The sequence below is a fragment of the Coregonus clupeaformis genome, chromosome 2 (genome assembly GCF_020615455.1).
Source record: "Coregonus clupeaformis isolate EN_2021a chromosome 2, ASM2061545v1, whole genome shotgun sequence".
NCBI lineage: Eukaryota > Metazoa > Chordata > Actinopteri > Salmoniformes > Salmonidae > Coregonus > Coregonus clupeaformis.
This window is the reverse complement of record NC_059193.1, coordinates 29,997,531-30,069,619: the sequence shown is the minus strand read 5'-3', so window position 1 is coordinate 30,069,619 and position 72,089 is coordinate 29,997,531. Positions and strand designations below refer to the sequence as shown.

At 43.8% G+C, this 72,089-nt stretch overlaps 1 protein-coding gene and 3 pseudogenes across 2 annotated transcripts; 1 reads left to right on the top strand and 3 right to left on the bottom strand.

Annotated features, from left to right (window-relative positions):
* Positions 1–27,810: 27,810 nt before the first annotated feature.
* LOC121534485 lies at positions 27,811–32,202 on the bottom strand (annotated as a pseudogene).
* Positions 32,203–38,156: 5,954 nt separating this feature from the next.
* Positions 38,157–48,078, bottom strand: LOC121534496 (annotated as a pseudogene).
* A 2,499-nt stretch (positions 48,079–50,577) lies between these two features.
* On the bottom strand, positions 50,578–53,933 carry LOC121537054 (H/ACA ribonucleoprotein complex subunit 1-like). Of its 2 annotated transcripts, none has more exons than XM_041844806.2 (7): positions 53,833–53,933; positions 53,077–53,275; positions 52,708–52,862; positions 52,436–52,495; positions 51,576–51,696; positions 51,344–51,466; positions 50,578–51,232 (listed from the first exon to the last, which is right to left on the bottom strand). In XM_041844806.2, exons 2-7 carry the CDS (start codon positions 53,261–53,263, stop codon positions 51,222–51,224), a joined length of 657 nt encoding a protein of 218 aa, XP_041700740.1. In that variant the 5' UTR covers positions 53,264–53,275; positions 53,833–53,933; the 3' UTR covers positions 50,578–51,221. The 2 variants fall into 2 exon arrangements, with proteins under 2 accessions (XP_041700740.1, XP_041700748.1); XM_041844814.2 differs by having other exon boundaries at positions 51,377–51,466.
* Positions 53,934–61,221: 7,288 nt separating this feature from the next.
* Positions 61,222–68,327, top strand: LOC121537067 (annotated as a pseudogene).
* The last annotated feature ends 3,762 nt before the right edge of the window (positions 68,328–72,089 follow it).

The window sequence follows — 72,089 nt, the reverse complement described above, 5'->3', positions numbered from 1 at the left end:
GAAAGGGGATTCATCAGAGAAAATGACTTTACCCCAGTCCTCAGCAGTCCAATCCCTGTACCTTTTGCAGAATATCAGTCTGTCCCTGATGTTTTTCCTGGAGAGAAGTGGCTTCCTCGCTTCCCTTCTTGACACCAGGCCATCCTCCAAAAGTCTGCAATTCATCTGATCACTCTTCATAACATTCTGGAGTATATGCAAATTGCCATCATAAAAATTGAGGCAGCAGAATTTGTGAAAATAAATATTTGTGTCATTCTCAAAACTTTTGACCACGACTGTGCAATTTATTTTCTTAAAATTAGATTTCAAACCTAACCTTAACCACACTGCTAACCTTATGTCTAACTCTAACCTTAAATTAAGACCAAAATGCTTATTTTTGTTTTCATGAATTTGTACAATATAGCCATTAATTTTTTGTGGCTATGGTAACTAGTGGAAACCCTAATTCTATGCTTTACAGATGTAGACTGACTGTAGCTCCCGATTAGATTCAGGCCGGTGACGCCGTTATGGTTTGTTGCTCCTAGTTCACTGTATTAGTCAGACTCAGACATGAGTTAGCTACCACCATTGCTGCAGCCATGATTTAGTTTTTCCCTAGACAATACACATCTATGAGCTATGAACTAACTTGCCAATCTGACTTGTAGGCTAATGTTAGCTAGCCTGTAGCTAGCTAGCCTGCCTTGCTAGCATTATCAAATGATAATGTTACATAACCAGCAGTATCTATATAATACACAATGAACTTGTATGTGCTACGACCCAACTAAATTGTAATCCGGTAGCTAGCTAGCTAGTTATCTAACGAGATATGCTAATGTTAGCTAAAACTTTAGCTAGCCTGCCTTGCTAGCTAACGTTCGCTAGCCTGCCTTGCTTTTTCAAAAGATAGCTACCTATTAACCACCTATAATGTTACCTAACGTTGTCAGCTAAGTTATACCAGAGAGGTTATTATATTCCAGTATCTCTGGTTATACTCACCACCACCACCGGTCGTTGCACACCAAGCTAGCATTACTGGTGCAGACTTGGGGACCGACGAACTCCAAAGCACCTATTCCTCATACTACTAGGGTCCTTCGGCAGGGCATTCAAACCATAGAACAGATGTAGGCAACACTGTTCCTGGAGTGCTGTAGGTACTGCAGGACTTTGTTCCAACTAGGCACCACAACTGACCAACCGAGCTAATTGATCAGTTCAAATTCAACACACTTGGTCTTCCAGGTCGGTTAAATCAAAAACATAAAGTGCCTGCGGCACTCCCGGACGAGGGTTGCCTACCCCTGCCATAGAACTTTGGCTGTGGAAGCATGGTCAACCCGTATAGGGCCCGTGATCCTTTGAACGCGTTGGCAGGAATGAAACAACGGAGCCCCATTCAATGAAGGGAAGCGAAGTCGGCAGTGGGGCGATTTGCACGTGGAGCTTGGCAAAAGGGGGCATGAATTGTTGACAATTGTAATCCAAACCCAACCTTCATTTACTCGTTGTGACGCATAGGTTCCAAACTCCGTTTTAGACGAGACTGACTTTATGACCAAATTTACCCTATTTACACTTTGTAGTCAATTTTGACACTAGAATAAATGATGCCACATAGGCCATTTTGAAAGGGATTAGGTTATTTATAGGGGCAGTCGCTCTTTAAGATGCACAAAGAAAGGAGTGGTCCAACAGAGCATGGACTTTACTGTAGTAGACTTCCCTCACCGTCACCACAGCCTTCAGCATGGACCCACATGCAGGCATACACACACACACAAGCCACCTCTGCGCTAAACCATTGCTGGGTGCTCACTTGCCTGCTGTGCAGGACACTCCGTAGTGGTTAAGAAAATCAGTTAAAGCCTGGCAGCAGATTTCAATACCCTGTGAGGCGCTGCTCTGTGCCTCTGAGCGAGACATTTACCCTGAATTGTCTCTGAATGTGTCAAATTGGGGATATTAGTCTTGCGTAGGAACCAACTCCCAAGCCCATGCAAGTCACCCTGGACGACATTGTCTGCCAAGAATTGAGAATGATGGAGTGGGCTGTGTATGCAGCGTGCCTATCAGACAGTAACTACATTTTGACTGGCTTATTCTGTAAGCCACCCAATAAAGCTAACGCTAAGCAGCTCTCTGAACACAGTCATGTAGCCCAACACCCTTAAAAAGGCTGCCCAAAGAAATGGCCAACCAAAATAAAAGATTATATAAACCTGTCTGCTCCTGATAAATGTAATGGCTTGGGAACTATCATGAGCATGCGTACTAAACTAAAGCATGCAGCTAGCCGGAGAAAATATAAAACATTTATCTGATTTGGGACTGGTAATCTGTATTGCACATAAACAGAATTTGTACTTATCTGATATACTTAACTGTACTTATCTGACTTACAACAGGTAAAGTGGGACAAGGTTTTGTGACTAAAAACAGGTAAAGTATGACAAGATTTAGTGACTAAAAGCATAGCTGTATTGCTTTAGGTCGCACAACAACTTGCAGCATCTTAACATTTAAATGTATGCATGGGAGATACAATGTCTTATGTAGACAATCTGTACATACAAACTCCCCAAGTAAAAGTCATAAGATATTGTCATTCTATAAATTAAACGAGGGAAGACAATTTTTTGACAGATTATTTCCTATGATGACACATGATATGTTATTAACATTTTGTTATGCCTAATGGTGTGGGTGATTAGGAATATGTAGACGATAAATAGTCTTCCCTCGTTTAATTTATAGAATGACAATATCGTATGACTTTTACTTGGGGCGTTTGTATGTACAGATTGTCTACATTAAGACATTGGATCTCCCATGCATACATTTAAATGTGCATCTGCTGCAAGTTGTTGTGAGACCTAAAGCAATACAGCTATGCTTTTGGTAAATACAGAGTTGGAAACGTCATAACACAGAGGCAGGAGAAACATCAGAGAAATGATGCCACCTACAGAAATTCCAGTAATATCTGGTATTACTGTTAAAGGTTCGTCATTTGCAGATTTTTCTGTCCATTTAATATGACTTTTTGACAAATTATTTCCTATGATGACAGATTATATGTTATTAACATTTTATTATGCCTAATGGTGTGGGTAATCAGGAATATGTAGATGATAAGTAATAGGAAATGGACAGACAAATCTGCATATGACGAACCTTTAATAGTAATACCAGATAATACTGGAATTTCTGTAGGTGGCATCAATTATCTGATGTTTCTCCTGCCTCTGTGTTATGACACTTCCAACTCTGTATGTACCCAGCACGTAAAATCATGTACCTTATTAATAGTAGTCCAGATATTACTAGAGTTTCTGTAAGTGATAGCATTTCTCCCACCCTTTTTCTTTTTGCCTCTGTGTTATGACATGTCCGAATGTACCCACACATAATCCTGTAGGCCTATGTTCTACAAGCACAAATGATCTGCTTCCATCTGATAAGATTGTAAACACGCAGCTGTAAAACAAAACGAAAGCAAAAGTAAATCTAATCCTCGCTATACCAGACGCAAACGCACTTCTCCGTAATTAAAAGCTGATTTGGCATGATATACACGCTGCAGGCATAAGCCTGATTAGGTTAGACAAATACCAGGCTCAATATTTTTGCAGGCCTGGGAAATTACTAATACATTTCATATGATAAACACTTGCCCAGTCGGCAATCAAAGCATGCATGCTAAAGAGTTGTGTTGCCGTCCAATGCTAGGCTACAGAGCCCCCTACTGTTAACCAACTCTGTTATTGTTTACTAGTGATGGAATATCATGACAATATTTGTCTGTTGTGTATTATTACCACAAAGAGGGATCTTGGGATATGGTGTTAGTTTAATTGGGTATTTTACTGTGCTTGGTGTCTATGTGATGTAGTGAGGTTGTAAAGGCCAGAGTCATTCCAGCCATCCTCCATCATTAGTTTTGAAGGTACACTGAAATAGGGGGAGGATATTTTGTGTTTTTCAAGTGTCAAATTAAAGAGGGCATCCCTAATGGCGAACAAAACAACAGTGTGTGTGTGTGTGTGTGTGTGTGTGTGTCAACGGATTTACTGTGTATGCATATGTAATAAATCAGGGGAGGAAAATCTACAGAGTGCTCCTTTAAGGAAAACCAGGAACATTGCATGAAGCCAAAACCATGAACGTGCCTACCATGGGACAAATTATTAAGGTTTTGTAGGTTTAATCTCATTGTATGGCCGTGAAATCAACAAAATCCGGCGAAACAATATCTCCCTCGCATTCTCCTCCACACGCTTATTGGAACCTGGTAAGAGAAAAAGGTGTCGCTCATTGTGAGGTGCTTATCGCAAACACTCATTTGGTGTCATCCTCTAAAATGTGCATGTGGTGGCTGGGCCATATCGAGTGCTGATAAAAGGGATGAGTTATGTGTTACGGAGGGAGGTGTGAAAGAGAGAGAGCAAGGAGAGCCGGAGCTTTTGAAAAAAAAAGCCTTTGCTAAATGAGGTTGCCAGTCTCACCTGGCATAGTTAAGTGTGAGAGTGTCAGAGCGAGAGAGAGAAACAGAGAGAGATAAAGGTTGAGCGAGGGAGGAAGTCAGATAAAGAGAGGAAGAGACAGGGAGAGCGAGATAAGAGGGAGAGACAGAAAAGATGTGGAGCGTGCAGAAAGAGGATTGAAGGAGTTGGAGAATGATAGTGAGGCTAGCTTAGAGTGCAGGAGGCTGGGGTGATAGGAGTCTTCATAAGGGAGGGTCAGGAAATCACTGCATCCAAGGTGTAAGAAGAACTGTAAATGCTTGGCTACCTTCGCCCCTTACACACTCACACAAATGCACACACACACGGATGAAGCACGCACGCACACACAAATGCTCCCCTGTGATAGTGTACACCCTTACATAAGGCCTTTTTAACATTTACACTCTTATCTAGGGCAACTTACAGTAAGTGCCTTAATGAGGCTGACTCAACCACGGCATCATTACATTTTAGTCATTTAGCAGACGCTCTTATCCAGAGTGACTTACAGTTAGTGAGTGCATACATTTTTCATACAAGCATCATCATACAATACAAGCATCACATCCTTCATTAATGCTCAAACTGTTTTTCTGTTACTCGTATTGATAAGAACTGAGGCTATTTTATGTCAGGTTTGTCAAATGAAATGGCATTTCAGGTCACTTACTGTCTTGCATTAAGTTACTATAAACGAAAAATACTGAGACTCATTATAACTTGCTATTTAAATAGGCTCCTTGAACACTTCTGCTTACAGCGTGAAGTGATGTGATGTTATGAGCTAACATGACATTCGCCAGGTCGCCCAGAGTCGCTCATGCATCGAAATGCCATCAGTGGCGGCGCATCCACAATTCATGACTAACGCTGGCAGGTTGGAAAATGCCTACATGACACAATCTTCCCAATGATAAAATCCAGTGCAGCATGATCCGACTGGGTGTTTCAGAGAGGAGGATTTGGGATAAAGCAGATATAAAATATGAATGGCTGCCGTATTTGGAACAAACATGTTGGTAGACCATGCATAATTAATGTGACATGTAATGGAAAAGTATAAAAGGAAAGTGGTGACATGGGAGACTCTGTAGCTCAATTGGGTTCGATCCCCGGGACCACCCATAGGTAAAAATTTATGCGCACATGACTGTAAGTCGCTTTGGATAAAAGCGTCTGCTAAATGGCATATCATATTATTATTAGTTGCCCAAAATGACCTTCACAGAAATGACTGAGTGGATGGTAATGACAAAAAGTTAATGGCAAGGCTTCCAGGTGCTTTTTGGCAAACTTGAGTCAACTTTTTGGACGAGATGGGTCCCATTATGTCTGGCGAAAATAACCTCATTCCAACGATCAAGGATGGTGGTGGCAGTGTGATGGTTTGGGGATGCTTTGCTGCCTCAGGACCTGGATGACTTGCCTTAATAGAAGGAACCATGAATTCTGATCTGTATCAGAGATTTCTACAGGAGAATGTCAGGCCATCCGTCTGTGAGCTGAAGCGCATCTGGGTCATGCCGCAAGACAATAATCCAAAATACACAATCAAGTCTACATGAAAATGGCTAAAATACAACAACGTTGAAGTTTTGGAATGGCCTAGTCAAAGTCCAGACCTAATCCCAATTGAGATATTGTGGCAGGACTTGACATGAGGAGTTCAGGCTTGAAAACCCACAAATGTCACTGAGTTAAAGCAGTTCTACACGCAAGAGTGGGCCAAATTCCTCCACAGCGATGTGAGAGACTGATCAATAACTACAGGAAGCATTTAGTTGCCGTCATTGCAGCTAATGGTGGCACAACCAGTTATTGAGTGTAAGGGGGCAATTACTTTTTCACACAGGGGAATAGGGTGTTGCATAACTTTGTTAATTAAATAAATAAATAAAGTATCAATAAAATAAAATGTTATTTGTAAACTCAGGTTCCCTTTATCTAATATTAGGTTTTGTTTGAAGATCTGATAACATTCAAATCAAATCAAATCTTATTGGCCACATGCGCCAAATACAACAGGTGTAGACATTACAGTGAAACGCTTACTTACAGCCCTTAACCAACAATGCATTTATTTTTTTATAAAAAAAAGTAAAATAAAACAGCAGCAAAAAAGTGTTGAGAAAAAAAGAGCAGAAGTAAAATAAAATAACATATAGCCTCCCTACTATACAGGGGGGTACCGGTGCAGAGTCAATGTGCGGGGGCACCGGCTAGTTGAGGTAGTTGAGGTAATATGTACATGTGGGTAGAGTTAAAGTGACTATGCATAAATAATTAACAGAGTAGCAGCAGCGTAAAAAGATGGGGTGGGGGTGGGGGTGCGGGGGCAGTGCAAATAGTTTGGGTAGCCATGATTAGCTGTTCAGGAGTCTTATGGCTTGGGGGTAGAAGCTGTTGAGAAGTCTTTTGGACCTAGCCTTGGCACTCCGGTACCGCTTGCCGTCTATGACTAGGGTGGCTGGAGTCTTTGACAATTTTGAGGGCCACTCCTCAATGCTGTCTGAAGAATCCCGGAACATGTTCCAGTCTGTGCTAGCAAAAAAATTATCTGGTTGCACATTTATCATGCTGCCAGAAATTAGGTAGAACGGATGGGTAGTGTCACGGTTTCTGCCGAGGCTGCTCCTTCTCCTTGTTCGGGCAGGCTTCAGCGGTCGTCGTCCCCGGAGTACTAGCTGCCACCGTTCGTTGTTTCTGTGTTTGTTTGGTTTGGTCTGTTTTGGTACACCTGTTTCTCATTTTGTCTTGATTATGTGTCCTTTAAGTTCTCGTTGTTTCTGTCTTGTGGTTGTGTGTAGTTGTTCTTTGTCAGCAGGTGTTTCCATGTCAAGTTTGTGCTAATTTTTCTGTAGAGAGTCCGCACTATTGTGCGTGTTTGTTTATTACGCTGAGTGCGTTATTTTTCTTGTGCCTCCGGCTCTGTTTATAGCCGTTCATTCTGTGGACTCTATTAAAGTATTTGGGACTACTTCTGCATCCTGCATCTGATTCCCACACCACACCTACGCCAGCTCTGAGAGAACTACACACCACTCATGGAATCAGCAGGAGCAGCAGCAGCGACCGAGTCATGGGAGGAGCGCGTCCGCGGACAGGATGAGAGGATAGCTCAAATCACCAACGCTCTTCAGGGAGTCATGAATACCCTGCATCGCCTGGAGACCAGTTGGGCACCCACGCCTCCTCCCACATTACCACCAGCACCGGTCAGTCCCTTTGTCCACGCTCCGGAACCCAGTGGGATTCGGCTCTCGCTCCCGAGGGCGTATGATGGTACCGCTGCCGGGTGTCAAGGTTTCCTCCTACAAGTTTAACTCTACCTCGCCACCGTACACCCGGTGCCCTCGGGACACGAGAGCGTTTCCGCCCTCATCTCCTGTCTCACCGGCAAGGCGTTGGAGTGGGCCAACGCCGAATGGAGGAGAATAGACCCCGCGACGATCACCTATGCGGAGTTCTCCCGTCGCTTCAGGGCTGTATTCGACCATCCACATGAGGGGAAGGCGGCGGGAGAACGTCTATTCTACCTCCGACAGGGGAAGAGGAGCGCCCAGGAGTTTGCACTGGAGTTCCGGACTCTAGCGGCAGACGCAGGGTGGAATGAGCGGGCCCTCATAGACCACTTCCGCTGCAGCCTACGGGAGGACGTCCGTCGTGAGTTGGCCTGCAGGGACACCACCCTCACGTTTGACCAGTTGGTGGATATGGCCATTCGCCTAGACACCCTGCTGGCCACCCACGGACGTCCTGAGTGGGGGTCGTCCATTTCCACCCTCCAGCACCTCCGAGCCTAGTCCATGGAGCTCGGGGGTGCTGGCGCTAGAGAGGAGAGGAGAAGGAGCCCCGGGGGACCAACCCCTGTACCAACTGTGGCCGTGGAGGACACACTGCGGCCAGGTGCTGGGGGGGTCTCCTAGGGGACGAGACGGCAGGCCACGCACTGGGGAGTCCTTCCAGGTGAGTAGGCGCCCCACTTACCCAGAGCTCTCTGTTGTGCACCTAACCATACCTGTTTGCTTTCCACAGGTTGCACCTCGTTCCCAGCATAATGCGCTAGTAGATTCAGGCGCAGCTGGGAATTTTATAGATCGGAGATTTTGTGCAGAGTTAGGGATTCCCCTCCTTCCTGTCAAAAATCCTTTCCCTGTACATGCTCTAGATAGCCGTCCGTTGGGATCGGGGTTGATTAGGGAGGTCACAGCTCCACTTAGGATGGGGACGCAGGAGGGTCATGAGGAGACTATACAGCTATATCTTATTGACTCTCCTGCGTATCCGGTGGTGCTGGGGCTTCCCTGGTTGATTACCCATAATCCCTCTATTTCGTGGCAACAGAGGGCTCTTAAGGAGTGGTCTGCCCAGTGTGTAGGGCGATGTCTGGGCGTTTCCGTAGGGGCGACCTCGGTGGAGAGTCCAAACCAAGTGCCCGCATTGCACATTCCCCCCGAGTATGAGGATTTAGCACTTGTGTTTAGTAAGGCGAAGGCGACGCAATTGCCACCACATAGACAGGGGGATTGTGCGATAGACCTCCAGGTAGGAGCTGCGCTTCCGCGGAGCCATGTGTATCCTTTGTCTCAAGAGGAGAAGAGAGCTATGGAGACTTACATAGCCGAGTCTCTGAGACAGGGATACATACGGCCCTCCACTTCCCCTGTGTCCTCGAGTTTCTTTTTTGTGAAGAAAAAGGATGGAGGTTTGCGCCCGTGTATTGATTACCGCAGTCTCAATCAGATTACTGTGAAATACAGTTATCCACTCCCTCTGATTGCGACTATGACGGAGTCTTTACACGGGGCGCGGTTCTTCACAAAATTGGACCTCAGGAGCGCATACAACTTGGTGCGTATTAGGGAGGGAGACGAATGGAAGACAGCATTTAGTACCACCTCGGGTCATTACGAGTATCTCGTCATGCCATACGGGTTAATGAATGCTCCTTCAGTCTTCCAATCCTTCGTAGATGAGATCTTCCGGGATATGCAGGGGCAAGGAGTGGTCGTGTACACTTTGACGACATTCTGGTGTATTCTTCTACCCGAGCCGAGCATGTAGCCCTGGTGCGCCGCGTGTTGAGGAGATTGTTGGAGCATGACCTATATGTCAAGGCAGAGAAATGTCTGTTTTTCCAGGAGTCTGTCTCCTTTTTGGGTTATCAGTTGTCTGCGTCAGGGGTAAAGATGGAGGTTGACCGTGTGTCGGCCGTGCGTAATTGGCAAACTCCAACCACTGTTAAAGAGGTGCAGCGGTTCTTGGGCTTTGCGAATTACTACAGGAGGTTTATCCAGGGTTTTGGAAAGGTGGCAGCTCCCATAACGTCTCTTCTAAAGGGAGGTCCGGTGCGCTTGCAGTGGTCTGCTGAGGCTGATAGGGCTTTTGGGAGACTGAAGGACCTGTTTACCTCAGCGCCGGTGCTGGCTCATCCGGATCCCGCGCTACCATTCCAGGTCGAGGTAGACGCGTCTGAGGCCGGTATAGGGGCCGTGCTCTCGCAACAGTCTGGCACGCCCCTGAAACTCCGCCCCTGTGCCTTTTACTCTAAAAAGCTCAGTCCGGCGGAGCGAAATTATGACGTGGGGGACAGGGAGTTGCTAGCCGTGGTCCAGGCCCTAAAGGTGTGGAGGCATTGGCTTGAGGGGGCTCAACACCCTTTCCTCATTTTGACTGACCACCGAAACCTGGAGTACATCCGGGCAGCTAGGAGACTGAACCCTCGCCAGGCTAGGTGGAACATGTTTCTGGCCCGGTTCGTTTTTAAGATCACGTACATCCCTGGGTCCCAGAACGGTAAGGCAGATGCCCTGTCCCGGCGGTATGACACGGAGGAGAGGTCCGTTGAGCCCACGCCCATACTCCCGCCGTCTTGCCTGGTGGCACCGGTGGTGTGCGAGGTCGATTCCGAAATCGAGCGGGCGTTGCGTACCGATCCTAGCCCTCCACAGTGTCCTGTGGGTCGGACGTACGTTCCGCTCGAGGTTCGGGATCGACTTATATATTGGGCTCACACGTCACCCTCCTCTGGACATCCAGGGATTGGCCGGACGGTGCACTGCCTTAGCACTAAGTACTGGTGGCCAACGTTAGCCAGGGATGTGAGGGTTTATGTTTCCTCCTGCTCGGTGTGTGCCCAGTGTAAGGCACCCAGACACCTGCCCCGGGGTAAGCTACAACCCCTGCCCGTTCCACAATGACCCTGGTCTCACCTCTCGGTGGATTTCGTTACTGACCTTCCCCCCTCCCAGGGAAATACCACCATCCTGGTCGTTGTGGATCGGTTCTCGAAGGCCTGTCGTCTCCTTCCCATGCCGGGTCTCCCCACTGCCCTACAGACCGCTGAGGCACTATTTACTCACGTCTTCCGGCATTATGGGGTACCCGAGGATATAGTGTCTGATCGAGGCCCCCAGTTTACCTCTCGAGTCTGGAGAGCGTTCATGGAGCGCTTGGGGGTCTCGGTGAGCCTTACCTCGGGGTACCACCCGGAGAGCAATGGGCAGGTTGAACGGGTAAACCAGGATGTGGGTAGGTTTCTGAGGTCGTTTTGCCAGGGCCGGCCGGAGGAGTGGGCGAGGTATGTTCCCTGGGCCGAGATGGCCCAGAACTCCCTTCGCCACTCCTCCACCAGACTCACTCCTTTCCAATGTGTACTAGGGTACCAGCCGGCTCTGGGACCTTGGCATCAGAGCCAGATCGAGGCTCCTGCGGTGGATGAGTGGATGCGGCGCTCGGAGGAGACATGGAACGCTGCTCACGTACATCTGCAGCGGGCCATCCGTCGACACAAGGCGAGCGCCGATCTCCACCGCAGTGAGGGACCGGTGTACGCACCGGGAGATCGAGTCTGGCTCTCGACCAGAAACCTGCCCCTCCGCCTGCCCTGCCGGAAGCTGGGTCGGCGGTTTGTGGGGCCTTTTAAAGTCCTGAGGAGGTTGAACGAGGTGTGTTACAGATTACAACTTCCTATTGATTATAAGAATATTAACCCCTCGTTCCATGTGTCTCTCCTCAGGCCGGTAGTAGCTGGTCCACTCCAGGACTGTGAGATAGCAGAGACTCCTCCGCCCCCGCTGGACATCGAGGGGGCTCCAGCGTACACAGTTCGGTCCATCCTGGATTCGAGACGCCGGATGGGGGGTCTCCAATATCTCATGGAGTGGGAGGGGTACGCTCCGGAGGAGCGGTGCTGGGTGCCGAGGAGAGATATCTTAGACCCGTCTCTTCTGACTGAGTTCCATCGTGGTCATCCCACGCGCCCTGCTCCGCGTCCTCCTGGTCGTCCCCGAGGCCGGGGTCGGCGTCAAGGGGGGGGGTACTGTCACGGTTTCTGCCGAGGCTGCTCCTTCTCCTTGTTCGGGCAGGCTTCGGCGGTCGTCGTCCCCGGAGTACTAGCTGCCACCGTTCGTTGTTTCTGTGTTCATTTGGTTTGGTCTGTTTTGGTACACCTGTTTCTCATTTTGTCTTGATTATGTGTCCTTTAAGTTCTCGTTGTTTCTGTCTTGTGGTTGTGTGTAGTTGTTCTTTGTCAGCAGGTGTTTCCATGTCAAGTTTGTGCTAATTTTTCTGTAGAGAGTCCGCACTATTGTGCGTGTTTGTTTATTACGCTGAGTGCGTTATTTTTCTTGTGCCTCCGGCTCTGTTTATAGCCGTTCATTCTGTGGACTCTATTAAAGTATTTGGGACTACTTCTGCATCCTGCATCTGATTCCCACACCACACCTACGCCAGCTCTGACAGGTAGAACCATAGGTCTGTCCATTATAAAGAGATGTTCTGTTTTTTTGACACCACACTCCACAAAGCAAGTCCTGCAGGCTCTAGTTTTGTCTTATCTTGATTATTGTCCAGCCATGTGGTCAAGTCCTGCTAAGAAATACATTGTTAAGCTGCAGCTGGCCCAGAACAGAGCGGCACATCTTCCGCTTCATTGTAATCAGAGGCCTAATTTAAAAACTATGCATGCCAGTCTCTCTTGGCTAAAATTTGAGGGGAGACTGACTGCATCAATTCTTATTTTTTTAAGAAAAATGTGTGTATTGTCAATTTACGCACAGCTCTGACATACACACTTACCTCACCAGACATGCCACCAGGGGTCTTTTCATCGTCCCCAAATCCAGAACAAATTTAAGAAAGCATACAGTATTATATACAGTGCCTTGCAAAAGTATTCATCAACCAAGTTTAAATGGATTTTCATTTGGATTTCATGTAATGGACATACACAAAATAATCCAAATTGGTGAAGTGAAATGAAACAAATAACTTGTTTCAAAGAATTCTAAAAAAATTAAATAACAGAAAAGTGGTGCGTGCCTATGTATTCACCCCCTTTGCTATGAAGCCCCTAAATAAGATCTGGTGCAACCAATTCCCTTCAGAAGTCACATAATGAGTTAAATAAAGTCCACCTGTGTGCAATCTAAGTGTCACATGATCTGTCACATGACACATGATCTCAGTATATATACACACACCTGTTCTGAAAGGCCCTAGAGTCTGCAACACTACTAAGCAAGGGGCACCACCAAGCAAGCGGCACCATGAAGACCAAGGAGCTCTCCAAACAGGTCAGGGACAATGTTGTGGAGAAGTCCTCTGCTCTTGTCCTTCTAGACCTGTCTGCTGCCTTTGATACTGTGAACCATCAGATCCTCCTCTCCACCCTCTCCGAGCTGGGCATCTCCGGCGCGGCTCACTCTTGGATTGCGTCCTACCTGACCGGTCGCTCCTACCAAGTGGCGTGGCGAGAAGCTGTCTCCGCACCACGTGCTCTCACCACTGGTGTCCCCCAGGGCTCAGTTCTAGGCCCTCTCCTATTCTCGCTATACACCAAGTCACATGGCTCTGTCATATCCTCACATGGCCTATCCTATCATTGCTACGCAGACGACACACGACTAATCTTCTCCTTTCCCCCTTCTGATAACCAGGTGGCGAATCACATCTCTGCATGTCTGGCAGACATATCAGTATGGATGACGGATCACCACCTCAAGCTGAACCTTGGCAAGACGGAGCTGCTCTTCCTCCTGGGGAAGGACTGCCTGTTCCATGATCTCGCCATCACGGTTGACAACTCCGTTGTGTCCTCCTCCCAGAGTGCGAAGAGCCTTGGCGTGACCCTGGACAACACACTGTCGTTCTCCGCTAACATCAAGGCGGTGACCCGATCCTGTAGTTTCATGCTCTACAACATTCGGAGAGTACGACCCTGTCTTACACAGGAAGCGGCACAGGTCCTAATCCAGGCACTTGTCATCTCCCGTCTGGATTACTGCAACTCGCTGTTGGCTTGGCCCCAAAAAATTAATAAATAAATAACAACAACATTGTAAAGTGGTTATCCCACTGGCTATAAGGTGAATGCACCAATTTGTAAGTCGCTCTGGATAAGAGTGTCTGCTAAATGGCGTAAATGTAATGTAAAAGTAAAAGTACAGATCAGGGTTGGGTTATAAAATATATATATATATGGCAATCACAACGAACCAAGAGAGGGCCGCCCACCAAAACTCATGGACCAGGCAAGGAGGGCATTAATCAGAGAGGCAACAAAGAGACCAAAGATAACCCTGAAGGAGCTGCAAAGCTCCACAGCGGAGATTGGAGTATCTGTCCATAGGACCACTTTAAGCCTTACAATCCACAGAGCTGGGCTTTACGGAAGAGTGGCCAGAAAAAAAGGAAGAGTAGCCAGAAAAAAGCCATTGCTTAAAGAAAAAAATAAGCAAACACGTTTGGTGTTCGCCAAAAGGCATGTGGGAGACTCCACAAACATGTGGAAGAAGGTACTCTGGTCAGATGAGACTAAAATTGAGCTTTTTGGCCATCAAGGAAAATGCTATGTCTGGCGCAAACCCAACACCTCTCATCACCCCGAGAACACCATCCAAGTGAAGCATGGTGGTGGCAGCATCATGCTGTGGGGATGTTTATCCATCGGCAGGGACTGGGAAACTGGTCAGAATTGATGGAATGATGGATGGAGCTAAATACAGGTAAATTCTTGAAGGAAACCTGTTTCAGTCTTCCAGAGATTTGAGACTGGGACGGAGGTTCACCTTCCAGCAGGACAATGACCCTAAGCATACTGCTAAAGCAACACTCGGGTGGTTTAAGGGGAAACATTTCAATGTCTTGGAATGCCCTAGTCAAAGCCAAGACCTCAATCCAATTGAGAATCTGTGGTATGACTTAAAGATTGCTGTACACCAGCAGAACCCATCCAACTTGAAGGAGCTGGAGCAGTTTTGCCTTGAAGAATGGACAAAAATCCCCCCTGAAAAACATGACTTAGTACTTTGTGGCAAAACCCTTGTTGGCAATCACAGAGGTCAGACGTTTCTTGTAGTTGGCCACCAGGTTTGCACACATCTTGTCCCACTCCTCTTTGCAGATCTTCTCCAAGTCATTAAGGTTTCGAGGCTGACGTTTGGCAACTCGAACCTTCAGCTTCCTCCACAGATTTTCTATGGGATTAAGGTCTGGAGACTGGCTAGGCCACTCCAGGACCTTAATGTGCATCTCTTGAGCCACTCCTTTGTTGCCTTGGCCGTGTGTTTTGGGTCATTGTCATGCTGGAATACCCATCCACTACCCATTTTCAATGCCCTGGCTGAGGGAAGGAGGTTCTCACCCAAGATTTGACGGTACATGGCCCCGTCCATCGTCCCTTTGATGCGGTGATGTTGTCCTGTCCCCTTAGAAGAAAAACACCCCCAAAGCATAATGTTTCCACCTCCATGTTTGACGGTGGGGATAGTGTTCTTGGGGTTATAGGCAGCATTCCTCCTCCTCCAAACACGGCGAGTTGAGTTGATGCCAAAGAGCTCCATTTTGGTCTCATCTGACCACAACACTTTCACCCAGTTTTCATCTGAATCATTCAGATGTTCATTGGCAAACTTCAGACGGCCCTGTATATGTGCTTTCTTGAGCAGGGGGACCTTGCGGGCGCTGCAGGATTTCAGTCCTTCACGGCGTAGTGTGTTACCAATTGTTTTCTTGGTGACTATGGTGCCAGCTGCCTTGAGATCATTTACAAGATCCTCCTGTGTAGTTCTGGGCTGATTCCTCACCGTTCTCATGATCATTGCAACTCCACGAGGTGAGATCTTGCATGGAGCCCCAGGCCGAGGAAGATTGACAGTTATTTTGTGTTTCTTCCATTTAAGAGTGTGCTCCTAATCTCAGCTCGTTACCTGTATTAAAGACACCTGGGAGCCAGAAATCTTTCTGATTGAGAGGGGGTCAAATACTAATTTCCCTCATTAAAATGCAAATCAATTTATAATATTTTTGACATGCGTTTTTCTGGATTTTTCTGGCTCTCACTGTTCAAATAAACCTACCATTAAAATTATAGACTGATCATTTCTTTGTCAGTGGGCAAACATACAAAATCAGCAGGGGATCAAATACTTTTTTTCCCTCACTTGTATGCACGCTCAAGTTCTGTTTTTTTTTTCTTATTTCTTGTTTGTTTCACAATAAAAAATATTTTGCATCTTCAAAGTGGTAGGCATGTTTTGTAAATCAAATGACACAAACCCCCCAAAAATCTATTTTAATTCCAGGTTGTAAGGCAACAAAATAGGAAAAATGCCAAGGGGGGTGAATACTTTCGCAAGCCACTATAGAGACATTATTACATGGAACTCCCTTCCATCTCATATTGCTCAAATGAACAGCAAACCTGGTTTAAAAAAAAAAAATGATAAAGCAACACCTCACGGCACTTCGCCGCTCTCCTATTTGACCTAGATATTTTGTGTGTATGTACTGATATGTAGGCTATGCATGTAGTTCTGTCCTTGAGCTGTTCTTGTCTATTAATGTTCTGTATTATGTCATGTTTCATGTTCTGTGTGGACTCCAGGAAGAGTAGCTGCGGCTTTCGCAACAGCTAATGGGGATCCTAATAAAATACCAAAATACCAATAGCTCAAGCCCTCTACGTGATTTGAAAACCGAGGGGCTATTCAAATGTATGGAATTCACATTTGAACTAAAAGCACTGGGTGAGCAGACCACAGCAGGCTCCTCCTTTGAGATGTAAAAGTAGAGTTCAAACGAATGGGTACAAGATTACAACTGACAATACCCCTGGCAGTATAGACAACAGTATGACAATAATGCTTAGAGAGGATTGGACGTATTAGCTGAGCGGGGCTTGGTCTGTCTCTGAGTCAATATATAACAAACACCAACCAAGTTAGTACATTACCAAGTTAGTACATTCAAAGTGGATTGTAATGACAAAAAGTTGAAAGGAAGGCTTTAGGAGCGAGGACAGTCTGAACCCACAATGTCAATTTTTACATATAACAAAAGAAAAGCAACTTGGAATATTGTAAACTTATACAACAAACAAAACCTCTGACAATTGGTGATCAGACCTCTGAGAATTGGTGACAATAACCAATTTCTCTCGTCATTTGACTTTATGGCTGCTTGTGCTACCCAAGGTGCTGAGCTAACAATAAAAACATAGCATTTTGCATGGGGAGGCCACTCTCTAGCAAACATGCCTTGGATTATTGGCCCATACTCCCTCTACTTTTCTATGGTAACTGTACATGTACAGTTGATTACAAATTGTAAATACAGTGATCTCCAAAAGTATTGGGACAGTGACAAATGTTTTGTTGTTTTGGCTCTGTACTCCAGCACTTTGGATTTGAATTGATACAATGACTATGAGGTTAAAGTGAAAACGTTCAGCTTTAATTTGAGGGTATTTTGATCCATATCGGGTGAACTGTTTAGAAATTATTGTAAATAAGAATAGAATATGTTCCTAGAAACTTCTACATGAATGTGGATGCTACCATGATTACGGATAATCCTGAATGAATCTTGATTAGTGATGAGTGAGAACGTTACAGACGCACACATATCATACCCCCAAGACATGCTAACCTCTTCATTACAATGGAGCTCACTGTATATGCCTGTTTTTGCAGGCAATCTACAGTATTTGCATGTCAGCATCTACTGCAGCCGGTTAAGCCTCTACAGATATACAAAGTTGTCATCCCACTGTATTACATCAGTGTCACATATTTTGTAAACAAATCCAAGACATGGTGTCTAATTAAGCAATAAGGCCAGATGGGGTGTGTTATATTGCCAATATACCATGGCTAAGGGCTGTTCTTAGGCACAGCGCAGCGCAGAGTAATGTTTTGTCATACCCGTGGCATATGGTCTGATATAGTATATATATATATATATATATATATATATATATATATATATATATATATATATATATATATATACAGTTGAAGTTGGAAGTTTACATACACTTAGGTTGGAGTCATTAAAACTAATTTATTGTTAACAAACTATAGTTTTGGCAAGTTGGTTAGGACATCTACTTTGTGCATGACAAAAGTAATTTTTCCAACAATTGTTTACAGACTGATTATTTCACTTATAATTCACTGTATCACAATTCCATTGGGTCAGAAGTTTACATACACTAAGTTGACTGTGCCTTTAAACAGCTTGGAAAATTCCAGAAAATGATGTCATGGCTTTAGAAGCTTCTGATAGGCTAATTGACATCATTTTAGTCAATTGGAGGTGTACCTGTGGATGTATTTCAAGGCCTACCTTCAAACTCAGTGCCTCTTTGCTTGAGATCATGGGAAAATCAAAAGAAATCAGCCAAGAAAAGAAAAATGTTTGACCTCCATAAGTCTGGTTCATCCTTGGGAGCAATTTCCAAACGCCTGAAGGTACCACATTCATCTGTACAAACAATAGTACGCAAGTATAAACACCATGGGACAACGCAGCCGTCACACCGCTCAGGAAGGAGACGTGTTCTGTCTCCTAGAGATGAACGTACTTTGGTGTGAAAAGTGCAAATCAATCCCAGAACAACAGCAAAGGACCTTGTGAAGATGCTGGAGGAAACAGATACAAAATTATCTATATCTGAGTGGACACCCCTTCAAATTAGTGGATTCGGCTATTTCAGCCACACCCGTTGCTGACAGGTGTATAAAATAGACAAATATTGGCAGTAGAATGTCCTTAATGAAGAGCTCAGTGATGTTCAACGTGACATCGTCATAGGATGCCAGCTTTCCAACAAGTCAGTTCGTCAATTTTCTGCCCTACTAGAGCTGCCCCGGTCAACTGTTAGTGCTGTTATTGTGAAACCGAAACATCTAGGAGCAACAACGGCTCAGCCGCGAAGTTGTAGGCCGCACAAGCTCAAAGAACGGGACCGCCGAGTGCTGACTCACTACCGAGTTGCAACACTCACTACAGAGTTCCAAACTTTCTCTAGAAGCAACGTCAGCACAATAACTGTTCGTCGGCAGCTTCATGAAATGGGTTTCTATGTCCGAGCAGCAGCACAAGCCTAAGATCACCATGCGCAATGCCAAGCGTCGGCTGGAGTGGTGTAAAGCTCGCCGCCATTGGACTGCAGTGGAAACGCATCTTGCAGTCCGACGGACAAATCTGGGTTTGAAGGATGCCAGGAGAACACTACCTGCCCGAATGCATAGTGCCAACTGTAAAGTTTGATGGAGGAGGAATAATGGTCTGGGGCTGTTTTTCATGGTTAGGGCAAGGCCCCTTAGTTCCAGTGAAGGGAAATCTAAATGCTATAGCATACAATGACATTCTAGATGATTCTGTGCTTCCAACTTTGTGGTAACCCTTTGGGGAAGCACTTTCCCTGTTTCAGCATGACAATGCCCCTGTGCAGAACGCGAGGTCCATACAGAAATGGTTTGTTGAGATCGGTGTGGAGGAACTTGACTGGCCTGAACAGAGCCCTGACCTCAACCCCATCGAACACCTTTGGGATGAATTGGAACGCAGACTGGGAGCCAGGCCTAATTACCCAACATCAGTGCCCAACCTCACTAATGCGCTTGTGGCTGAATGGAAGCAAGTCCCTGCAACAATGTTCCAACATCTAGTGGGAAGCCTTCCCAGAAGAGTGTAGGCTGTTGTAGCAGCAATGGGGGGACCAACTCCATAATAATACCCATGATTTTGGAATGAGATGTTTGACGAGCAGTTGTCCACATACTTTTCATCATGTAGTGTACCACGTCTTTCAGCCAATCAGCATTCAGGTCTTGAACCACCCAGTTTATAATGGAAAATATATAAAAAAAACGATCAACTGTCTTTACTGCATGCACTATTGAACTTGCTTGCAACCAACATCAAACGTCTGGCTTTCACACATTTAATTAGGGTAATATGTTATTATTTTAAAATAATTGTCATTATATTAATAATATAATGATGATAATAATTTGTATCATGTTGAAATTCCCTAGTAGACAAAGAAGAAGATAATGGAATTTAAAACTTTTCTGTGTGGCTTTTAAATGAACTAGAGGTGTAGCACACATTTCAGCTCTTGGATAATCAAGTCATGTCTCATTGGAAAAGTGCAAAACACTTTTGGCTTAAAGTAATATTCTAGTTAAAAAGGTCAGAACTGCCATTGCCAATACAGCATAGCCCCGGGCGCATAGTTACCCTTTCAATAGGATTTCACTCTTCTTTATGTCTTGTAGTTCTAGATCTGCAACTGTCGGATCTTGTTTATAAAGTTGACAGAGTTGAACCAGACAAATAGGCTTGTTTTGTAGTATTACTTGTCCTAGAATACTGTCTACACATCTATCACCAGCAATAGCAGAGGAAAGCTGTTGATTCTGACTTTCAACAAAATGTATGTTTACTGGCTGACCTCAAATATATAGATCCATCCACAAACACACATCCACAACCAACTCACCCACCCACCAACACGCTCAAACACACAAGCACACATCCCACCCACCCGCACAACCACCCACCCAGAGTCTCGCACTCACAAGCACACACACACTTGCACCAACACGCAGACTTGCACCCACACACACACGCTTGCGCTCATAAAAACACACACACACACACACCATGCACCTCCACATTCAATCTTTAATCCAGGAGGCCTGCCGTCTAGCAAAGCTGAATAAATAACCAGTTATATCATGTTGTTCTTTGTTTATAGCTCATTTCAAAAACTGGGTGGCTTTCTTTTCAGAGGTGTTGGAGGGGAAGGGAAAAATCAATAGGTAGAATAATGATGTGAGTCCTGTCTGCACTGCCTTTCTTCCTTTATATTCAGAATCATCAGTTAAAAACACAGCCTTTGGACCTCAAAACTAATTTCATTCATCAGCTCTCTTATTTACTTGGTGCTGAGGTTGGATTGAGTGTGCAGGTGTGCGTGCGTGCTTGTGTCAGAAGGGGGGAGAGAGAAGCCATTCAGTGTGCTTTTCAAAGCCTCCTCGATGTAGGAAAACAGCATCAGAAAATAAACACAATTCTGGCTAATGAGGTGGTTAGCGGTCCGTGGGCTTTCCTCCCTGCATAATAATGAGAATAAGGAAATGTACTCACACAGAAGGAAGATAAAAGGATTTGTAAGGGTATGTAAGTACAGAAGAGTCGTCGAGAAGGCAATCAATAACTAATTTACTTTCAACCAGTCAACGGCAATTAAGACGGTTTTTTCCCCATTACCTGTGTAAAAGGAGCAGTCGTCCCCACTAATCTCACTGACCATTGTCCCAATCAGGGATTACAGCATTTCCAAATCAATAATACGACATAAACCTCCCAAACACTGCCGACTTGGATTACAAGTGTGTTGGTACCATTAAAAAATGTCTAACACACTATTGTTGATGGATTTTCTCTTGACCTTGATTACTCACTATGTTTGACTGTTTATAGCCTACATAGGTTTTATCCTGCATATATATCATCACACACGGGGGCTATGTTTACTATCTAAAACAGTTCAAATACTTAGTGCACAGTAGTAGGCTACAATAAATGGCACCAAAACGCTACACACACTTTTAAAAAACACACAGATTTATCCAATAAACATAATAATAATAATAATAATAATAATAATAATAATAATAATATGCCATTTAGCAGACGCTTTTATCCAAAGCGACTTACAGTCATGCGTGCATACATTTTTGTGTATGGGTGGTCCCGGGGATCGAACCCACTACCTTGGCGTTACAAGCGCCGTGCTCTACCAGTTGAGCTACAGAGGACCACATCATGTTCAACTTTCTGGGCATTATGTATGCTACAGTCATACATTTACACTCCCCGGCTGATACTGAACTCCAGACTACTCCCATACGTTCCACCACATAGTAAGTCATTGTATGTAGGTTATGTGCTGGATATGTTGCCAGGGAAACACCACCACCATCTAGGCTAGAGATCTGACTGCGCCAGCTGGTCGGGGGGATGTTCAGAAAGCATTTTCACCGCATCATCCCAGGTATTACCTGATGTAAATATGCAGCACCTTCAAACAACACCAGTGTAGAAGTGGGTCAGAAACTCCTGCCTGTCGAGAAAGGCTCAAAGATGGATGATAGGGGAAGCTTTGGAAAATATACCCTATTTCACACATGGGGATAGTTGGCTTCCAGCCTTCCACACCATGGCACCAGGCAGTTACTGCCTACAGACACCGATGGAAGCTCATTTAACTAAGTAATTGATAGGGAATATTTCCCCTGCCTGCCCCTGAAGTCTGGGTTAGTTAATGCACAAATCTGTACAGTTGTAAATAGAGAGGATGAGTGGGAAGCGGGAGGGAGAGAGTCAGAGAAAGATAGGAAGAGAGGAAAAGAAACAGGGAAAGAGAGAGGAAGAGCGGCTGGGAGAGAGAAGAGAGGGTGAGAGACCGAGATGAGGGGGAGCTGCATATAGCAGGTCTATCTAATTTGGATGCTATATGAACTCTAAAGATTTGGGGCAGCATAAACTCTCTGCGTTAGTGTAATTAGCATAAACACAAGTCTTGGATTTTATAGACTGCCTCATTTCCCCCCCAAGACCATCCATTACATATACTGTAAATGTAGGCCCCCGAACAGCACCACAAGTCTCAGTTACGAGATGAATGAGTAGATATGCGTTCGTAGTCCCACTATGAGTGAGACAGAAACAGGCCGAGATCATTACAACTTGTGCGAAAATGTGAGAAACAGCAAGCTCTGTCATGGATAACAGTAGTATGTCTGGTGACCCTCTGTGCCGGCCCCAGCCACCATACTCCAGCTTACCAAGCACAGTGGGACTGAACATCTCACTCTCGAACTGAGAGGCTAGGCCAGTGACATCCCATCATGGGAGCTGGAGGGGGATTTAGGCTACACCTCTTGTGGACCTCTAGACTAGAACTACTTGGAACCTCATGTTGAGCGTGCCGGAGCAAGTGTTGAGTATATGGGGTTAAAACATCATAGCTTGAGAATCAGTGCACTGCTTGACTCTCTCTGTCCCCCTTTGTATGTGATACACAAGTTGCCAGAGCAGGAAGGCATTGGGGAAAATTGAAAAGTAGGAAAATAAATAAATAAACCTCCAGCTGCTATTTCTAGATATCTCTTTCCCCCGGTGTGTGTATGTTGGAGATGGAGACAGTGTCGGATTGGAATCCTAATTTTCTTTTTTCAAAGTAAGTTTTCACAATGGAGTCATACGGACTACAGGTGTACGCTGATCGAGTGGGCCAATACTGCCCCCTTGTGGATGATTGCAATAAGTTTAGATTTCAGTGAATTTCCCATGATCCAGGAGGATGTCACCACTGGAGCCTGTTCAGGAGTGATATAACCAGCTAGCCAGCCAGCCTTGATGAAGGCTCTATGCTGAAACGCATATGTGTTTTTAAAAAAACATAAGATTAGTAAATAAGGCTTTTTACCTTTAAAACCAATCTGAGTGCCCTGGACCTTGGATTCTTCAAACCATTTCAGTTTTTCTAAACTAGTAAGCCTAATGATACTCTCCCTGTCTAGGGGTCCTAGGCCTGCCTAAACAGGGTTGTAACCTGCTATAAATGTCTGCTAAGCCGTTTACCTTCTTCCACTTCTGACTGGCAGCGCTGTCCATCTAGGCCGGTCAGCTCGATTGTTGCTTGGTTGGTAGTTTAGTCCATTCTAGGCCAACCAGCGCCAACGTTCCCTGGTAGATCAGTCTATCTAGACCGTCCTGCTCCAGTATTGCCTGGTAGTTCAGTGGTTTAAGTTGAGGTGACACAAATACAAGATCCTTCAAAGGGACTGAAGTCCCACATTAGTCCTTCTAGTGTCTATGTGTAGGCGCACAACAAAATGACAATCTCTCTCACCACGTGGTACCAAGAAGCGGCAAATCCGAGAGGCTAGACACACACTTCATTTGATCAACTCCAAACAGGAAATTGCCTCAGAGTAGCCTTCAGAGTATACTTACTGCCATCTACTGGTATAGAGAGTGATTGTGTGGTAGTGCTATCTTAACTCAATGCGCTCTGAACTGCCATTACCAAACACACAACATTCAGATCTAAATGTTTTTAGTAAAACTGTCTTTCATATAGAATAGGGAATCATGTCAGATCTATTAATTACATTTCAAACATTCTGAAAGTTTCATAGTCTATTGGCTAATCTGCAAATGAAAAGGATTTAATAATTGAATCTGTATAATTTAGGGTGAAAATTCAAGCGCATTCTTCCTGTTACAGTTAAACTTACATAAAGGTTTCCCGCTACTGCTTTATTACACAAGTTCACACTGAGTAACACCATATTCTCTCTTATTTTCTCTGTTCTTCTCAATCTGTCAGATCAGAAATTATTAACGATAACATTTACATTTACGTCATTTAGCAGACGCTCTTATCCAGAGCGACTTACAAATTGGTGCATTCACCTTATAGCCAGTGGGATAACCACTTTACAATATGTTTTTTTTTTATTATTATTATTATTTTTTTTTGGGAGGGTGGAGTAAGGGGGGGTTGAAGGATTAATTTATCCTATCCCAGGTATTCCTTAAAAAGGTGGGGTTTCAAGTGTCTCCGGAAGGTGGTGAGTGACTCCGCTGTCCTGGCGTCGTGAGGGAGCTTGTTCCACCATTGGGGTGCCAGAGCAGCGAACAGTTTTGACTGGGCTGAGCGGGAACTATGCTTCCGCAGATGTAGGGGGGCCAGCAAACCAGAGGTGGATGAACGCAATGCCCTCATTTGGGTGTAGGGACTGATCAGAGCCTGAAGGTACGGAGGTGCCGTTCCCCTCACAGCTCCGTAGGCAAGCACCATGGTCTTGTAGCAGATGCGAGCTTCAACTGGAAGCCAGTGGAGTGTGCGGAGGAGCGGGGTGGCATGAGAGAACTTGGGAAAGTTGAAAACCAGACAGGCTGCGGCATTCTGGATGAGTTGTAGGGGTTTAATGGCACAGGCAGGGAGCCCAGCCAACAGCGAGTTGCAGTAATCCAGACGGAAGATGGCAAGTGCCTGGATTAGGACCTGTGCCGCTTCCTGTGTAAGGCAGGGTCGTACTCTCCGAATGTTGTAGAGCATGAACCTACAGGATCGGGTCACCGCCTTGATGTTAGCAGAGAACGACAGGGTGTTGTCCAGGGTCACGCCAAGGCTCTTCGCACTCTGGGAGGAGGACACAACGGAGTTGTCAACAGTGATGGCGAGATCATGGAACGGGCAGTCCTTCCCCGGGAGGAATAGCAGCTCCGTCTTGCCGAGGTTCAGCTTGAGGTGGTGATCCGTCATCCACACTGATATGTCTGCCAGACATGCAGAGATGCGATTCGCCACCTTCTGGTTATCATAAAGGGGAAAGGAGAATATTAGTTGTGTGTCGTCTGCGTAGTAATGATAGGAGAGGCCATGTGAGGATATGACAGAGCCAAGTGACTTGGTGTATAGCGAGAATAGGAGAGGGCCTAGAACTGAGCCCTGGGGGACACCAGTGGTGAGAGCACATGGTGCGGAGACAGATTCTCGCCACGCCACTTGGTAGGAGCGACCGGTCATGTAGGATGCAATCCAAGAGTGAGCCGCGCCGGAGATGCCCGACTCGGAGAGGGTGGAGAGGAGGATCTGATGGTTCACAGTATCAAAGGCAGCAGACAGGTCTAGAAGGACAAGAGCAGAGGAGAGAGAGTTAGCTTTAGCAGTGCGGAGAGCCTCCGTGACACAGAGAAGAGCAGTCTCAGTTGAATGACCAGTCTTGAAACCTGACTGGTTTGGATCAAGAAGGTCATTCTGAGAGAGATAGCAAGAGAGTTGGCTAAAGACGGCACGCTCAAGAGTTTTGGAGAGAAAAGGAAGAAGGGATACTGGTCTGTAGTTGTTGACATCAGAGGGATCGAGTGTTGGTTTTTTGAGAAGGGGTGCAAGTCTCGCTCTCTTGAAGAAGGAAGGGACATAGCCAGCGGTCAAGGATGAGTTGATGAGCGAGGTGAGGTAAGGGAGAAGGTCACCAGAGATGGTCTGGAGAAGAGAGGAGGGGATATGGTCAAGCGGGCAGGTTGTTGGGCGGCCGGCCGTCACAAGTCGCAAGATTTCATCTGGAGAGAGAGGGGAGAAAGAAGTCAAAGCATAGAGTAGGGCAGTGTGAGCAGGACCAGCCGTGTCATTTGACTTAACAAACGAGGATCGGATGTCGTCATCCTTCTTTTCAAAATGGTTGACGAAGTCATCCACAGAGAGGGAGGAGGGGGGGGGGGGATTCAGCAGGGAGGAGAAGGTGGCAAAGAGCTTCCTAGGGTTAGAGGCAGATGCTTGGAATTTAGAGTGGTAGAAAGTGGCTTTAGCAGCAGAAACAGATAAAGAAAATGTAGAGAGGAGGGAGTGAAAAGATGCCAGGTCCGCAGGGAGTCTAGTTTTCCTCCATTTCCGCTCAGCTGCCCGGAGCCCTGTTCTGTTAGCTCGCAATGAGTAGTCAAGCCACGGAGCAGGAGGGGAGGACCGAGCCGGCCGGGAGGATAGGGGACATAGAGAGTCAAAGGATGCAGAAAGGGAGGAGAGGAGGGTTGAGGAGGCAGAATCAGGAGATTGGAGGGAGAAGGATTGAGCAGAGGGAAGAGATGATAGGATGGAAGAGGAGAGAGTAGCGGGAGAGAGAGAGCGAAGGTTGCGACGGCGCATTACCATCTGAGTAGGGGCAGAGTGAGTACTGTTGGAGGAAAGCGAGAGAGAAAAGGATACAAAGTAGTGGTCGGAGACATGGAGGGGAGTTGCAGTGAGATTAGTAGAAGAACAGCATCTAGTAAAGATGAGGTCAAGCGTATTGCCTGCCTTGTGAGTAGGGGGGGACGGTGAGAGGCTGAGGTCAAAAGAGGAGAGGAGTGGAAAGAAGGAGGCAGAGAGAAATGAGTCAAAGGTAGACGTAGGGAGTTTGAAGTCACCCAGAACTGTGAGGGGTGAGCCATCCTCAGGAAAGGAATTTATCAAGGCATCAAGCTCATTGATGAACTCTCCAAGGGAACCTGGAGGGCGATAAATGACAAGGATGTTAAGCTTGAATGGGCTAGTGACTGTGACAGCATGGAATTCAAATGAGGAGATAGACAGATGGGTCAGGGGAAAAAGAGAGACTGTCCACTTGGGAGAGATGAGGATTCCTGTGCCACCACCCCGCTGACCAGATGCTCTCGGGGTATGCGAGAACACATGGTCAGACGAGGAGAGAGCAGTAGGAGTAGCAGTGTTTTCAGTGGTAATCCATGTTTCCGTCAGCGCCAAGAAGTCGAGGGACTGGAGGGTAGCATAGGCTGAGATGAACTCTGCCTTGTTGGCTGCAGAACGGTAGTTCCAGAGGCTGCCGGAGACCTGGAACTCCACGTGGGTCGTGCATGCAGGGACCACCAGGTTAGAGAGGCAGCAGCCACGCGGTGTGAGGCGTTTGTATAGCCTGTGCGGAGAGGAGAGAACAGGGATAGACAGAGGCATAGTTGATAGGCTACAGAAAATGGCTACAATAATGCAAACATGTAGTTATGTCACGAAAAGGCTTATGTCATGGTGTCCCATGGTCCTCCCCAAAAAATATGCACTCACTACTGTAAATCGCTCTGGACAAGACCGTATGCTAAATGACGTTAAAAAAAAGTTCATGTTATTTGAATTTGAGGTGTCCAAGGCTACCAAGAAATATCCAGTGCTTCAATACATCCACACCTCAGAAATTAGCATTCCAGCACAGGGGTGATAATTGGTAGACTTAAGCATCTGCAGTGAGAATTGAGGTTTCACTTGATGCGTTCTTTTTTTAACCACTTTGTTAGGCATACAATTGCACTGTGAATGAGTCTGGTGGGACTTGAGACTGAGATTTAAAAGGCTTCTCTGAAACAGTATTTAAGGTCTACAGGCAGCAACATCTATTTAAATTTAAGAGGAATCTCTCCACTTCCAGAGTTAAGACAACATCCTGAACATGTTTATTTACAGTCATCTTATGTACCATTTTCATAGGAGTGGGACAGCGTGCCAAAGCAAGGCATTCAGTCACACCTAATAGACCGTCAATGATCGAGTTTTACATACACTTTATTAAACCATTCTAATGTGGTTGGCGAGGAAATGTAAAAACGAATATACAGATTTACATGAAAAATACAATATTGTAACAGAAATAAACATCAGAATGCTACATAAAACTGCATCACAAAATGTTTAATGAACAAAGATTTCACTGAAGGTAAATTATTGTATGTCAACTTGGACCTCTTTAGGCTAAACCAATTGAAAATAATAAATGGAGGAAACTACAGCACTTGTTTAGATCGGGTAAAGCAAAATAAATTAAGCAAAAGGACAGCACGAGTGTGCTGCTTTTTAACATAAAATACAGAAGCAAAAATACTCTTAGTATATCCCCATAAAGAAGATAGTAAAATGGTGCCTTAAAAAAAAACATGTTTATCAAATTTAAACAAATAATGTTGTATTCCAATTCTCATGGTTATTCCAACCTTCATCGAAGGTAAGGTATAGGTTTGTTTCGGGGCAGATATGAATGAGAACATTTTGTCTTGGAATCATATTGCAATTGATTGAATGAAGGCAGTCCAATTACCTGTGTTGAAGCTTTGGTTTCAATTGGGTAACAGATTCAACAGCATTTCAACGAACGCCATGGAAGCAGAACGGAAAGGAAAAACTACCAAGCAAACAAAGAAAAAAACATAAAATAAATCCCATGGTGCTTGTCGAGGTTCCTCAGACGACAAACATGTTCTTGGTGGTGGAACCACTCTTAGTGGCAGTGTCCTTGTGTGATTGGTATCCGATGATCACCTGCGTGGCACGCCTAACCTGTCCTTCCACCCCCACCTACAGAGAAAGGCAAATACACATTGTTTAGTAAACATCAGAATATCTGGATATGGATAAAAATAGATGGTCAACATCTTTCAGGGCTAACTAAATGGTATTGCGACACCAGCTCACCCTATATGTGTAATGACATCCTTGTTTTCGTAGTCTGTGGTCCATATCGCGAGTTTGTCTCCTCCTCCGTTCGGATGTTGACAACTGCCCCGCAAACATCGTCGCTATGGTCATCGAAAGCTTCGCCCACAAGGCACAGGAGCTGCAACGCACATGGACAGCCAGATGTTTTTAACATTTGAACAGCTAAACATAGTCAACTTTCTGAGACATGGATTACATGTGTGGATGTACTATGTAGGCTGTGTATGTGAATGTCTAAGAATGATTTTGTGTGTAAGAGAGAGGTCATTAGATAGCAGTTATGTCCCACACACTTAACATGACAAATACATCACAGCTTTTACAGAGTATGGTAAAATACAAATAGTGTAGTTCTGCACCTCGTGTATGTAATCAGACCTGTAGGGGTGAGGTACTAACCGTTTCCAGCCAGAAGCGGTCGAGGTCGGCCCTGTGCTGCTGTTTGGACAGTGTGATGAGCCACCTGCCGCCACGCTTGTTCCTCTTGTCCTCCCACATGGGCTAAATACCATCCTGCAGCACAAAAACAGACCAGGATCAGGGTGCAAAGGTCAAGAACATTACCTTTTTTTTAGCCCTACACCATGTTTGCCTTTATAGGTCAGGGGTTGCTTGCCATCTGTGCAGAGCAAACTGTAGAGCAGGAACCTCGACAATTGCTTGTTTTTGTTGCAGAACTTGATACTACAAGATAGGAGATGGGCTTTGGATTAAACTGTGTTTAGATAAAGCGATTAAGCTATATCCAAGAACAACTCTGTTCTCAGTTAGTTTCTGCATGTTTGGTTGTTATTCAAAGACGAATAGATGAAACCTAGAATTGAAATCTAGTTCGACACTAGGAACAGAACTGAAAGTGGATTGAAGTGACACTGGTAGCTAAGCATGACATTTAATTATCACTGGGAGAGGCTTGTGCAATTGCATCAGTCTGAGTAGTAGTCGATATGGGGCGGACTGACGTCCTTGGGAGGAGTCATAACCCTTGCAGTAAAAGCTAAAGCCACAGGCTGAAACGAGACCGTGGGAAATGTGACAACTCCCTGTCATAGTGTAGCCCTCTGTCTAAAAGGCACTGGGCAAGTCAAGAACTCAACTGAACTTCGGTGAATTAACGGAATGTTATGGACAATTAATTGGTTGCTGCTAATGGCCACAACCTGAACAGACAAAAATGTGCCGGTATGGATGTTGAAAAGTGTATGGAACAAAAAAGGAGCAGGTGTGAGATTATTATATTATTATTATATATTATATTATATTATTATTATTACAGATGGGGAAAATCACCCTTACCTTGAAAAGTGTATAGTCCCAGCCAGAGATCAAGTTACTTGATAGTTGGATGTGATTATACAGACTGAGGAAAGGAGAAAAGGCATCGTAGTGAGAGGCAGTAAAAGTCAGAATACAGTCTTTGTCATCAATGTAGCATGTAGGCCAGGGGTTCCCAGGCCCCCCTTCCTGCATTGGGGAACATCCTGCGTCCCCCGCCACATCTATTTCTATGGGCACAAGTACTGCTCATGACCCAAACTGAAAACGTTGCAGGTTTAAAGCTTATTTCCTGCAATTCTACACATTTTGTCATGGAGGTGCAGAGACAAATGTGCAGTTTTGAAGCCCATTTTCTTTAAATTCTATACATTTTGCCATGTCTAATGTGTATTCATGTGATATTTGAGTGACTCGAAAATTACTACAAAATCTATGGGCTAAAAAAACCTAGCTAAAAAACGGTGTTGATGGGCTAGTTGATCTGGACATTTCTGACAAGTTATAAATAGCTCTCTAAGGTATGCAATGACTGACATGACAAGAGGAAAACTGATGATGCACTACCCAATTTCGAAATTGCACCTTGTGCATTCTGCTATTACAACTTTCAAGAGTAAGTTGAAAACCGGTTTGGGAACCACTGTTGTAGGCGATTTTCCACAATGAAATACTTACGCCCAGAAGTCTTCCACTGTGTCAAACTTGGAGACGAGACAGAGGTTTGCTTGACAGGTTTTTGATGTCATTCTTAAAGAACCACAGAGCCCATCTGCATTGCAAACAAAATGCAAAGACTTTGTCAACACTATAGCCCTACAAGCTTATATTGACAATGCATCAGGCAAAGCATATATTCCCAGTCAACCTTATGACAGCTTTCAGTTTACTATGTATGTTTCCTACAAATTGTGTAGCGATTAAGGGGGAACCAGAGTAGTACTTGAGCTTGTGGTTACAGGGCAAGTTCTATGTGCCTAATGGTCCATAACAGAGGCCATAGAACACTTTTAGGGATGTACAGTGCTTTCTGTAATATTTATAGCTGTCCATGCCTGACAAGACTGGTAAAAGCAGTCATCTTCAAACATTAACATTGCATAATTGATATCCCAATGCATATAGCCAGTGTCTAAACCCAGCGATGCAACATCGCAAGACTTCCGGGAATGCTTGCGAAACAGACCAAGCAGACCAGGCCGGGGTTTGAGAAGTTAAACATTTTCCTTAGTTGTTAATTTTCTCGAAATCTAAAGGCACAACCTAGATTTGTGGCAATGTCTTAAGTTGTTCAACATGTTGTTACTCTAACCTTGTTAAAATGTCAAAATCTACTTTATATCGAAGCAGTGCCTTTGATTTGACGGCCGCAGTTCAGTTTGGTGCGAGACGACCGTTAGACCCCGATGTGTTAATGCGGATGAGCATAGCTAGCCAACATCGCCATGACATTGGGGACTTCTATTCCAGAAGAAGTTTCTGCCCATCTTCATACTGTAACTTAGCTAGCTAGTTCACACTGATATAGGTTGATTTAAAATGGATAGCTAGCTGCTTACTTATTTTGTAGTGGATGTTTGATGTAATCTTCAGGATTCACAAATTCTTTACCAGTTGTTTCACTTTTTTCTTCCTCTGAATTTGGGGGATTCGAAATTGATTCCTTGAGAGATGGGGAAGAGATGTCATTCTTCAGATAAATGCAGTACAACTGCAAAAAGCGACCTGGAACGCACCCTGAACTAAGGTAAGGTTAGCTAGCTATCTAGCTTTTTGAAGGGGCAGGGGCGAGCATGCCTGTTGGGTGTTCCTTGTACTGTCAACGGTTGAAACTGGGCATGGATATTTTCAACTTTAAGTACTTATGAAGTTAGCTATAGTGACTAACGTAACATTAAGACGTCTTGTGACTTGCTATCAGCCAGGTATGCACAACTCCAGCATGCACAATTGATTACCTAGCGAGGGCTCGTGCATTTTAGAAGCTATCGAAGTGAATCGAACATTCCAATAATCATTGTCTGGGGTCATGCATTCGCAACAACACCATACAATGAGGGAAAAAAGTATTTGATCCCCTGCTGATTTTGTACGTTTGCCCACTGACAAAGAAATGATCAGTCTATAATTTTAATGGTAGGTTTATTTGAACAGTGTGAGACAGAATAACAACAACAAAAATCCAGAAAAACGCATGTCAAAAATGTTATAAATTGATTTGCATTTGAATGAGGGAAATAAGTATTTGACCCCCTCTCAATCAGAAAGGTTTCTGGCTCCCAGGTGTATTTTATACAGGTAACGTGCTGAGATTAGGAGCAGACTCTTAAAAGGAGTGCTCCTAATCTCAGTTTGTTACCTGTATAAAAGACACCTGTCCACAGAAGCAATCAATCAATCAGATTCCAAACTCTCCACCATAGCCAAGACCAAAGAGCTCTCCAAGGATGTCAGGGACAAGATTGTAGACCTACACAAGGCTGGAATGGGCTACAAGACCATCGCCAAGCAGCTTGAAAACTGGGTGAAAGTGTTGTGGTCAGATGAGACCAAAATGGAGCTCTTTGGCATCAACTCAACTCGCCGTGTTTGGAGGAGGAGGAATGCTGCCTATAACCCCAAGAACACTATCCCCACCGTCAAACATGGAGGTGGAAACATTATGCTTTGGGGGTGTTTTTCTTCTAAGGGGACAGGACAACTTCACCGCATCAAAGGGACGATGGACGGGGCCATGTACCGTCAAATCTTGGGTGAGAACCTTCTTCCCTCAGCCAGGGCATTGAAAATGGGTCGTGGATGGGTATTCCAGCATGACAATGACCCAAAACACACGGCCAAGGCAACAAAGGAGTTGCTCAAAAGAAGAAGCACATTAAGGTCCTGGAGTGGTCTAGGCAGCCTCCAGACCTTAATCCCATAGAAAATATGTGGAGGGAGCTGAAGGTTTGAGTTGCCAAACATCAGCCTCGAAACCTTAATGACTTGGAGAAGAGGAGTGGGACAAAATCCCTCCTGAGATGTGTGCAAACCTGGTGGCCAACTACAAGAATTGTCTGACCTCTGTGATTGCCAACAAGTTTTTTGCCACCAAGTACTAAGTCATGTTTAGCAGAGGGGTCAAATACTTATTTCCCTCATTAAAATGCAAATGAATTTATAACATTTTTGACGTGTTTTTCGGGATATTTTTGTTGTTATTCTGTCTATCACTGTTCAAATAAACCTACCATTAAAATTATAGACTGATAATTTCTTTGTCAGTGGGCAAACGTACAAAATCAGCAGGGGATCAAATACTTTTTTCCCCTCACTGTACATTTGTATTACCAGCTTATATATCACATTTGATTGATTTGTGGAGAGCTGTAACCTAAGACTGCTGTGGGGATCTATTTTCTCATAACTGGAGGGATGAATAGCTTAGAAGGAATGCATTGGTGATTAAACATAGGTTTATACTGTACTGATATGAATTGTTTCACATAACAAGCTGTGATTCATGTGAGGAACGTTAGGGGGTAGGATGAGATAAGACTTGTATTTCTTACAGATACGAACACTGCCTCTTTGTTGTCTGTGAACCGTCCTTGAACGTAGGTACTTAGAGTACAGTGGAATGGTGTCTATGGGTGATGACTCTACAGGTTGTTATGATAACAGCTTATGCCTGGCAACAGTGTGCAACAGTGGAGCGCCAAGGGTCTGGGACCAGTGAGTAAAAAACACCCTAAATATGTTTATAACTACAAATGAACTTTCTTCTGTCGATTCTTTTTAATTTTTTTATGTTTTACATTTACATGTAAGCCAGGGCGGGATCAGCCAGCGGCGGCTTCCCACATGCGGGATTAATTTGCAGTCTGCACTCGGAGGGGTGAACATCTCCTGCTCTGACTGCAGCTGGGAGGGACTGCTGCGCGAGGACTAGGCCGCCTGTGAGTGCTTTGGGACGGGGGTGGGGTCCACGGCAGCACCCGCTGCTCATTGAGAAGAGTAAGAACGATACATGCGTTCACATCAGAGTCTCCAAAAGTCTCCAATAACACCAGAAAAAGTCGCTAGATTTGTCGCTAGTCACTTTTTTAAAAATGTGTCGCTAGAGGGGTCTGAAAACTCGCTAAATTTAGCGACAAAGTCGCTAAGTTGGCAACACTGTTTCTGTAGCCGAGGTCTGGATATAATGACAAGATGCTCATATCTCCGCCCGAACAATAGGAGTCGTTGTCCCAGCAGGATACCATCTTTTTAACGTCTATGCAGGCAACAAGTGTAGGTCTACTTAAACCATTGGCTTATTTTGGACAGATTTTGGAGAGAGTTAATCCTCTCGCTTTGCCTCTTCCTCTCAGTCTATAGTATGAAAAATAAAAGCTGATTAGACTGTCTTTCGAATTTGACACAACCAACTATGCTAAACCTAACTGCGCTTGCTCAGATGTAGTCCTTCAAATTCTAAATTGCTTGGAACACTTAGTTTTAATATAATTTATATCTGGTGTCCTGTGTGATATTAGGTATGCTCCCTCTAATTCTCCTCTCTCTGTCTCTCCTCCTGGAGGACCTGAGCCCTAGGACCATGCCTCAGGACTACCTGGCCTGACGACTCCTGGCTGTCCCTGTCCACCTGGTCGTGCTGCTGATATAGTTTCTGCTGTTCTGCCTGCGGCTATGGAACCCTGACCTGTTCACTGGAAGTGTTACCTTGTCCCAAACTTGCTGTTTTGACCCTTTCTCTCTCTACCCACCTGTCTCAATATCAATGCTCAACGAAAAGCCAACTGACATTTACTCTTGAGGTTCTGACCTGTTGCACCATCTATAACCACTATGATTATAATTTGACCCTGCATGGTCATCTATGAACGTTTGAACATCTAAAAACGATCTGGCCTTACGGCCATGTACTCTTATAATCTCCACCCAGCACAGCCAATAGAGGACTGGCCACTGGCAGTGGTGGAGGGTAAATGCTGTTTAGGCATAACCATCTTTTTTTTTATGCATTGAAAGTATACATTTACATTTTAGTCATTTAGCAGACGCTCTTATCCAGAGCGACTTACAGAAGCAATTAGGGTTAAGTGCCTTGCTCAAGGGCACATCGACAGATTTTTCACCTAGTCGGCTCGGGGATTAGAACCAGCGACCTTTCGGTTACTGGCACAACGCTCTTACCCACTAAGCTACCTGCCGCCCCGTATAGGGAGTGTTCCATTTTCACCGGCAGTTTACCCACCTTTTTTTTTTTTTTTAACACTATCACTGGCTACCGGTAGGCCTATTTGAAGTTCATGGTAGGCTAATAAACATTTTAGCCTAGTCTAGTAAATTGACCTTAATGGCTATGTACTCGTATCTCCACCCGCAGGCAGAGACAGAAGAGGGCTACCACTCCTCGGAGCCTGCTTCCTCTCTAGGTTTATTCCTAGGTTCCTGCCTTTCATGGGAGTTTTTCCTAGCTACTGAGCTTCTGCATCTGCATTGCTTGCTCTTTGGGGTTTTAGGCTGGGTATCTGTATAAGCACTTTGTGATAAAACACATTTTATAAAACAAAGTACATTAACTAAACCTGTTCTTTTTTTACACTTATATACAGTACCAGTCAAAAGTTTGGACACACCTACTCATTCAAGGGTTTCTTTATTTTTACTATTTTCTACACTGTAGAATAATAGTGAAGACATCAAAACTATGAAATAACACATGTAATCATGTAGTAACTAAAAAAGTGTTAAACTAATCAAAATATATTTTAGATTCTTCAAAGTAGCCACCCTTTGCCTTGATGACAGCTTTGCACACGCTTGGCATTCTCTCAACCAGCTTCATGAGGTAGTCACCTGGAATGCTTTTCTAACAGTCTTGAAGGAGTTCCCACATATGCTGAGCACTTGTTGGCTGCTTTTCCTTCACTCTGCGGTCCAACTCATCCCAAACCATCTCAATTGGGTTGAGGTCAGGAGATTGTGGAGGCCAGGTCATCTGAAGCAGCACTCCATCACTCTCCTTCTTGGTCAAACAGCCCTTACACAGCCTGGAGGTGTGTTTTGGGTCATTGTCCTGTTGAAAAACAAATGATAGTCCCACTAAGCGCAAACCAGATGGGATGGCATATCGCTGCAGAATGTTGTGGTAGCCATGCTGGTTAAGTGTGCCTTGGTTTCGCCAGGCATTACTGTAACCATGTCGTCCAAAAAGTTATACTTTTGAATCATCTGTCCATAGAACGTTCTTCCAAGAGTCTTGATGATCATCCAGGTGCTTTTTGGCAAACTTGAGTCAACTTTTTGGACGAGATGGGTCCCATTATGCCTGGCGAAAACCAAACACTGCATTTCACAGTAAGAACATTATACCAAAGGTCAAGCATGGTGATGGTGGTGTGATGGTTTGGGGATGCTTTGCTGCCTCAGGACCTGGACGACTTGCCTTAATAGAAGGAACCATGAATTCTGCTCTGTATCAGAGAATTCTACAGGAGAATGTCAGACCATCCGTCTGTGAGCTGAAGCGCAGCTGGGTCATGCATCAAGACAATGATCCAAAACACACAATCAAGTCTACATGAAAATTGCTAAAAAGAAACAAATTGGAAGTTTTGGAATGGCCTAGTCAAAGTCCAGACCTAATCCCAATTGAGATGTTGTGGCAGGACTTGAAACTAGCAGTTCATGCTTGAAAACCCACACGTCACTGAGTTAAAGCAGTTCTGCATGGAAGAGTGGGCCATAATTCCTCCACAGCGACCTGAGAGACTGACCAACAACTACAGGAAGCATTTGGTTGGAGTCATTGCAGCTAAAGATGGCACAACCAGTTATTGAGTGTAAGGGGCAATTACTTTTTCACACAAGGGAATTGGGTGTTGCATAACTTTGTTTATGAAATAAATATGTAATTTTTGTGTTATTTGTTCACTTATGTTCCCTTTATCTAATATTAGGTTTTGGTTGAAGATCTGATAACATTCAGTATCACAAATATGCAAAAGTAGAGAAAATTAGAAAGGGGGCAAATACTTTTTCATAGCACTGTATCATCCGTACACCTACTCTGCGTCTCACAAAGACACCGAGGTTGGAACCACCGGTCTAATGTCCATTGCTCGTGTTTCTTGGCCCAAGCAAGTTTCTTCTTCTTGTTGGTGTCCTTTAGTAGTGGTTTCTTTGCAGCAATTCGACCATGAAGGCCTGATTCATGCAGTCTCCTCTGAACAGTTGATGTTGAGATGTGTCTGTTACTTGAACTCTGCGAAGCATTTATTTGGGCTGCAAGCTGAGGCTGGTAACTCTAATTATCTTATCCTCTGCAGCAGAGGTAACTCTGGGTCTTCCTTTCCTGTGGCGGTCCTCATGAGAGCCAGTTTCATCAGAGCACTTGATGGTTTTTGCGACTGCACTTGAAGAAACTTTCAAAGTTCTTGACATTTTCCAGATTGACTGACCTTCATGTCTTAAAGTAATGGACGGACTGTTGTTTCTCTTTGCTTATTTGAGCTGTTCTTGCCATAATATGGACTTGGTATTTTACCAAATAAGGTTATCTTCTGTATACCACCCCTACTTTGTCACAACACAACTGATTGGCTCAAATGCATTAAGAAGTAAAGAAATTCCACAAATTAACTTTTAAGAAGGCGCACCTGTTAATTGAAATGCATTCCAGGTGACTACCTCATGAAGCTGGTTGAGAGAATACCAAGAGTGTGCAAAGCTGTCAAGGCAAAGGGTGGCTACATTGAAGAATCTAAAATATATTTTGATTTGTTTAACACTTTTTTTGGTTACTACCTGATTCCATGTGTATTATTTCATAGTGTTGATGTCTTCACTATTATTCTACAATGTAGAAAATAGTAAAAAGAAAAGAAAAACCCTGCACTGAGTAGGTGTGTCCAAACTTTTGACTGGTACTGTATGTGTGTGTGTAAATATATTTTTATTAGGGTAAGTGTGTGTGATATATATATATATATATATATATATATCACACACACACATTTACCCTAATATATAAATCAAGATATTAGGGTTTACCCACCTATTTTATTACCACTTCATCAGTTCAAAATGTACATTTTATTTAGATTCTCATTATGCAAGAGAGCATGTATTTTCATATGCTTTGATACCAGGAGTACACCATAACAATCTGACTACATCAGTCTAAGTTTAGCCTTCACTGGGATCTGATTGGGGTATTTATAAACATGCTCTTAAATTACATGTCCTAATTTGGGCTATTTTGTCCCATGTTTTCTAAAAGGTCTATTCACAGCTGTGTTCCAGGGCAGGGGCTAGGGTTGGGGCTTAGTCATAGCACGCAGATACTCAAAATACAGCTCAATCACGATTGTCATACATGCTGTAGTTTTGCTGTCCCTTTAAATGATTTCCCCATGATCAATCAAATCATGATGCATTTGTTTGTGTAGCTTTGAATGATTGTTAGGCTTCAATAGGATTAAATGGCTGAACTTTAGTCTGGAAAGCCGTTTGTTACAATTTGAGTCATCCTCTCCATACTTTGGCAACAATCATTGTGATCAATATGAAATGGGAAAAAATAAGTATAATTTCAAATGTATAGCCAATACCTATGAGACATTTAACTTTAAACTGGAAATAAAACGTAAGAGTCAATTTTATTCCTTTGACATTTTAATTATCCTAATTGACATGGACAGAGCCACATATGTACAGACTGGGGATCTAATTCTGAAAGTTAAGTGCTATAGCGATTGAAAGGTGATTGTTTTATAAAAGCCGGATGGGAGTGTGAGGCTCAACATGGCAGGCAGGCAGGCACTTCAGAACTTCAGGATGGCACGGATCCTGGAATAGACAAATTAGCATGCAACTTTAAAAGGCCTTTAATAAACTGTGTTGGAAACTATTTTCAATTTGAACAAAGATGTGAATAGACTAACATCATTAATTGATGTTATATGATGCAACACTTGATCTATTCACCTCTTTCCGGCATGCAGGAGGTCAAAGCCCTCATTGATCTGGTCAAAGGGCAATGTATGGGTCACAAACTCATCCGCCTTCAGCTTCTTGTTCATGTAGTCGGTCACTAGTTTGGGGACGCTCTCCACACTCTTTCAGCCTGGGATAGGGGAACAGGAAAACATGAGTAATCTATGCATTACCATACTTCCAAAAAAGTTTTTTTATTACTAGTATTATAACTAGTGCCACATTGCTGCTCATTAATCAAAAATAGGTGACTTGCAGTGAAAAATATATTGACGTCAGAATAGTCAAGGTTCCTCATCAAAATCATCCACGACAATGACCTCCGAATGCTGTGCCCCTCCACACAGGCCGGTAACCAGCTGGAATTGACGTGTGGAGATCTCCTGTCCCACACCTGCCACCCCGATGATGATGCTCTAGCCCCAGCCTTTGTGGCACGCCTCCAGAGCCACCCTCTGAAACAACAAATTGAGTATCATCAGAAGACAGGTATTTAGGGGGGAAATGTAGTAAAGTGAAAGGTATTTTGCTGTTGTGGTCCAAGCCTGAAGTGCCAACTACAGTGACCTCTGTTGGTGAAGAGTAGGGAAAAAAAAGTGTTAAGTAAAAAATAGCAAAGAGCAGCAGTAAAATTAAATAACAGTATATCCAGGGGGTACTGGTACAGAGTCAATGTGCGGGGGCACCGGTTAGTTAAGGTCATTGAGGTAATATGTACATGTGGGTAGAGTTAAAGTGACTATACATAGATAATAAACAGAGTAGCAGCAGCGTAAAAGAGGGGGTGGGGGGCAATGCAAATAGACCGGGTAGCCATGATTAGCTGTTCAGGAGTCTTATGGCTTGGGGGTAGAAGCTATTAAGAAGCCTTTTGGAACTAGACTTGGCGCTCCAGTACCGCTTGCCGTTCGGTAGCATAGAGAACAGTCTATGACCAGGGTGGCAGGAGTCTTTGACAATTTTAAAGAGCCTTCCTCTGACACCGCCTGGTATAGAGGTCCTGGATGGCAGAAAGCATGGACCCAGTGATTTACTGGGCCGTACGCACTACCCTCTGTAGTGCCTTGCGGTCGGAGGCAGAGCAGTTGCCATACCAGGCGGTGATGCAACCAGTCAGGATGCTCTCGATGGTGCAGCTGTAGAACTTTTTGAGGATCTGAGGACCCATGCCAAATCCTTTCAGTCTCCTGAGGGGGAATAAGCTTTGTCGTGCCCTCTTCACAACTGTCTTGGCGTGTTTGGACCATGATAGTTTGTTGGTGATGTGGACACCAAGGAACTCGAAGCCCTCAACCTGTTCCACTACAGCCCCATCGATGAGAATGGGGGCGTGCTTAGTCCACAATCATCTCCTTTGTCTTGATCACGTTGAGGGAGAGGTTGTTATCCTGGCACCACACGGCCAGGTCTCTGACCTCCACCCTATAGGCTGTCTCATTGTTGTCAGTGATCAGGCCTACCACTGTTGTGTCATCTGCAAACTTAAATGATGGTGTTGGAGTCGTGCCTGGCCATGCAGTCATGGGTGAACAGGAAGTACAGGAGGGGACTGAGCATGCACCCCTGAGGGGCCCTCGTGTTAAGGATCAGCGTGGCAGATGTGTTCTTACCTAACCTTACCACCTGGGGGTGGCCTGTCAGGAAGTCCAGGATCCAGTTGCTGAGAAAGGTGTTTAGTCCCAGGGTCCTTAGCTTAGTGATGAGCTTTGAGGGCACTATGGTGTTGAACGCTGAGCTGTAGTCAATGAATAGCATTCTCACGTAGGTGTTCCTCTTGTCCAGGTGGGAAAGGACAGTGTGGAGTGCAATAGAGATTGCATCATCTGTGGATCTGTTGGGGCGGTATGCAAATTGGAGTGGGTCTGGTTTCTGGGATAATGGTGTTGATGTGAGCCATGACCAGCCTTTCAAAGCACTTCATGGCTACAGCCGTGAGTCATTTAGGCAGGTTATGTTCGTGTTTTTGGGCACAGGGACTATGGTGGTCTGCTTGAAACATGTTGGTATTACAGACTCAGTCAGGGACATGTTGAAAATGTCAGTGAAGACACTTGCCAGTTGGTCAGCGCATGCTCGGCGTACACGTCCTGGTAATCCGTCTGGCCCTGCGGCCTTATGAATGCCTTGACCTGTTTAAAAGGTCTTCCTCACATCGGCTACGGAGAGCGTGATAACACAGTCATCCGGAACAGCTGATGCTCTCATGCATGCTTCAGTGTTACTTGCCTCGAAGGGAGCATAGAAGTGATTTAACTCGTCTGGTAGGCTCGTGTCACTGGGCAGCTCACGGCTGTGCTTCCCTTTGTAGTCTAATAGTTTTCAAGCCCTGCCACATCCGACGAGCGTCGGAGCCGGTGTAGTACGATTCAATCTTAGTCCTGTATTGACTCTTTGCCTGTTTGATGGTTCGTCGGAGGGCATAGCGGGATTTCTTATAAGCGTCCGTGTTAGAGTCCCGCTCCTTGAAAGCGGCTGCTCTACCCTTTAGCTCAGTGTGGATGTTGCCAGTAAATCATGGCTTCTGGTTGGGGTATGTATGTACAGTCACTGTGGCGACGACGTCATCGATGAACTTATTGATGAAGCCAGTGACTGGTGTACTCCTCAATGCCATCGAAAGAATCCCGGAACATATTCCAGTCTGTGCTAGCAAAATAGTCCTGTAGCTTAGCATCTGCGTCATCTGACCACTTCCTTATTAACCGAGTCACTGGTGCTTCCTGCTTTAGTTTTTGCTTATAAGCAGGAATCAGGAAGATAGAATTATGGTCAGATTTGCCAAATGGAGGGCGAGGGAGATCTTTGTACGCGTCTCTGTGTGTGGAGTAAAGGTGGTCTAGAGTTTTTTTTTCCCCTCTGGTTGCACATTTAACATGCTGGTAGAAATTAGGTAGAACGGATTTAAGTTTCCCTGCATTAAAGTCCCCGGCTACTAGGAGCGCTGCCTCTGGACGAGTGTTTTCCTGTTTGCTTATGGCCTTATACAGCTCACTGAGTGCAGTCTTAGTGCCAGCATCGGTTTGTGGTGGTAAATAGACAGCTAAGAAAAATATACAATAAAAATATATTGGTAAATTGTGTGGTCTACAGCTTATCATGAGATACTCTACCTTAGGCAAGCAAAACCTTGAGACTTCCTTAATATTAGATTTCGTGCACCTGCTTTTGTTTACAAATATACACAGACTGCCACCCCTTGTCTTACCGGAGTCAGCCGTTCTATCCTGCCGATGTAGCGTATATCCCGCCAGCTGTATGTTAGAAATGTGCCACTGACGACATGGATATCTAAACATTCTGTAACATTGCGCCATTCTGAACAGCCCCCTGAGCTCAGTACAGAACTAGGACTGGATGCTCTAGCCCAAGCTGCTTTTTCCACTCCCCCTGACCAGTCTTACCATGATTCCCACGTCACCAATGCATTCACAGGAGTAGTCAAACCCTCCGTCGGTCATCACCACTAGCACCTCCTGAATAGGTTTGCTGTGTTCCTTGGGGTTCACAAACTCAGTGGCCCCAAACTCCTTGGCCTTGTCAAACTTGTCCCGGTTGATGTCCACGCCGATGATCCTGGTCACCCTGTCAACTTTGCAGCCCATGATGACGGCAAGGCCGACGGCACCCATGCCGAAAATAGCACAGGTGGAGCCAGGCTCAACCTGTAGGTAGGTACCTGTGAGAGTAGGTTGATAAAACCAGTTACAGAATGGCTTTTGTCAGTAAAATGATGATATAATTGTTGTGTAAGATGTGTGTTATCATGATCATAGCAAATTTAGGAAAGCAAATTAATAGATTAAGTATTTGCACCAGTGGAAAGTTAATTCACAGGAAATAAAACATAAAAAGATAGAACCAAATGACAATAAAGCTGTGGCTCTTTGCTTGTGCTTTCCACTTCTAGACAGGGTATTTTGTCTTGCAGCCTGGCATCACCCACCCACCTTGGCAGTGTTGAGGGCAGCTCCGTAGCTCGTGGAGATGCCGCAGCCCAGCAGGCACACCTTGTCCAGGGGGGCCTTCTCATCCACCTTGGAATGTCGGCTACCACAGTGTACTCGGAGAAGGTGCTAGTCCCCATGAAGTGAAACAGCTGCTTGCCCTTGCAGGTGAACCGCGAGGTGTTGTCAGGCATCAAACCCCGACCCATGGTTATCCTGATGAGATGAAGGATGATGATCAATAACAGGCAAGGATAACAGCCAGTGATCTCTATATGCTTTAGCCAACTATTTTGGAGGCTATTTCATTCATGTATTTTGTCATTTAGCAGACACTCTTATCCAGAGCGACTTACAGAAACAATTAGGGTTAAGTGCCTTGCTCACGGGTACAGAGATTTATTTTCACCTAGTCTGCTCAGGGATTCAAACCAGCGACCTTTCGGTTACTGGCCCAACGCTCTTAACCGCTAGGCTACCTGCCTGACAGAATTTGGCCTTGATTTGGTTTAAGTTGCAATGTTGGTGTTTGCAACCCTGGTTGCTTCTTCACTTGCACAGCGCCAACTGCAATCCCAAGACTGGAGTAGAATATTGTCCTACTATTGCTGAGATTAATCTAACTATCATTATAGATATGCTCACTGCCTACTTGGCTGACTGAAAATGGGGAGTCAATAATGAATGATCCTGACTACGGTTGCATAATGCCGGGAACTGTAAATAAATGCCCTGATTTTCCAGAGATCCCAGTTGGAGGTTCCCGGAATAAGCAGGAAATTCAGAATCCTCCAACTGGGATTTCTGGAAAACCAGGGAATTTATTGAATTTTGCAACCCTAATCCTGACCACAACCTTCCAAGCTATTATTGATGACATGCGAGATTGCATTCTAATTACCAGATCTTCTGGCAGAGGTTGGTCTTTTTGCAGAATTTGCACTCACCACACTGTGGCACATGCAATGGGATGACGGTGTCACCTTGGGAGAGAAAATAGACTTTCAGCAAACATCTGATTCAACTGATCAAGTCATTGCATTATTTGATTCTGGCGTGTTAGTCCTGGACTAGAACAAACATGTTCCCCCTGTGGGTCCCAGGGACAGGAAAACACTGTTTTAGGGAGAATACATTTGTTGATATTCATAGTCTTCACCTTGCTTGAACTTGGTGACTCCCTCGCCCATGCGTCCCGGCGCCCTCATGACCCAGGATGACAGGGAAGAGTCCCACAGGGTCGGCATCCGTGTGACACACCCCGGTCGCAAAGACCTGAAACGCACAACATTGCAATTAAGTTCTCTCATTCAATACAACCAATAAGCTATGAAGCATGTGGTGCCAACTAGCCTAAAACATCCTAAATGGTTCAACCAAGTCCCAACCCTCTAGGACTATTCCTACAATACCAACTACTGCACCTGCTATGTGGATAATAGAAACAAGGTTGTGTCTCAATGTTGCAAGACAGACAGCTAGCTAGTACAATAGAGGAACATGGTAAAATGCCTAGAATATGCCATAACTACGTTTTCTAAACACTGGACCAGATCGGCCCTGTTGAACACATTCCAAAGATGGTTTCCTCACAGCTGGCTCACTAAATCCATTTGGGCAGGAACACAGGACAACACTTGATGCTCCCCACAGTATTCAAGCAGCTGAACAGTTCATCCCCACCGAAAAGCAGCCTGCCTCAAACAGTATGTCCTTTTGTTTTACAGAGCAAAAGAACTCAGACATATTATTCTAGGGGGAGGATATATTGTATCACACATACAAACCAAAGATACTGCACACAAAACAAAGGTCTGCTGCAGGCTGGGGTTGTTGGTTATGCTGTTCCTGGAATTGTCATGGGAGTGCAAGTACAATACAGGAGCATTTGTCTGAGACATTGTCGTGGAAATACTTCTCAACGATATCTCTCAGAAACTGGAGCTTGTGAGTTCAGAATATACTTTATTACAAAGTAACAAGCCGAGCTGGTCCGCGGAGCAACTGCCAGTCCCAGACTTGGATCTCTCTTATTATACAGCTTAATCTTTTCATATCATATCAGAACACCCTCTTTATCCAAACAGCCACCCTCCCTTGACCTTGAGCCACTATGGTTTCTTTGTCTAGACTCTTTCCTGTCTATGCCCATGTCTGCTTGGTTTCCCGTCCTCTTGCCTGGCTATTGGTGGCATGATAAAGACAGTTCCTTTAAAAATAATATACATACACACCTGATGATAATTATATAGTACATTGATTACTGCAGTCACAATGTGGTTGTCCGGTCATGCATCTGGATTACAAAATATGTTTCATACATCATAGACAGGTGTAGTCACTAATCCTCTTTTAAACCCATAATGATTCTGCTAATTGTTAAATGCTTTTATAATATATGTAATGGAAAAATACCTATAACATTTTTGGCGTAGGGAAGGGGCTGTTACCTTGATGCGCACTTTGTGGACCTTCGGTGGGGTCACCTCCACCTCCTCAATGGACAAGGGTTTCCCAGCCTCCCAGGCTACAGCTGCCTTGCACTTCATCACCTGGAAGACAACCGCAATGTGTCAACTGTCCATTTCATACACAGAAAATATGATTTAGAAGATTGTTTGTGGTGTCTGTCTGTGGTGAGTGCAGTTGGAGAGGAGTGCTGGTCAGTGATTGGATATGTAATGTGCACTAGGCCTCTTCACAGTTGGAAGGACTTTGATCTGTAGTCTAGCTACTACAACCAGTTTCACCTATAACCTACATATCTTAGGATCAACTCCTTTGCCAATGATTGGGCAAAAGATCAGAATTGGGCTGCCTGTGTAAGTTATTCTTGAGAGGACTGGTTCAGACAAGAGAAAACTTGAAAACAGCAAGGAACCATGATCATTGCTGTACTGGGGCCAAAGTACACTGAACAACAACGCAACAATTTCAAAGATTTTACTGAGTTACAGTTCATATAAGGAAATCGGTCAATTGAAATCAATTCATTAGGCCCTAATCTATGGATTTAACATGACTGGGAATACAGATGTGCATCTGTTGGTACACAGACACCTTACAAAAAAGGTAGGGGTTTGGATCAGAAAACCAGTCAGTATCTGGTGTGACCACCATTTGCCTCATGCAGCGCGACACATCTCCTTCGCATTGTTGATCAGGCCTGTGGAATGTTGTCCCACTCCACTTCAATGGCTGTGCGATGTTGCTGGATATTGGCAGGAACTGGAACACGCTGTCGTGCACGTCGATCCAGAGCATCCCAAACGTGCTCAATGGGTGACATGTCTGGTGAGTATGCAGGCCATGGAAGATCTGGGACATTTTCAACTTCCAGGAATTGTGTACAGATCCTTGCGACATGGGGCTGTGCATTATCATGAGGTGATGGCGGCGAATTAATGGCACGGCAATGGGCCTCAGGATCTCGTCACGGTATCTCTTTGCATTCAAACTGCCATCGATAAAATGCAATTGTGTTCGTTGTCCATAGCTTATGCCTGCCCATACCATAACCCCAACATTGACATCAGCAAACCGCTCGCCCACACAACGCCATACACGCTGTCTGCCATTTGCCCGGTACAATTGAAACCGGGATTCATCCGTGAAAAGCACACTTCTCCAGCGTGCTAGTGGCCATCGAAAGTGAGCATTTTCCAACTGAAGTCAGTTACAACGCTGAACTGCAGTCAGTTCAATAACCTGGTGAGGACAACAAGCATGCAGATGAGCTTCCCTGAGACTGTTTCTGAAATTCTTCGGTTGTGCAAACCCACAGTTTCACCAGCTGTCTGGGTGGCTGGTCTCAGGCAATCCCGCAGGTGAAGAAGCCGGATGTGGAGGTCCTTGGCTGGCGTGGTTGGTTACACGTGGTCTGCGGTTGTGAGCCCAGTTGGACATACTGCCAAATTCTCAAAAACGGCTTATGGTAGAGAAAAACATTAAATTCTCTGACAACAGCTCTGGTGGACATTCCTGTAGTCAGCATGCCAATTGCACACTCCCTCAAAACTTGAGACATCTGTGGCATTGTGTTGTGTGACAAAACTGCACATTTTAGAGTGGCCTTTTATTGTCCTCAGCACAAGGTGCACCTGTGTAATGATCATGCTGTTTAATCAGCTTCTTGATATGTCACACATGTCAGGTGGATGGATTACCTTGGCAAATGATAAATGCTCACTAACAAGGATGTAGGCCTAAACAAATTTGTGCAAAACATTTGAGAAATAAGTTTTTTGTGCATATAGAATATTTCTGGGATATTTTTATTTCAGCTCATAAAACATGGGACCAACACGTTACAGGTTGCGTTTATATTTGATCAGTATAATTTAGTCTCTACTCTTTCTTTATGCTCACAAAGTCCGAAATTGTAGCTCATATAACGGATTTCCTGAAACTGCAGCCTATTTGACAGCTTTCGTTTTAGTTAGTTAGTAAAGACATGTCGAACGCACTACAGGAGGCATACATTCATTTAAATCCCACGACCCGTCAATACATAACGATGATTTCAGCTTGCTATTCATTCACTATTGAGACAGTGAAAATTGAACATACTACAGTCAATACACTGTTTCTTTGTATCGCTCTCTCGCTGGCTAGACGTGCAACTTCTATGCCCAGGTCACTGTCCACAAAATCTGCCTTTGCGAGGAAAATACACGCTTTGATGTCGTTTCAACGACAGAATTAATGGAAACATTGCACAATTTAACCAGGAGCATGTGAACAAAGTTGAGTAGTAGTATTTGTAAGAAGTAGCCTACTTGGAACTTACTTTTCCAGCTGTTTCCATGTTATTTCTTCAGCACGAGAGAAAGGGTGATGTGCAGTTCTCGAACGATTCGTTCTTTTTTAAGGACTCTTTTTACCTACTCGAGTCATGTTCCTTTTTATGAGTGACTCATTCATTTTAGTCGTTCGTTTGACCTGCTGGCCGCAATCTTCTTCTTCGATGAGGTTTAACGGCGGTTGGCATCCAATTTCTTGTATTACCTCCACCTACTAGACTGGAGTACAACTCCCTTATATTTGCTTGAAAAATAAAATAAAGAAATACCCTACCATCTAACAATACACTCACAAATTCAAAAATATTATTAATAATTAACACCACCCTACTCCACTATTTAAATATATTCATTCGTACCTCATGCCCTCAACCTGAAATGATGGGACATCACCACTTAACACTCCCTGTAACTCTTCTGATGTCAAGTCTCGCACACCCAAATATCTCTCTGCAGCTGCCACCACAACCTCAATTTTCTTCGATTTACGTTCCATCCCTGCAGTACAATGAATAACCATTGCTATAAATGCTAAAAATCTAATCTTACTGAAACTTATATCACTTGTTTGCCTATCCCTCTGTACTGGTACATATCGACTACTCTCACCACTCCTCCCCTTTCACCCAACACCCATCTTGCTCTACTTTCTTCACTGCCTCCTGCTGGCCGCAAGGAAATCTACAGCAGGATTAACACACGCTCATACAGTGACGTGCCTTGACCAACAACTGTTTTATTCTTCTTTGGTATAATGGCGTTCGCAACAACTATATGTGCATTCCGCCACCTACTGTGCGGGTGTATAATAAAGATTCCCAAAATGACATAATGCGGAGTAAAAAAACAAAACTTGAAATAGTTTGTATATATATATACGAAATCACCCTGCTTTCCTAACAACATTCTAATCGGGTCCCTACAGTCTCAGAAGGATCCTTTGAGGGTGGGACATTTTATGGCGACAGTAGTCCTTGCAGTGCTTCTGCACTGAAGTCTTGGAAGCCCAAAAACATCTCGGCTTCTTGGACACTTGTGCAGTACAATTAATAAATGTGGCTATAAATGCTACAAAATCCACCTTCACAATAAGTGTATCCAGATCACTTGATTGACGTATAACATTTGCAACTGTTTGCGGTGCATCCCACCGCCATATGTTCTTCAGCACTGTGGCCTCTTGCCCCTTCAACTGTCTTCACCGCCTCCACATAGGAGATTTGCTGAGGTGTCAAGCCCTGATCCTTGACACCTCAAACTCTTTCACCCTAACAGGGCACTCAGGAATCTGATCCCCACCACAATTGCAACATTTTACATTCACAGACTCCTCAATAACATATTCCTTCTGTCTGAACTGTCTGTCATACTGTATATGGGCGCAAGCAAAATAGATCATGCTGCAGGCAACATAAAAGAGAAAAATACATGTTTAGAACTGATAATTGATCACATGATGCTAGGATTAATGCATTTAAATGATTATTGAATGTTATGATGGACACAGCTTTGAGGAACCAAAACATACACAGCCTCTGCTCAACAAACTCGAGAACGAATCGTTTGGGGTGCTGCAGTTCACAAACAATATTGTGCTCATCACCCTCACGGCAGAGCAGTCAAGCAATGCATTCCGCCAAGAGTAGTTCACAATCTAGTCCAATTACGGCCACAACTAGACCTCGTTTCAAATGTACCAAGAAATAATCACATTTGTATGCCTAGCAATCAACACGTGCATTGTTTAAAGCACACATATACAAGTCTGTCACAAATGACAGCTCCAATAAGCCCCTTATGGTGAACGAGAGGCTTGTAGAATCATGACTATTTTGAGATTCCCATTCATTGTTAGCCAGTAGGGGGTCCTGCATGCTCTGGGCATTACTGACTTAAATGAAAAAAAATTAGTTGAACGAGTCGAAAAGTCAGTAAACTTGCGGGCAGCTCAAAAACTACCGTTTTGACCAATCAAGAACGTTGGCATGTTGACGCGGAGTTCCATGATTTGTGCAAACCTATGAAATCCACAGTCAACCACATATGAAGTGAATGGGCATGAAATTAATTGTGGGCTAAATACAATTCCAGCAAACATCTTCTAAAGGATAACATCACATTGTCAATTGGTACATTTGTAACATATTGAGGGGAGGAGATAATTGAACCAGCAACCCTGTGGTTTAAGGCAAGTGGATTACCCACCTAGCTGTGCCCAAAAAAAAGCCTGGCTTCTTGGCTGATAGTATTCACATATGGGGGGGGCTTTACTACCCCTTCTCTCAGAAGCAACCTTTAAGTGTGTGGAGTATCTCTAATATGTTGACCACACAGATGTTATTAAAGCAAGAAGTATCACCCAAGAGTAGTCACAGTAGCCATTATGGCCTGATATAGGCCATCAATAAGCTGGACAGAAATGAGACCCTAACGAACGTGTATGGTGTGACAATTCAAATGCACACATTTAATCCACAATAGCAGCTAACAAACTTCAATATTTTTACGCAGCCTTTATCAGAGCGATGGGGCATGCCTTTGTAGAGAGCTGCTGGACTATTTGCTTTGACAGTTGTACTAGCAATATTTATTTCAGTATCTGAACAGTTTCAACAAAAGGGTGTTGAAAACACACACAAGCACCCTGAATTTGAAGGATGTTCTTCTGGAACACTAGGCTAACGTTACATTAGTAGAAATAAGACACCAAGTAAAAAAACTGGAGATACCTACAGAGCACCGTTTAATCAAAGGCTTTTCTTTACAAAAGATGGCAGTACTCTGTAACCGTTCTGGATTATCTGGGGTTCCTACAATATTTTCCACTTATTTGTGATGATAACAAATTAACTCATGTCCATCATATCATCCACTTACAAACATCAGGGTTTCAACGATTTCTGGCTTCATCAACATCGAAATGACTGTTGCACTCCAACATGACATTGATAAAAAGGCCCAGTTCCCCCAAGGGGCCCATATTTTGGTCTAACTGAAAGCTCTGAATCATATCCAACAGTATTATAATAATAATAATAATAACACCATATCCAAAATGTACCCAAAAACCATCCAGTGTGAACAATGTTGAAGAGTTGCAACAGCAACTGGGCTATTAATGATACCATTCCCTGTGATAGCAGAGTGCATTCAAAGGTCATTAAATAAAAGCCAAGAATTCACACATTATTCATCAAAGATTGGTGTACAAAAACAAAACAAATTGACAGATGAGCAGTATAAAAATATGCAATGTCTGTTCTCCATAAGTCAAGTTCAACAGAGCCAAGCTCAGGCATCGCGCCGATTTGCTTCCTGCCGGTATTGACACTTGGTGAGGATCCCCGAAGCAAACAGTTTGTCATCATCTCCCACCTTGATGATAGAAAAAGGCATATCAACACCACAGAAACACAAAATGCATAGCAGCTTTACAACTTGTCTATTCACGTTAATTCAATTTCCTTTTCCAGGATTTGGACTTACCTCTGAATCCTCGTCCACCGCCACCTCCTCTACCTCTGAATCCTCCCCCTCCTCGTCCACCACTAAAACCTCCTCTGCCAAATCCGCCACGGTCACCACCACCCCTGCCACCACGGAATCCACCTGGGAGGGCAAAATATATATTTTTGTATAAAAATTGACTAACATTCCTCCACAAAAAAAAAAAAAACACACAGCCATGGGGCCTGTGCTGTTGACATTTTTCTCTTACCTCCGCGGGGACCTCCTCTTCCACCTCTACCCCCTCTGCCTCCTCTTGGGGGACCCTTCTCACCCGGGGGCCTGGGAAGGAACCTCTGGAGTGGTAGGAGTTTCATTGGGTCTACGTAGAACTGTGGACCAGAATATGATGAGAGAGTTACAGAATACATGCTGTAGGAATGTTTATGCAATAGATGGGTTAGCTGACAAAAATCACAAAAACAATGTGCATGCTTCCATGGGACAGAAGTCAGCGTGTTGTGATTCTGGATGTCCAGTTTGCTAGCAAGAATGACAAGAAACTGCCATGTAGGGAATCTTAAGCGTTTCATTGCAGCTTGTTCTTGATACCGTGTCTTGTTTTGAGTTGTTTTGACTGATTTCAAGTCAATGCTAATAAGGCTTAAATTCACTAGCTAGCACAGAAACAACTAACGATGTATTTGAGACAACAAGTGCTCATTGTGCAAATGTATTTGTTTTCAATAAACATTGGATGTTTATTGTCAACAGTCTAAGCCAACCCTGTCTGTTTTGCACTTGTCAGTTTTGTTGCTAAACAACCAACCCATCTATAACTAAAGCAAATCCACAAGAAAATGGAAGTACACGTTGGCTGTGTGGAGGTCTCGCGCGGGGCTGTGTGGAGGTCTCGCGCGGGGCTCAGTGCACCTCCATAAAAAGTTTACCTCCACGGAGGCCTCCGCGTTCGATTTAGAGATGATGATTGGTTAACAAGCGAGTTGGGAGAGGTGTTTCTGGTATCTTGCATTCTCTGTTAACACCACGGATGCCAGTTTGGGTCTCGTCGACCATAAAAGCACTAACTACCATCAGCTCTGCTACATGTAATACACGGATATAGCTTACCTTCTGTAGTTTCTTGAACGAGGATGCCTTCATATTATCAGAGAGTTTAACAGAGAAATACTGCAGCTTCAGGTTAAGGGGCAAACCAGTGTCACAAATGACATGAAACTCCGTGTTAACCAGTAAAAAATGAATTATAGCATACATGTTTTACACTGAGTGTTATGTTGTATCACCACGAAGAAGGTATTAATAAGATCAGGAAAACATGAACATGTTCCCAACCACTTCAGAGATGACTCTGGTTAGACAACGAAAGATTGAAAGGATACAAAGTCACGTAGCTGGCCGAAGATTTCGTCCACTTTCCCGATCTGCTCCTTGTTTTCCAAGTACACGGGTGCGTTGAAGTAGGGAACTTTGTTCTCCTCAGTTACACACTTGCACACAATTTCATCCTCACAGGGGTGCATGAATTCTCCTAATGCTGCAGAGACAAGAGCAATGACATCTGGTCAGTACAGGAAAAAAATTGAACTGGGATCAGTATGTGCTAGTACAAATAGGCCAACTGATGTTACAATGCCAGGCAGACGATATGGACATCTCTAGATGTGCAACTGGTGTAGTGTAAATTCAAGATGTAAAGACAATGCCCTCTCCATCACTGGAACATCACATGGCGGTCTTATTCATCTTACCAACAACATATTCTGGAGGGCCATAGTCTTGGAAGCCTCCTCGACCTCCTCGTCCACCACCTCGGAAACCGCCGCCGCCACCTCGACCACCATATCCTCCTCCACCACCACCGTATCCTCCTCCACCTCCACCACGGTTGAATCCGCCACCACGGCCCCCTCTTCCACCTCCTCCTCGGAAGGACATTTTCTAGTGCGCCTGAGATAGTTGGAGGACGGGAGATAAGATTTCACTTTCAAATACTAAACAACTAGCAATGTTCTTCGAACATAGTCAGTAACGTTAGTGAATGTTTGAACATGTTTTGCTAGGTAAATACCACGATAAAACTATCTAGGTAGCCAACAAACATTAAATGGATTAAGTTAACTAATGACTTGATCAATGCATGATTTCACGTTTATGAACTATATCAGTACAGCAACTTGCAAGGGATCAATGGAACAAGGTAACGTTAGCTAGCCAGCTCGATTACTTATTTACAACGTATCAAAATACTATCTAGGTAGCCAACAAACATTAAATGGATTAAGTTAACTAATGACTTGATCAATGCATGATTTCACGTTTATGAACTATATCAGTACAGCAACTTGCAAGGGATCAATGGAACAAGGTAACGTTAGCTAGCCAGCTCGATTACTTATTTACAACGTATCAAAATACTACAGTATCACGTTATGCTTTGCTGAGCACATTATGGTCGCGTCGCTAAACTGATGAAATACACAAAAATATATATTTGACTGACATACCTTTGTACAACAAATAAGCTCAGCTGCTGGAGTGAAGAGTGCTACACACAGGTTCCACGCGACGAAAACACGTGTGCTTTCAGGTGGTGCCGTAAACTAGAGTGAGAACCATAGAGATAGATAGAGGACTCTTCATGGATATTTAAATCATAAGGCCCGAGGAGGTGTGGTATTACATTTACGTTTTAGTCATTTAGCCAGTGGCGGCTGGCCGATAGAGGGCGCTAGGGCGCCGCCCCCTTAAATAAAATTATTTTAAAAAATAAAATAAAAAATAAATAAAAATAATAATAATAATAATAAAAACATCAGTATGTCAATATTTGTGTGTTTGAAATATGGAATGCACACAGTAATATGTGTAAGATATGATAGAAAATCATATTCGCAACCTTTCCTCTGCCTGTCAAACGCCTCGTCAGCTCTGGGCGATACAGAAAGTGCCCCGAGGAGGCGGGTCTACGTAGCAGTTAAGCCAATTGCTAATTTAAGATATGAATGTATGACATAAAATGTAGCTAATCAGCGATTTTAATTCGAATCCAAGGAGGGCGATTATTTTATCGCCCCAAGCTCGCCCCTGATAAAATAAGGACCGGGCTCCAGTGGCGCCATTTTTACTAGACGACAATGGCGAGCGCAAACGTTACTCCTCCAAGACCCAACCCTAACTCGGTGAAATCTCTCCTCCAAGATCCGTTTGAGAGGAGAACTTTGTCAGAGAAAGTTCGGGTGAAAGAGCTGGGCCCAGATCAACCTGACCTCTCAATCAGACAGCAGGCTAGCGAGAAAGGGAAGCAGTATATGCGCGGCTTCTCCCGTAGCTGGTACACCAGGAAGGCTTGGCTAGCTGGGTGCACTGATGCTAATGCTTTATTTTGCTTTCCGTGCTTGCTTTTTAAAACGACGGGGTCAGATTCAGCATGGACAGGTACCGGAGTGAGGGATATGAAGCACCTGTCAGAGAAGGTAAAGAAACATGAGAACACCAGGGCACACATGGACAACTCTGTAAAGCTAGCTGTATTAGGAAGGGTGAACATTGCTACGCAGCTGGATGACGGCCACAGGATTGCGGTGAGGAAACACAATGAGGAGGTGGATAAAAACAGGCACATTCTATCCAAAATTATCGATTGTGTGAAGTTCTGTGGGGCTTTTGAGTTGGCCTTGCGTGTGCACGAGGAGACTGACTCCTCGGACAACCCCGGCATTTTCCGGGGCTTAGTGGATTTTGTTGCCTCCCTCGACAGTGTGCTAGAGGAGCACCTGAAGACAGCTACCGTTTTTAAGGGCACGTCAAAGACAATACAGAACGAGCTGTTGGACTGTATGCTGTCAGTGCTTAAGGATTACATCCTGGAGGAAGTAAAGAGTGCTGATTTTATCGCCATTCAAGCTGACGAGACGACTGACGTTTCCACCCACTGCCAGTTGGTGCTTGTGATACGCTACATCGATGCTAAAAGTAACGTCCAAGAGCGTTTTTTCGAGTTCATTTTGATCGAGAACGCAACCGCCGACACCATCGCTACAGCGCTGCTGGAGAGGCTCAGCACCATACTCTCACATGGACAAAAGGCCAAACTTATTGCCCAGGCTTACGACGGAGCAAGTGTGATGAGGGGAGCCACCGGCGGAGTGCAGCGTAAAATAGTGGATGTGTACGAAAATGCGCACTACGTCCACTGCTATGCACATCAGCTGAACCTCATCATGCAGCAGGCTACTTCACGCATCCCCAGGATCGGCACTTTCTTTTCCGACCTTGCAGGATTTTCTGCTTTCTTCTCCAGGTCTCCCAAGCGAACCACCGTGCTTGACGAAGTGGTTGCGCATAGACTCCCAGAGCCTCTACAACACGGTGGAACTTCCACAGTCGCGCTGTAAACACTGTGTACGAGTACAGGGATGACCTCCTAACGTGTTTCCAGACCATCAGAGACTCTGGGAACTTTGATGCCCCGACTGTCAGAGAGGCGGGGGGCTTTGTGAGGATGCTCGAAGACGAGGCTTTCTGTTTTTTCCTGGCACTGTTCCACAAGATCATGCCAAATGTGGACATGCTTTTCAGCCAGCTGCAGAAGAGGAACATCGACCCTGTCTTCATTAAAGCACTTGTCCAGAGGTTCACAGACAGCATGCTAACAATCAGGTAAATAACTATATTTACTATTGGCTGATAAAGATGTTGTTAGAAAGATGAATAGTTCACTTACAACAGTTTAAAAGCCTAAACGTGTCTGGTCATCAAAGTGAGTGATTATCATAGAGCCGTCACAATTATATTTGTTTTAGTATTTTAAAAGGAAAGAGAAGACACAATCAGACGTTGATAATAATGCAGGAAAGTACTACACAGTTTGTAATAATTATTCAGGTGTCCACCAGGTCAATTTCTAGAAGAGGCCTAGTTGTTATTGAAGATGAACTTTATTGCTAAGTGCACAGCAGAACAAAATGATGTTGCATCCCTCTCACAAATGTAATAGAAAAAGGCTTTAAAACGTAATAACATCAGTTAATTATGTACATCACAGGTTAAAAGCAGTTACTAGACATAGTTTGTGTGTATATACACACTATCTGTCTGTCTGTCTGTCTGTCTGTCTGTCTGTCTGTCTGTCTGTCTATATATATATATATATATATATATATATATATATATATATATATATATATATATATATATATATAAAAGTCACTGGTTGTGTGTTGAGGGGGAATTACAGTGAGTTAAGAAGTCTGATTGCAAGTTATCAAATTAAACTTTATTTTTTGGACCCAGGGCCTCAATTCCCTCTTTGTGTGGGGACAGCGCATCTGACGAGCAGCAACAGCCCATCAAGCGACGGAGGATGCTGGGACCAGGAGAACAACAGAGGTTGGCTATAGAGGTAAGTTGTGATGTAATTGTCAGTGTTTCCCCCTAGAACTTTTTTCAGGCCTGGTAGTATGTAGCCAAAACCCTGAACAATCAGCACCTTGGTAATCATATACTTGAGTTGGACATAGGCATGTGTCAGTCAGGATCACTTGCATCAAAATAGCTTAATTGCAAATTAAAGCTGATGATGTATCTTTTACAGGTATGTGATACCATCCTGAGTCATGCCAAAGAGAGGTTCTCCTTCACCCAGCACCTCATCAGCGCAACACTATTGCACGGAGAGTTGTTCCCACAACACAGTGTGAAGTTCCCCGATACAGCGCTTGAAACAACCGTGGAGGCGTACCCCATGTTGAACAAGGCCAAGCTCAAAACCGAACTGTCCCTCATCTATGAGAACAGTGAGTTCAAGGCTTGTAGTGGTGCAGTGCCCCTGTACCAGTTCTTCATGGAGAACAACCTTCAGAGCACTTTCACAGAGACTGCCAGCCTCCTCAAGATCCTCATCACCACACCCATGACAACTGCTGAGTCAGAAAGGTGCTTCTCTACACTGAAAAGGATCAAGACCTTCCTGAGAAACAGCATGACACAGGATCGCCTGAACGCTCTGGCCATGCTCTCCATGGAGAAGAAACTTGTCAGGGACATTCCTGACTTTAATCAAAGGGTCATTGAGAGGTTTGCCACTCAGAAGGACAGACGGGCAAAATTCCTGTACAAATAAGATGACAGACACACACACACAGAGCAGCTCTGGCCGCATGTTTCTTTGTATATAGTTGACCTTAGCATAAAAAATCCAGTTATATATGGTACTCTAGAAAGTCTTAATAGTGTCTTTGCTAATATTACTGTATATATGTTGTTTTGTATCAATTAATTGTTGCAGTTCTGGAGCACATTAACAATTAGTCACATTTAGTATGATCATAAAATACTGTATGCTATTCTTCCAGTCAAAGGTTTGAGTTCATCCACTTGATATCCATTTCTATATTATACATCCTTTTATACAGTGTAAGATTTCCTATAAACTTTATAATAATTTCATGTTATTGTCCACTTTCCACTCTGTTCTGACAGCATGCCTGTTGCGTTGCCTGTTTACTACCAATGGTGAAAAGTTCACTTTAAATGCAAATGAAAGGCTTGGGTTTGTGTAATATGTTTTTGTGTAAGAATGCCTCAACTTTTTAATATTGGCATTAAATAATTACTGAATGTTTCACTGAGCACTGCTGTCCTGCAGTTTGTGTTAAAATATATCGCGATGGTTACAGGAAAAAAAAAGTATGGCACAGCCCCACCGAGAATATTTTTCACCAGCCGCCACTGCATTTAGCAGACGCTCTTATCCAGAGCGACTTGCAGTTAGTGAGTGCATACATTTTCGTACTGGCCCCCCGAGGGAAACGAACCCACAACCCTGGCGTTGCAAGCGCCATGCTCAACCAACTGAGCTACAGGGGACTATGGCCAACATACCATGGGGGGTTGTGGTATATGGCCAATATACCATGTCTAAGTGCTGTTCTTATGCACAACCCAACGCAGAGTGGCTGGATACAGCCCCTTAGCTGTGGAATATTGGCCAGATACCACAACCCCCCAAGGTGCCTTATTGCTATAATAAACTGGTTACCAACATAATTAGAACAGTAAACAAGTAATTTTGTGGTATATTGTCTGATAGACTACGGCTTTCAGCCAATCAGCAACCAGGACCCAAACTACCCAGTTTATAAAACCCATTTTAGCATGGACATTGCCATTGAGGGCTTCCACCATTTTAAAGTAGTCCACTGGGTGGGGATTCATATGAGTTGAGAGCAATCAGCCAATGAAGAAAAGGAAAATTCACTACTTTAAAATGGAGATAGCCTCAATGGTGCTGCCAATGCAGTCACAGACGCTATAATAGCAAAGATACGAATATGAGTCATCTATCTATCTCTATGGTGAGAAACGGTCTGGACTGTCGTAAAACTCAGACTGTCGTTAATTTACGACATCCTGTGAAAAACACTTGGGGAAGATCTCAATATCATTCTCCTGGCGTCCTCTTGCCTTGTGTCTTTCTCAAAATCCATTGGAGGAGAAGGTCAGTGGGGCGGGACCTCTGACTTTCTCATCCAATGGGGTTTGACAAGGATGCGAGAGGAGCAGAGAGAGGGCGCGAGGAAAAGTTATTGAGATTCTCTCCCTGCCTGAGAACACCACACACCCACTTTGACAATACTGGAAGTTCTGGAACTGGATTTGCTGACAAGTTAACAGTAAGACTTTTGAGAGCAGACACATGTATTCTTTACATATTCTTTAGAGTAGGCTAATTGAAATAAGGCTGTATAATAATCATGTTTTTTAAACTACTAATTGTTATAAAACTGCAATTGTGTACCCTTGCATTATGTAGCTCTGGTCCAGGGCGTTACGTGAGACCAGTGATATGTATTAACCACAGTTAACTAACAGGGGCGCTGTTTTGAAGCCCCTGCACAGCCATTTTGGTATTCCTCCTACATCATAAAAAAATATTTTGAAAGCTATATAAATGCTTTTATTAATGTCTACATTCGTTTTTGACAAGTGTATCCTGTTACAGACACCTTAACGCTGGAATCTTTCATGTTGAAACTGCCACATCCGTTTGCGATATTACAACAACAAATAAGTATACAGCAAACAACGAACACTGTTATTTTTTTCCCCACGGACATCATTGCAGCGTGATAGAACAAGCAGAATATGCACAGGATTTTTTTTTTGCCACATTGTGCAACAATACTCATTTCCGCTTCGTCAACAAAACAATAACAACAGCCATGGGGCGGACAGTGGCACTGGTTCCCCTACTGTGGATTCCATCTCTAATGCATACTTTTAAAGTGAACTGAACATAAAAAAAATTGTTTTATATACTGGCCCCCCGTGGGAATCGAACCCACAACCCTGGCGTTGCACGCACCATGCTCTACCAACTGAGCCACACAGGACTCATCCCAAACCAATTGTGGAGGCCAGGTCATCTGATGCACCACTTAATCGCTCTCCTTCTTGGTAAAATAGCCCTTACATAGCCTGGAGGTGTGTTGGGTCATTGTCCTGTTGAAAAACAAATGATAGTCCCACTAAGCCCAAACCAGATGGGATGGCGTATCGCTGCAGAATGCTGTGGTAGCCATGCTGGTTAAGTGTGCCTTGAATTCTAAATAAATCACAGACAGTGTCACCAGCAAAGCACCCTCACACCATAACACCTCCTCCTCCATGCTTTAAGGTGGAAACTACACATGCTGAGATAATCCGTTCACCCACACAAATCTCAAATTTGGACTCCAGACCAAAGGACAAATTTCCACCATTGCTCGTGTTTCTTGGCCCAAGCAGGTCTCTGCTTCTTATTGGTGTCCTTTAGTAGTGGTTTCTTTGCAGCAATTCATCCATGAAGGCCTGATTCACACAGTCCCCTCTGAACAGTTGATGTTGAGATATGTCTGTGACTTGAACTCTGTGAAGCATTTATTTGGGCTGCAATTTCTGAGGCTTGTAACTCTAATGAACTTATCCTCTGCAGCAGAGGTAACTATGGGTCTTCCATTCCTGTGGCGGTCTTCATGAGAGCCAGTTTCATCATAGCGCTTGATGGTTTTTGCAACTGCACTTGAAGAAACTTTCAAAGTTCTTGAAATGTTCTGTATTGACTGACCTTCATGTCTTAAAGTAATGATGGACTGTCATTTCTCTTTGCTTATTTGAGCTGTTCTTTCCATAATATGGACTTGGTCTTTCACCAAATAGGGCTATCTTCTGTATACCCCCCTTACCTTGTCACAACACAACTGATTGGCTCAAATGCATTAAGAAGGAAAGAAATTCCACAAATTAACTTTTAAGGAGGCACACCTGTTAATTGAAATGCATTCCAGGTGACTACCTCATGAAGCTGGTTGAGAGAATGCCAAATATATTTTGATTTGTTTAACACTTTTTTGGTTACTACATGATTCCATGTTTTATTTCATAGTTTTGATATATTCTCTATTATTCTACAATGTAGAAAATAGTAAAAATAAAGAAAAACCCTTGAATGTGTGGGTGTGTCCAATCTTTTGACTGGTAATGTACATATGTTTAGTATTTTTGGAGAGTACTAATATTACAGAGAGTACTAATGTTACAGCAAATAAATACTTAAATACATGTAATTTTATCCTTGTAACATTTTGTTGAAATACTGTTTTATTCCATTCATTCCTATGGAGGACTGCTCCTTCTGGGGTGTGCCAATATTGCACTGGTGGCTTCAAAGCCTCTCATTGGCCATTACGTAGCATCAGAAATCCAGGGTTGTACACATCAATGAGTACAACTTGAGCGTCAAGCCACACGTAACAACCTGGACTAGAGCTAGCATAATGATACCTCTGTAATGTGTAAATGTTTGACAGATCTGCAACTGTCACACCTAGAAATATTTATATTTATCAGCCTACTTGTTGATGTGCTTTATTTTCCCTAGACTCACATCTAGAAAAAGTTATAATGAATACTGAGTGGCAGGTACGCAATCACTTGTCGGTCTTGTTGTAAGCCCATGCAGTGGCCGTCTGTGTAATAAGGCACCGATTTTTATAATGCATATATTGCATCTATTACTATTACCCCAGGTAATCAAGTGCAAGGCAGCAGTAGCGTGGGAGCATGGCAAACCCCTGTCAATTGAGGAGGTATAGGTGGGCCCATCTAAGGCTCACAAAGTGCGTATAAAGGTAACCACAACTTTCCCCTATGCTAAACATTTCCCAGACCAATGCTTATGTAAAGCCTAGTACTCACAGGGATATTAACCTTAAAAATAAACTGTGTGCTGTTTCTGTTGTTGGAGAGGTTGCAGCAAGTGGTGTGTGCCACAGTGACTGGGGGTACCTCTATGAGACTGGTGCACGCATGCATCTGTGGCCTTTCCCACGAGGGGTCAGGCGTGGTGGAACGTGTCGGCCCTGGTTTTTGTGAATAAAAATATAGATATACAGTATTTCCTTAAACATCCTGTGTTGTGTTCTTATTCTTTTACCATTGATATGTTCTAGGCTATTTTGAAACCTTAAAGCTAGAATCCTTTGTTGCTACATCCATTTTTTGACTTATAAATTAATGACATACGCATGGATTCTTAAAGAATATAATTTATAAATTCCTCATGAGCTTAGTTCAACTGTTGTACCCCATCAGAACCCAGAATATAAGCTTGTTTTACTCCAATAACGTAAATGTAAACAAACACTGTATAACATGGTTAAAACTATACAGTGGGAAAAAAAGTATTTAGTCAGCCACCAATTGTGCAAGTTCTCCCACTTAAAAAGATGAGAGAGGCCTGTAATTTTCATCATAGGTACACGTCAACTATGACAGACAAATTGAGAAAAGAAAATCCAGAAAATCACATTGTAGGATTTTTAATGAATTTATTTGCGCATTATGGTGTAAAATAAGTATTTGGTCACCTACAAACAAGCAAGATTTCTGGCTCTCACAGACCTGTAACTTCTTCTTTAAGAGGCTCCTCTGTCCTCCACTCGTTACCTGTATTAATGGCACATGTTTGAAGTTGTTATCAGTATAAAATACACCTGTCCACAACCTCAAACAGTCACACTCCAAACTCCACTATGGCCAAGACCAAAGAGCTGTCAAAGGACACCAGAAACAAAATTGTAGACCTGCACCAGGCTGGGAAGACTGAATCTGCAATAGGTAAGCAGCTTGGTTTGAAGAAATCAACTGTGGGAGCAATTATTAGGAAATGGAAGACATACAAGACCACTGATAATCTCCCTCGATCTGGGGCTCCATGCAAGATCTCACCGCGTGTGGTCAAAATGATCACAAGAACGGTGAGCAAAAATCCCAGAACCACACGGGGGGACCTAGTGAATGACCTGCAGAGAGCTGGGACCAAAGTAACAAAGCCTACCATCAGTAACACACTACGCCGCCAGGGACTCAAATCCTGCAGTGCCAGACGTGTCCCACTGCTTAAGCCAGTACATGTCCAGGCCCGTCTGATGTTTGCTAGAGTGCATTTGGATGATCCAGAAGAGGATTGGGAGAATGTCATATGGTCAGATGAAACCAAAATAGAACTTTTTGGTAAAAACTCAACTCGTCGTGTTTGGAGGACAAAGAATGCTGAGTTGCATCCAAAGAACACCATACCTACTGTGAAGCATGGGGGTGGAAACATCATGCTTTGGGGCTGTTTTTCTGCAAAGGGACCAGGACGACTGATCCGTGTAAAGGAAAGAATGAATGGGGCCATGTATCGTGAGATTTTTAGTGAAAACCTCCTTCCATCAGCAAGGGCATTGAAGATGAAACGTGGCTGGGTCTTTCAGCATGACAATGATCCCAAACACACCACCTGGGCAACGAAGGAGTGGCTTCGTAAGAAGCATTTCAAGGTCCTGGAGTGGCCTAGCCAGTATCCAGATCTCAACCCCATAGAAAATCTTTGGAGGGAGTTGAAAGTCCGTGTTGCCCAGTGACAGCCCCAAAACATCACTGCTCTAGAGGAGATCTGCATGGAGGAATGGGCCAAAATACCAGCAACAGTGTGTGAAAACCTTGTGAAGACTTACAGAAAACGTTTGACCTGTGTCATTGCCAATAAAGGGTATATAACAAAGTATTGAGAATCTTTTGTTATTGACCAAATACTTATTTTCCACCATAATTTGCAAATAAATTCATAAAAAATCCTACAATGTGATTTTCTGGAATTTTTCTCATTTTGTCTGTCATAGTTGACGTGTACCTATGATGAAAATTACAGGCCTCTCTCATCTTTTTACGTGGGAGAACTTGCACAATTGGTGGCTGACTAAATACTTTTTTCCCCCACTGTACATTTGATATCATGGATGGTCAGTCCTTGCATCCATAGATCTGTCTATGAATTTGAGAGTGGGTACATTTCTCTAGCTCCATCCCTTTGCATTTTAGTGAAACAGGGGGGTCGCTTTCTTATTGTTTTAATTAAGAATTCTAGCTTTAAGGAGCATCAGGTTCTGTTGGAATGTCTACCAATGGCATGTCAATGTTTTTGTGAGAAATTACACTGGTCACTCAAAACATGTGTAAAGTATATTTTAAAGTATAAATAGCCCACTCACTTAGATTAAACCGTGCAAAAATACGTGACTAATGATTAGGAAATGTTTTATGCAGACTTATATTAAACATATTATGAATGATCTTATAAATCATTATTACATACTTTAAAAGTTGTTTATAAATGTGTGAATAACTAGCTTACCAACAGTTACAAATATGGGAGTAATGATTAATACATTATGAATAAACTATTTACTAATCCTTTATCAATGCTTTTTTACAAGGTGTTATTATAAAATGCTACCAAAATGGGGTATGAAGTTATCTACATAATTCAAAAATAAGGACCCCATTCTTTTTTTCCATGCATTTCCCCTTTTGTTTCCTCTGGGGATAAAGTGATTCCACTCTTTTTACCACAATGTGGAGAGTGTGAACGTTGTCTGAGTCCGAAGACGGATTTGGGAAAAAAGAACTGATAACTCAGCTAGGTTAACCTATTACTCCAAGGCATGCATTCTCTTTTTACGTGTTGTATATTACCCAAACTCCGAAGTAGCCTGTCAATAGTTCAAGGTTGCTTGAGGATTGTGGTCATCACATTTGTCTCTTACAGCAACATCGACACTTAATTTTATTTCAGGGATAATTTACTTATGGGTGTCATAACCGATGGCACCAGCAGGATATCCTGCAAAGGGAAACAGGTGAACCACTTCATGGGCGTCAGCTCCTTATCTCAGTACACTGTGGTCCCTGATACTGCCGTGACCAAGATCAGAGAAGACGCACCCCTGGACACTGTATGCCTGTTCGGCTGAGGCATCTCCACTGGTTACGGTGCAGCTCTCAAAACTGCCAAGGTGGGAAATTAGAGTAGGCTATACAGTATCGTAGTCATGGGTGTATTCATGACAAACTAAGCCAAAGCATTTGTGAGAATAAAAAGTGTGAATGTTGTTAAAAAAGGCTTCAAACCCCATGCATTTACACTAAGACAAAACAAACTATGTATTTTCAGTGCTGTTTAGTGCTAAGTCCAGTCTTGTGTCTCAACAGGCTTAAATGTGATGTCAAGATAACTATAACGGTTTTCCTTATCCTTCTTCAGGTTGAGCTGGCTCCACATGTGTAGTGTTTGGGTTGGGGGCTGTGGGCGTAGCAACAGTCATGGGCTGCAAAGTTGCCGGGGCTGCCAGACTCATCGCAGTGGATATCTACCTGGACAAGTTTGAAAAGGCAGAGGCCTTTGGGGCCACTGAGTTTGTGAACCCCAAGGACCATAGCAAGCCCATCCAGGAGGTGTTGGTGGAGATGACCGGCGGAGGGGTGGACTTCGCCCTGGAGTGTGTGGGGAATGTGACTGTCATAGTTGGTGTTCAGTAAGTCATTTTTGTATCCTTTCAAATGGTAAAATTCAAAGGAATTGGGCTACATGTAAGACAGTTTGTGTGGTCACTCACCTTCCTTGTGGGTATCGGCAAGCTATAGTCTGGTGGTATCAGTATCAAAAAATTGCCAGAATTGCATCGCTAATGGACAAACAGTTTCAGTTCTCAGTTTTCCTTTTTCTTCCATAGAGCTGCCTGGAGAGCTGTAAGGATGCCTGGGGTGTCTGTGTCGTTGTAGGATGGACAGAGGTGGGGGAGATATCTCTATTCCCTCAAGACCTCTTGGTGGGCCGCACCTTGAAGGGGACATACTTTGGAGGTGAGTTGACCATGTGAGACATATTAAAGCCAGTCTAAGTGTAGCCAATCTAAACATTGAATTGTCATAAGCTGACAATAACGGTCTTGACTGTGTATGTCATTTGTAATGTCATGTTATGATGCCGTTTTGTAGCCCCTATGATGGAGGGTTCAGGTGTAGTGTTACCAATGCACTTCATATGTCTATATGAAATATATGACCAAACAGTGAGCAATTACACAAGCACATGGTGTCATTTGTCTCTTACAGAGGGCACGTGAAGAGGGCACGACAAAGCCTATTCCCCCTCAGGAGACTGAAAAGATTTGGCATGGGTCCTCAGATCCTCAAAAAATTCTACAGCTGCACCATCGAGAGCATCCTGACTGGTTGCATCACCGCCTGGTATGGCAACTGCTTGGCCTCCGACCGCAAGGCACTACAGAGGGTAGTGCGTACGGCCCAGTACATCACCGGGGCCAAGCTTCCTGCCATCCAGGACCTCTATACCAGGCGGTGTCAGAGGAAGGCCCTCAAAATTGTCAAAGACTCCAGCCACCCTAGTCATAGACTGTTCTCTCTGCTACCGCACGGCAAGCGGTACCGGAGTGCCAAGTCTAGGTCCAAAAGACTTCTCAACAGCTTCTACCCCCAAGCCATAAGACTCCTGAACAGCTAATCATGGCTACCCGGACTATTTGCACTGCCCCCCCACCCCATCCTTTTTACGCTGCTGCTACTCTGTTAATTATTTATGCCACTTAAATTAAATAGTCACTTTAACTCTACCCACATGTACATATTACCTCAACTACCTCAACTAGCCGGTGCCCCCGCACATTGACTCTGCAACGGTACCCCCCTGTATATATAGCCTCCCTACTGTCACTTTATTTTACTTCTGCTCTTTTTTCTCTCAACACTTTTTTTGTTGTTGTTTTATTTTAACTTTTTTTGTTAAAAATAAATGCACTGTTGGTTAAGGGCTGTAAGTAAGCATTTCACTGTAATGTCTGCACCTGTTGTATTCGGCGCATGTGACCAATAAAATTTGATTTGATTTGATATGATTTTCCAACAGGGTGGAAGAGTGTGGAGAGTGTCCCCAAACTCGTTGGGGACTACATGAACAAGAAACTGAAGCTGGATGAGTTTGTGACCCACACTCTGACCCTGGATCAGATCAATGAGGCCTTTGACCTCCTGCACACCGGGAAGAGGTGAGAGCTCTCAATGTGTGTGTGGTCACTGGATAGCTGAGTTCTGTCCAATATACAGTGCTGTGAAAACATATTTGCCCCTTTCTGATTTTCTCAATTTTTCATATTTTTGACTCTGATCAGATTTTCAACCAAAACCTAATATTAGACCAAGGGAACCTGAGTGAACAGATAACAGAAAATGTTGATACTTATTTAATTTATTTAATAAACAAAGTTATATGCAACACCCAATGCCACTGTGTGAAAAAGTAATTGTCCCCTTACACTCAATAATTGGTTGTGCCACCTTTAGCTGGAATGGTTCCTGTAGTGGTTGATCAGTCTCTCACGTCGCTGTAGAGACATTTTGGCCCACTCTTCCATGCAGAACTACTTTAACTCAGCTACATTTGTGGGTTTTCAAGCATGAACTGCTTGTTTAAGGTCCTGCCACATCATCACATTGGGTTTAGGTCTGGATTTTGACTAGGCCATTCCAGAACTTTAAATATGTTGCTTTTCAGCAATTCCGAAGTAGACTTGCTTGTGTGTTTTTGATCATTGTCTTGCTGCATGACCCAGCTGCGCTTCAGCTTCAGCTCATGGACGGATGGCCTGACATTCTCCTTTAGAATTCTCTGATACAGAGAATAATTCATGGTTCCGTCAATGATGGTAAGTCATCCAGGTCCTGAGGCAGTAAAGCATCCCCAAACCATCACAATACCACCACCATGCTTGACCGTTGGTATGAGGTTCTTACTGTGGAATGCAGTGTTTGGTTTTCGCCAGACATAATGGGACTCATGTCGTCCAAAAATTACACTCATGTTTGCCAAAAAAGCACCTGGAAGCACCTGGATGATCGTCAAGACTCCTGGAAGAATGTTCTATGGACAGATTAGTCAAAATGTTTACTTTGGCCTAGTCAAAGTCCAGACCTAAACCCAATGAGATGTTCTGGCAGGACCTGAAATGAGCAGTTCATACTCGAAAACCCACAAATGTCGCTGAGTTAAAGCAGTTCTGCATGGAAGAGTGGGCCAAAATTCCTCCACAGGGATGTGAGAGACTGATCAACAACTACAGGAAGTGTTTGGTTGCAGTCAATGCAGCTAAAGGTGGCACAACCAGTTATTGAGTGTAAGGTGGCAATTACTTTTTCACACAGGGGCATTGGGTGTTGCCTAACTTTGTTTATTAAATAAATGAATAAAATATCAATATGTTGTGTTATTTGTTCACTCAGGTTCCCTTTATCTAATATTAGCTTTTGGTTGAAGATCTGATAACATTCAGTGTCCAAAATATGCAAAAATAGAGAAAATCAGAAAGGGGGCAAATACTTTTTCATGGCATTGTACTTAACATGGGATAATTACATCACAGCTTTAGAGTAGGAGTTGTAGAGTCTGATTAAATACAAATAGTTCAAGTTCATATGATGTCTTCATGTCGTTGTGCCTTTAATTGTTAGCTAAAGTACGTGATACATTGCAAGTGTCTCAAATAAATGCTCTTTAGCTCACCTATGGGTGTTTGATCTTCCCCTATTCCCCACTAGCGTTCGAAAAATCATCAAAATGTGATACAGACGGGCCTGAGCCAGCTGGATGAAGATGAAGTTAATAGGTCGATTATTATCCTCCTGACCATGGACTTCAGATAAGCCATATACCTTATAAACTACCTTCTACTTCTTTCCTAGGTTACTACGGTCCAAAGATTTTAATTACCTCTGCAAAGTGCACTCAAACTGAGGAAATGCCTAATACCAACCTCATTATATTTCTATAATTTCACTGTAATAGTAGGTATTATTAGTTTGATATTTGTATCGACATTCATACAGAAGTTGGTATTTGAAAGGTGTATTGGTCCAGATTATTTTATGGGATTCTATTATGTGGAAATGTATCAGATATTTTATAGCATGACTTTATATGCACAATAGATCTTTATGTTGCCCTGCATTGAATATATCTACCAGTAGATGGCAGACACACCCCACAAAAAGCCTGTGACACCATCCTCAAGCACAGAATGAATCAAGTACTGAGAGATATATATTAGACCCTACTGTGATTGAGCCTCAGTGTTGAGATGTGCAGTATTGTCACGTGTAGGGACTTCATTAATTGTGAAAATCAATGTTTTTAATCAATCATGGAAAAGTATGAACTATTAATTGAGACAAAAGTTATGAACTTAATACAATCAAATACCTTCAATTTTTCCCCCTATATAACACTTTAATAGACCTTGCTAGCATGCAATGCTATGCTTGTTCGATAGGAGACACAACACACATTTCCACCAAGGGGATTCAATGTGAAAGAAACTAAAGTATTACATACATTTGCATTGAGGAGAAGGCAGAAGAATCAGCAATACTGTTTTGCGATAGAGAGACAAATGGGACAGTGTCACCAGCGGTTGAGAAATATATGCTTCATGTGGCTGGGGTATAGTTCCGACCTTGGTAATATTATATATTGATTTAATATAGAGCGCTCTGGCGGGCTAAAATAACAGTTGCAGCCTGTCAGGGCCCAAGACAAAAGGTTGCTTGGGGAATGCCTCCCAATGATTAACTGAAATAGCTGTCTTGGAATTTGCTTTATTGAAGTTCCATTCAGATCAAATGAATAGCCTTGGCAGTTTCCCTTCTTTTCCATCTTTATTTAAAATGGAAAATGAACCGGTGCCTCCCCTATCCGCGTTCGGCTCCGGGTTCTGTGTGTAATCAATCAGAGATCCAAAGCTTACATTTTTCCCTCTCCCTGTCAAAGAAAGTTAGCAAAAAAGGGAAGAAGGGAGAGAGAATGGGGTATGGCTACGAGCGAGAGAGTGAGAGAGGCAGAGAGAGACATCAAAAGGCGAGAGAAGAAAGGAGGAGAGAAGTTTTGACAGGTGCTTATGTGACTTGGCAGTATCATCAATAAATGTTGGACAAGCCCACCCTTCTAGATTTATAAGGCTTGATTTGGGGACAAGTGTCTATGTGTCTCTCTCATCTGTGGGAAAATATCCATGTTGAAGTCTAGCAGTCTGTCTTCTTCTTTTGAGGGTGTGTTTGGATTTCTCAACCTATAGATTGTCACGGTGCTAGGACACTGATACACCAAGGAACTGGTGTTTGAATTACATACTACCTCACTACATGTTTGAGAGACTTGGGCAATATCTTGTTCCCTGTTTCATCATGTATCTCTCCGTGTAATATGCTGCGTCAACCATCTCAACCACTGATCTTCTTCAATCCGTCCATGTTTTTATGTTATGGTGAATTATGAGAACAGGTTTTCATCAAGGATCACTCTGTACTTTGCTCCGTTCATCTTTGCCTTGATCCTGACTAGTCTCCCTGCCACTGAAAAACATCCCCACAGCATGATGATGCCACCACCATGCTTCACCGTAGGGATGGTGCCAGGTTTCCTCCCGATGTGATGCTTGGCATTCAGGCCAAAGTGTTCAATCTTGGTTTCATCAGACCAGAGAATCTTGTTTCTCATGGTCTGAGAGTCTTTAGGTGCCTTTTGACAAACTCCAATTGGGCTGTCATGTGCCTTTTACTGAGGAGTGGCTTCCGTCTGGCCACAACCATAAAGGCCTGATTGGTGGAGTGCTGCAGAGATGGTCGTCCTTCTAGAAGGTTCTCCCATCTCCACAGAGGAACTCTAGAGCTCTGTCAGAGTGACCATCGGGTTCTTGGTCACCTCCCTGTCCAAGGCCCTTCCCCCCCGATTGCTCAGTTTGGCCGGGCGGCCAGCTCTAGGAAGTGTCTTGGTGGTTCCAAACTTCTTCCATTTAAGAATGATGGAGGCCACTGTGTGCTTGGGGACCTTCAATGTTGCAGAAATGTTATGGTGCCCTTCCCCAGATCTGTGCCTCAACACAATCCTGTCTCGGAGCTCTACGGACAGTTCCTTCGATCTCATGGCTTGGTTTTTGCTCTGACATGCACTGTCAACTTATATAGACAGGTGTGTGCCTTTCCAAATCATGTCCAATCAATTGAATTGACCACAGGTAGACACCAATCAAGTTGTAGAAACATCTCAAGGATGATCAATGGAAACAGGATCCACCGGAGCTCAATTTCGAGCCTCATAGCGAAGTGTCTAATTTGTCACATTTGCAGTTTGGGGTTCAACCATTGACTATATGCCGTTCATAACTAGCTTACTGTTTCTTAACAAAGCAATTTGTTTTCTTGGCTATGGTTTGTGTTGTGGTCTTGGTTCTTAGTCGAGGAAATGTAGCGTAGCTAACTGCAACGTTTGTCCTGTCTGAAATCTGGCTGCCTTGTCTTACCGTAGCTTGGTCTCTGGAGTAGCCTACTTAGCTAGTTTTGGAATGCCCATTGCATGCATTGTAAGGTAGCTAGCTAGCAGTGTGACAGTTTCCCAAAGTTTGGCATTGTCTTTGATCCTGCTTTGAACCTATTTAGCTAGCTGCTCTATTTTGTGGAAGAATGTTTGATATATATTGTGGTGCATGAACTAGTCATTCGCCTTAGCTAACGTTACAGTCTTATGTTGGCTAACGCTACCTAGCTAACGTTAACTGGCTATCATAGCAGCCAAGGACGTTCGCTAGCTTATTTGTGCATATCTGTGTCTAGGTCAGCAGTTTACACATGATGACTTAAGAATTATATGAAAAACCTTATAGCTAGCTTTCCTTGCTTGTTGATTAGCTACCTAGCCAATGTTAGCTCTCATCTGACTGGTATAATGTAATGTTAGCTAGCTACCTAAATAATCAAAACAAAAACACATTTATTGGCTAGCTACCTTTCTTTGCCTGTTTCTTAGCAAGCTAGCTTTCAGCTGACTGTTGTTAGCTAGCTACAGAGGCTAGTTGCTGGACTTTGGACAAGCAACCTAATGTTTGCTAATGTTAGCTAGCTACCTAGCTAATCAAAATATATTTGTCCATTTATTGATTAACCTCAGCTTGAATTCCACCAAATAGCTATCTACAGTAGCCTAGGTTTGTTCACATACAGTTCTTATGACTGGCAGCCTGGTGCAAGCTGCTGTGTTGTTGCCTAGCAACAGACCCGGTTTTAGAAGATTTTAGCATTGTCAGAAATGCTACAAAAAGGTAGCACATCATTGGTTCTTAATGGACAGAAATGAGCACATGAGAGTGATAAATTATAAAATCAATCAAAACTGTTGCCCCTACAAACGTATTCAGTCCAAAGGGTGGCAAGTCTAATGGTCACTTTATGGACGCTGTAGTCTCGTTCTTATCCGATGCCTAGATATTGAGCTAGTTCTGGACTCTAATGCTAATGACCCTTTTAAAAATCTGGTATGTGGTTCTCGGTAACAAGT

Bases quoted from the DNA above. Each gene is read 5' to 3' on its own strand.
- LOC121537054 (XM_041844806.2), bottom strand. From the start codon at position 53,263: ATGTCCTTCCGAGGAGGAGGTGGAAGAGGGGGCCGTGGTGGCGGATTC. The intron at 52,863-53,076 runs GTAAGATGAATA...TTGTCTCTGCAG, and splicing joins CCCTCCAGAATATGTTGTTG to CATTAGGAGAATTCATGCAC. The intron at 51,467-51,575 runs GTAAGAGAAAAA...TTGCCCTCCCAG, and splicing joins AAGAGGAGGTCCCCGCGGAG to GTGGATTCCGTGGTGGCAGG.